At 53.9% G+C, this 69,716-nt stretch overlaps 1 protein-coding gene across 2 annotated transcripts; it reads right to left on the minus strand.

The window, feature by feature from the left end:
- Window positions 1–11,774: 11,774 nt before the first annotated feature.
- CDH5 (cadherin 5) lies at window positions 11,775–45,402 on the minus strand. 2 transcript variants are annotated; one of them, XM_037162644.2, is made up of 12 exons: window positions 45,301–45,402; window positions 31,325–31,544; window positions 26,644–26,932; window positions 25,644–25,760; window positions 24,827–24,991; window positions 23,980–24,167; window positions 22,328–22,578; window positions 19,583–19,725; window positions 18,462–18,586; window positions 18,020–18,128; window positions 15,722–15,967; window positions 11,775–13,818 (listed from the first exon to the last, which is right to left on the minus strand). In XM_037162644.2, the coding sequence occupies exons 2-12, from the start codon at window positions 31,523–31,525 to the stop codon at window positions 13,298–13,300; spliced, it is 2,355 nt and encodes a 784-aa protein (XP_037018539.2). In that variant the 5' UTR covers window positions 31,526–31,544; window positions 45,301–45,402; the 3' UTR covers window positions 11,775–13,297. The 2 variants fall into 2 exon arrangements, with proteins under 2 accessions (XP_037018539.2, XP_037018538.2); XM_037162643.2 differs by lacking the exon at window positions 45,301–45,402 and adding an exon at window positions 36,932–37,104.
- Between the last annotated feature and the right edge of the window lie 24,314 nt (window positions 45,403–69,716).

Consider the following 69,716-nt stretch of genomic DNA (forward strand, 5'->3'; position numbering starts at 1 on the left):
CAGACCTGGTACACATGCTTCCCTGGCGTCATGCATTCTGGGACATCTCTGCTAAGTCTGCGGGGGAAAGCGGATGGTGGGTTTGGGAAGGGGGACCCTGCGCCGAGCCTCACAGTCCCCATGCACTGACCAGTGACAGGGCCATGAGCTCGTGAGGTTGGGGTCTGCAGCATATTCCTGGGAGGGGTGTCATCTGTGGTGACACAGTGTCAGAGAGCCATCATCCTGCACTGATGAGACTGGGCTTTCCGGGGGATGATGGATGAAGATGCTAACACCCACTCACACGAATTTATTCACTCAAACATTCATCCATTCATTTGACCAAAGTGAGCCCTGGTCAGCTATTGCCTTTGTTGTTGCTGTCGTTATTATGAAGCACATGAAGACATAGGGCTGAATCCGACCGAGGCCCTGTCCTCAGAGTCTCACAGAGAAAGAGAGGGACCATATTAAATCTCAGCACTGTGCGACAAGGGCTCTCTAAGGGACATGTTACGTTTGTGGGGGCAGGGAGGAACGCCTTAACTGTGACAGGGACGTGCAGTGGACGGGGCAGGTGGTGCTGGAGGGTTTAGAAGAGTGGGGCTGGCCACTGGGGAGGGTCTGATGCTCTGGGCAGGGGAACAGCCCGTGCAGAGGCCTGGAATGCAGAAAGCCCGTGGCTTTCCTGAAGGAACGAGGAACTCCCCACGCCTCTGCTTCTGCCCGCGTTCGTCCACCCATTCGCTCTGGGCCGGACGCCGTGCTGGACGCAGGGCCACCAGGGCGAGGCAGACTTGGCCCTGCCCAAGGTCCCATTGTCAGGGCAGGGAGACAGACAGCTGTCATGAGAGCAGGAATGTGCACGGAGGACAGAGGGGGGGCCATGGAAGGCTCCTGGAGGAGTTGGAGTTGGGCAAGTGAAGAAGCAGAGCTGGCTGCTCTTTGTGGAGAGGATAGCCTGTGCAAAGGCCCAGCGGTTGTGTGTTCATTCATTCACTGTATTTTTTCATTCAGCGAGTAGGCATTAGATGCCAGCCATGTGTCTGTACTGTGCATAGAGGTGGCAAAGGGAACAGTTGTGGAGTTTACACAGGTTCAGCAGTGCAGGCTAGATTACACTTGGGTGACAAACAGCCCCAAACCTTAGTGGTTCACAAGTTTATTTTTCACTCCAGTTATGTCTTCACTGCTGGTGGCAGAGAGAAGAGAGATGGTGGAGTCACGAGCTGGCTCTTAATGATTCTGCTCTGAAGCGGCAAGTATCTCCCACTCACCATGTGTTTGACACAGGGGGGCCCATGGCCACGCTCCACATCGGTGGGTTAGGGGTGTGTTGCCCTCCCACAGAGAAGGAGGCGCGTATCCTGAGCAGTAAGACCCTGCACTTCGTGTGTGAGGAAAGGCCGACAGCTAAGTGTGATGGAGCATATGGTGTCGGGACGGTAAAGACATGACAATGTCCAGGGGCAGCTCGATCATTGCCGGCCCTGGGGTACCAGGCGAAGAGTTTGGGCCCCACTGTCCGCCAGTGGAGCGCCATGGAGGTCTGAGAAATTCTGTCGAGGAGTTTTATGCAAGGGAGTGCAAGATATGTGGGCGCTTCAGAAAAGTCATTTTGGTGCCAGCGGAAGGCCGCCTGGCGGAAGTCGAGGCCGGAGGTAGGAGGGGCAGTTGGGAAACTTTGAGAATGTCCCTGCGGAGAGAATGAAGAGGGTCCCAACGAGGGCCAGAGAGCATTTCAACAGGTGTCAGTGGTGGAATCGAGGGACGTTGGCACATCACTCAGTGTTTTAGAAAGAAAGCGAGTGAGCGCATGCGCACACCTGGGCCTTGTGCCCCGATGAGGTGACCAATACAGTGATCACTTTTAAAGTGAGGCAGACCCTGATCAGCTGTCTCTCCATTTTAAAAAATTGTTGGTGAGTTTTAAAATGTTTTTTTTTTTTTTTTACTTATATGTAGTAGCCTTCACTTTTTTTGGAGTGCAGTTCTGTGATTTTAGTAAATGCATAGAATTGTGTAACCACTACCACAAATAAGATCCTGAACAGTGCCATTCCCCACCCCTCGCCCCGCCCCATCCTCCCTCCCCAGCTCCCGGAAACCCCAGTCTGTGCTCTGTTTTGTTTTTGTTTTTTTTTACAATGTTGTATGAATGGCATCATCCAATGTGTAGCCTTTTGCATCTGCCTTAGTATAATGCATTTGAGATTTACCCCAGTGATGCTTGTGTCGGTGTTTGTGCCCTTCCTACTGCTCAGTGGTGTTTCCCTGTACGGCTGCACTACAGCTGGTTAACACGGAGAAAGTCCCAGATCACTTTTCACCCTTTGGCTGCTTTATGTCGTGTCCCAAGTGGGGCTTTTCTGTCTCTGCCTGAAGGTCTCCCTCTATTCGGCCCAGAAAAGCCTTCTCTGGTTCCCTGAGCTCAAAGGAAGAGTTTTGATACAAAGACTCGCTTCCTGCTCAGGGTCTTTTATGAAAACAAAATTCCTCGCACAGCTTCCTATGTGCCATCTTTAAACATCCTGCCAGCAACCATTACTCAGGAGCAGCGTAAGTTAACCGCACTGTCTGCAGTTTAGGCCCCAAAACACACTGCAAAGTGCCATGAAGTACTCGGCTTTGGCACACATTTAGTTTTCTGGGCCATGCCCAGTCGGTCTCCGATGGGCTGTGGGAAATCGGTCCCAGTTGTTTCTCTTATTTCTTTGAGAGAGAGAGTAATGCATCGTATGTCTGGTGCATTGCAGAATCCTGTGGGCATCACCGGGCTGAAAACAAGGTTGTTTCCATCTCATGGGCTGAGATTGCTTTGATCCAGAGAGTTGCTGGGTATTCGGGGTTAAGGCATTCCAGAGGCTAAGAGGTGCAGGCCCCACGTGACCAAGTTCAAAGAGATGCTTTCAGAAATTAAAAAAAAAATTAAGGAACCCAATAAATGAATGAACACCCCAATAACAGTTTTGCAAGGTTCAAATGTAATGATTTCAAAAGCAATTTAATTAATCTTTTAAAAAGTGCCTGTTGCATTAATAGTAAGCTCAAAACATTATTTTTAAACAGCAACTTTCACTGTTTAAAAAGTGTATTTGGGAACAAATTTTACTTAACAAATTCATTGTTTTTCAATGAGAAGAAAGTGTTTATAAATTATCATTAAAATAACACCCTTTCTGATTATAAACATAGCGTGTGCTGATTATAGAAAATTTGGAAAGCCCAAAATTAAGAGGAAAGGAAAAATTATTCATAACTTTAAAACCTGGAGATAAAATTCTACGAGTTAAAAAAATCTGGGGTCTGACTGTAACTACTGCATGAGGTTCTACCTTTTTGTTCGACCTTGAATTCAGCTCAAGATCACCATGTCACATGGCTTTTAATGCCTGCCCAGTATTATTTATGTATTTGCTATAATTTACCTAACCAGTGTCTTATTTTCAGACATTTCTATTTTTTCCATTATTTTTTGTACATAACCTGAAATTAATATTGAGCAGATACACTCTGTGCATGTCTTCTAGGGGGGCTGCCGCGGGGTCTGGGGAGATCAGACTCAGCCCATCAACTGGAAGACAGTAGGGTTTATGGGAAAGACTTGATTTGGGAGGTGCCTGAGCACATGGGCACTGCCAGGGTTTCTGGCCCACAGTCAGTGCTCCAGGACTGGCTAGGCAAAGGCAGGACAGGGCAGAGGAGGAGGGCTGGGCGTGGACCCTGAGGCAGGGGCTCCTGGTGTCAGGAGGGATCTTGGCGTGTATTGTGACCCTCACAAGCCCAGGGATCTGGCAGGCGGGGCCAGCTGCTCCCGTGGTTGAGATTCTGGGTGGCAGCAGGGCTGCTGGAAGCCCCAGGTACCCCCTCCCCTCAGGGAGGCGAGGAAATAGGCCCCTGACTCTCTGTTCCCCGTCAGAGCCTGGCATGAGGCAGGATCCCCGGCGGGTTGTGGTGCCTGCCTGACCCAGGCTCTCTGTCTAGTAGGTTCAGGACCCTTGGAGTCTGGTGTGTGGCTCGTTGCAGCGAGGATGCCAGAGAGGGTGGAACGTTTGTTGATGCCGCGCGCCCCCTAGCGGTCAATGCCCCACAATGAGTCTGAACGGTGTTTCCTGGTCCAGTCTACACCGGGGAAATAAATCTCCAGCAGATCCACCTATTCCTGGAAGAGAGGAAGTAGGTTCTAGTCCTAGCAACGTCTTTAACTTGCTGTTTGACTCTGGCCACGTAACACCCTTTTTTGGGGGTCTCACTTTAGTCATCTGTGAAGTGAGGCCATGCTGGCCTCACAGGTTTGACCTTGGGGAAGGGAAGGTCTCTGAGCCCCTGCCGCCCCTGCCCATTCTGGGCAGGCCCAGGGTTGGCTGGAGCAGGTGTGTGCAGTGTGGTAAGCAGATTCCAGGGAGCCCTGGGTTTGTGCCTTACTGTGGTGTCCACCAAAGGCTCCATATTTAGAGGCAAGCCCTTAGTCTTCACGAGGATCACTCCCCCTTCCAGGGTACGCAGGAACCAAAGAGAGGAGGAGGTGGCCAAAAGATTGTAGCCAGGCTCCACTGGGGGGTTGCAGGAATAGGGACTGCCTGCTCTGGGGCTGACTTGAGGCCTGGGGGTCTTCTAGGAGGAGGAGGAGGAGGAGGAGGAGGAGGAGGAGGAGGAGGAGGAGGAGGAGGAGGAGGAGGTGGACAGGTCTCCTGGATCCCAAGGGTTGGGCAGCTGTGAGTTAGGGAGCAGGCACGTCAGACAGTTAGGAAAACTGACCTCAAAAAACCAGGGTGAGGGGCTTGCAATAGCAGGAATGGCAGAATAAAGAAATCCTGTCTTCCACCAAAGCAAGGAGGAGAGTGGGGGAAAAATGGTCAAAATCCACATTTCAGAACCCTGGGATTAATGGAAGACTTGCAACAATTTGGAAAGTGTTTATTCAAGGAAAAGGCTCTATCTTGGTAGGAACAGGAATTCCGACATGTTTTAACTCACCCTCGTCTCATCCCCCTCTTTCTAGCCGTGCGGTAGCCTTGGAACTCGATGGCCCCACATCACAGTGGAAGTCTGCAGTCTAGCAGCCTCCGGCAGGGGCAGCCAGGGTCGGAGCTCCTCCAAAGCCCAATTCCCAGACAGTTTGCCCCACAAGACCTCATTTTAAAGGTTGCGCTTATTTAACCTGACTCGAAGCTCGTGCAATGCAAACAGCCTTTTTAGGGAGGGTATATGTTGAGAATAATCAGTGGTGGTGGAGTAACATAGACACTGCCTGAGGCAGTGAGAACAGCTGGGGCAAGGAGGCCGCTGACCAAAAGTCTTAAAGAGAATCATGGATTCCCATGGACTGTCCACAGAGGGCTTTGAGAACTTTGGCGTGTTCCTGGAAATCAGAAAGGCCAGTCACGTGTGTGAAGCTGTGCACATGCCCGGGAGAGACCTGGGGAAGCTCTAAGCTCCCAGTGCTGGCTGGCCTCAGGGCTGGGTGCCATCAGAGAGAAGGCGCAGGCAGAGTTGTGCATCGAAGGGCTTCCCCAACACACACGCACAGCCCCTCAGCAGACGCTGAGAGACTGCCTGGATCTCGGCATCTAAGGGAGTCTCCACCAGCCATCAGCTGACTGCTACCCAGCAGAGACTTCTGTGGCTACATGCAGCCAAAAGGACAAACTTCATATGGCGGTAGGTTAGAAAGCCGCCTGACCAAGCACAGCAGCCACAAAAATGGGTCACAGTAATCATCCCTGGGGCACAAGCGTTGGGTTTCCACAGTTGTCACATGATATTATTCAAAATATGCAGTTTTCTACAAAAATTATGAAGCATTCAAAGAAACAAGAAAGTGTGGCCCATTCTACAAGGAAGAGAAACAAGCAGGAGAAAATGTCCCCGAAGAAACTCTGAGGTTAGACTTACTAGACAAAGCCTCTAAACCAGTTATTTAAAACATGTCTAAAGAACTAAAGAAAAGTATGAGCATGATGTCTCATCAAAAAGAGAATATCGACAACAAGTAGAAATTATTTAAAAAGAACCAAGTAGGAAGCAATTCTGGAATTGAAAGTATAATAAGTGGTAAAAAATTCAGCAGAAGATTTTAAGATGAGCAGGTGTGAGTTAGCTGAAAAAAATGACCAGCAAATTTGAGGAAAGGTCAGCTGAGCTTACCTAGTATGAGGAACAGAAAGAAAAAAAATGAATAGAACTTTAGGTACCTATTGAACATCATCAGCAAGCTTTCTTTTTAAAAAGATACTTTATTGATAATACTGTTAGAGTTGTCCCAGTTTTTCCCCCTTTGCCCTCCTCCACCCAGTAACCCCATTCCCTCCAGCAGTCTCCGCCGTAGTTCATGTCCGGGGGTCATGCATACAAGGTCTTTGGCTCCTTCTTTTCCTATGCTGTTTTTAACCTCCACCTGTCTATTTTGTACCTACCAGTTATACTTCTTAATCCCTGCACACTTCCCCACATTCTCCCCCTTCCTCTTCCCAGCCGATAGCCCTCCGAATGATCTCCATGTCTGTGGTTCTGTTTCTGTTCTGCTCGTTTGCTTAGTCTGTTTTTTAGATTCAGTTGTTGATCGTTGTGAATTTGTTGCTATTTTAATGTTCATAGTTTTGATTTTCTTTTTCTTGAATAAGTTCTTTTAACATTTCATACAGTAATGGCTTGGTGATGATGAACTCCTTTAGCTTTACTTTGTCTGGGAAGCACTTTATCTGCCCTTCCATTCTAAATGACAGCTTTGCTGGATAGAGTAATCTAGGTTGTAGGTTCTTACTTTTTGTCACTTTGAATATTTCTTGCCAGTCCCTTTTAGCCTGCAAAGTTTTTTGAGAAATCAGCTGACAGTCTTATGGGCATCCTTTGTAGGTAACTGCTTTTCTCTTGCTGCTTTTAAGATTCTCTCTTCATCTTTAATCTTTGGCATCTTAATTAGAATGTGTCTTGGTGTGGGCCTCTTTGGGCCCATCTCGTTTGGGACTCTGTGCTTCCTGGACTTATATGCCTATTTCTTTCAGCACATTAGGGAAGTTTTCTTTCATTATTCTTTCAAGTAAGTTGTCAATTTCTTACATTTCCTCTTCTCCTTCCGGCACCGCTGTGATTCAGATGTTGGTACGTTTGAAGATGTCTGGGAGGCTCCTTAGCCTCTCCTCATGTTTTTGGATTCCTCTTTCTTCTTGTTGTTTTGTTTTTTGCTACATAAATTAACGCATGTATTACAGGCTAGCAGTGTTTCAAATTGTGGAGCTGTTGCTGGTCTTTCAGGTCCTTCAGGCAGCTGGTGGCCGACTTGGCTGCGACGGCAGAAATGGTGCGGGAGTTCTCGGCATCCATGGCCGTTTTTACGCAGGAGCCACAGTGCCGAGTCCCCACAGCTCGCCTCTGCATCTTGGTGTTGCCACGGAAGGAGCAAGTGTGCTTGGTGTGGTGGCCGATCCCAGTTTTCTTCACCACTTTCCTGACGGAGGTGCCATAATGGGTGTTCTCTTTACCATTGATTCCTTCTCGGTGTGTTGAGCCTTTTCACTGCTAAGTAGGTCGGAACCCAAGAGGTTCTTCTTCTTCTTTTTTTTTTTTAAGATTTTATTTATTTATCTTTAGAGAGGAAGGGAAGGAGAGAGGGAGAGAAATATCAATGTATGGTTGCCTCTCATGCGTCCCCTGCTGGAAACTAGCCTGCAACCGAGGCATGTGCCTTGACTGGGAATCAAACCGCGATACTCTGGTTCACAGGCTTGTGCTCAATCCACTGAGCTACACCAGCCAGGGCCCAAGAGGTTCTTCTTTCTGTTCTGATTGAATGCTTTTTTTTCTTCCTTATGTTCCAAATCGTTGATGTGATTCTCGGCTTCATCCCCTCCACTTAGAGGTTAGGTTTTTAGGTTCCCAGTAGGTTTTTCTTTATTTCACTTAGTGTAAACTTCATTTCTGTCTGGGTCTGCTTTATGGTGTCGAAGCACCATAATGAGTTCCTTAAGCATCCTAATAACCAGTGTTTTAAACTCTGCGTCTGATAGATTGCTTATCTCCATTTTGCTTAGTTCTTTTTCTGGAGTTTTGTTCTGTTCTTTCATTTGGGCTGTATTTCTTTGTCTCCTCATTTTGGCAGCCTCCCTGTGTTTGTTTCTGTGCATTAGGTAGAGGTGCTTTGACTCACCGTCTTAGTAGCATGGCCTGCTGTAGAAAAGCACACTGGTAAGTTGGATGGGGCAGAGCCTTAGATAATTGCCAGGGCGGGGTGACCTGTGTCCCTGCTCTGTTGTTCTCTTGCTCTGGGCGGGGGAGGGCTCAGAGAGGGGACAGTGCTCTGCCTGGCCTCTGGAGTTTCGTCTGGAAGGAAGCTGTCTCCCTACACTCACTCCGATGCCGGTCACTTCAGTCTCTCCCTGGAGCCCACTGGTGCTTTTCCAGCTGTTGTCATGGTGCTGAAGCCCAGAGGGAGCGAGTCTGTGTAAGTATTGAGTATATTGCAGGCCCTTTAAGTGGAGACTCCTGGAAATCCTGCAGTTTCTTCTGCTGTCCCAACCCCCAGTGGTTTTTACAGCCAGAAGTTATGGGGACTTATCTTCTTGGAGCTGGAACCCAGGGCTGGGTGATTTGGTGTGGGGCTGAGATCACTTGCTCCTGAGGTATCCCTCCTGATTTTTATCCACCACACGTGGGTGAGAGACCTCCTGTTATCATCTCCATGCCTCTCCTCACCTCTCCTCGCCTCTCCACATCTCTGTCTCTCTGTGTCCCCGCTCCTCCTGCCCATCTGGATGAATGTTGCTTCTTTAATTCCTTGTTTGTTGGACTTCCATACAGCCTGACTTTCTGACAGTTCTGGGTGATATTTGTTTTGTAGTCTAGTGGTCATTTTTGCTGCGGTTGTGTGAGGAGGTAAGCTGTGTTTACCTCCGCCTGCATCTTGACTGGAAGTCCAGCAAGCTTTCTAACATGTATAATTTGAGTCCCATAGGAGAGAAGAGAAAGAGGCAGAAAGACTATTTGAAGAAATAATGGCCCCAAACTTCCCAAGTTTGATAAAAATATAACTCTACACATCCAAGAAGTTCAGTGAACTCAAAGTAAAATAAGAATTTATCTTAGAATTTATCATAGACATATCATAGTGAAACTATTAAAAATCAAAGACAGAGGGAATATTGAGAGCAGCAAGAGAGAAACAACTCATCACATACAAAGTTTCCTCAACAGGATTAGCATCCATTTCTCATCAGCCAGGGAGGGTAGAAGACAGTGGGTTGACCTTCAAAGTTCTGGAAGAAGTTTAACAAAGTTTAGACTTGGTTAAAAGCCCATAAACCAAGAAGTTTATATCTGACAAAACTAACCTTCAGAAATAAAGGAGAAATAAAGACATTTACAGATAAACAAAATGAGAATTCCTTCCCTACAAAAAATACTAAAGGGATTTATTTTTACTTCAGTCCTTCAGGCTGAAATGAAAATACACTAGACAGTAGATTCAAACCACATAAAGGAAGAAAGATCAGCAGTAAAGGTAATTGTAGAGGTAGGTATAAAAGACAGTTTAAGTAGATATTTTCTTGTTTGTACTTTTCTCTCCTATATGATTTAAAAGACCATTGCCTAAAGCAATGATTGTGAACCTATGTTGATGGGCATACAATGGACATAAAAAGTAATATCTGCGACAATAGTAGCACAAAGGATGGTAGTAGTCGAGCTGTATAGGAGCAAAGCCTTTTTAGAAAGATTTATTTATTTTTAGAGAGAGGGTAAGAACAGGAGAGAAACATCGATGTGAGAGAGAAGCATTGATTGGTTGCCTCCTGTATGCACCCTGATCCAGGACCAAACCTGCAACCCAGGCTTGTGCCCTGATGGGGAATCAAACCAGTTACCTTTCGCTTTGTGGGATGATGCCCCGCCCCTGAGCCACACCCATCAGGCCAGGAGCAAAGTTTTGCATTAAGTTGGTGCAATTTTATGATCCTCAGGGGAACCACTAAGAAAATAACTGAAAAAAATAGAGTAAAAGACTTGACAAGATAATTAAATGCTATACTAGGAAATGTCTGTTTAACATAAAAGAAGGCAGTATTGGGATAATAGAGGAATAAGAAAGTAAGATATAGCAAAACAAGTAGTAAAATGGCAGATACAAATCCTACCTTTATGGTAATTACCTACCTTATTGGTAATTATATTAAATTAAAAAAAGGATTAAACAATCCAATCAAAAAGCAGAGATTGGTGCCCTGGCTGGTGTAGCTCAGTGGTGTAGCCTGTGAACCAAAAGGTGGCCGGTTCCCTTTCCAGTCAGGGCACAAGCCTGGGTTGCGGGCCAGGGCCCCAGGTGCAGGTGTGCAAGAGGCAACCATGCTTCTCTTACACATGGATGTTTCTCTCTCTCTCTTTTTCTCCCTCCCTTCCCCTCTCTCTACAAAATACATAAAATCTTTTTTAAAAAGCAGAGTTTGATAGGATGGATAAACTGTCACGATCCGACCATGTTTTGTACACGGAAGACATACTATGAAAAAACACAACTAGGTAAAAAGATGGAAGGAGATATACCACATAAACAGCAACCCAGCGAGAGCTGGATGACTGTTCTAATGTCAGACAAAATAGACTTCCAGACAAAAGTTGTTCCTGGATGCACGAGGTACCTTTTATAAGGTCAACCTGTCAGGAAGATGCAGTCGTCGTAAACTTCCAGGCCCCTACCAACAGGGACCAGAAATATGCAAAGCAGACACTGATAGAATTGAGGGGAAAACAGACAATTCTAGAGTGACAGTCAATTTCAGCACCCACCGTCAGCGATGGGTAGACTGATGAGGCGGAAATCGAGGAGGTGAAAGGCCTGGACAGTGCCGTAGTGGACAGTGCTGTGAACTCTCAGAGACTCCGTAGGACACTCCACCCAGCACAGCAGGGTGCAGGCTTCTCTCTCACCTGGGACGGCCTTCACTGTAAATCACAGGTCACGGCATGAAATGAGTCTCAGTTAATTTACAAGGATGGGAATGATAAAAAAAAAAACAAACAAAAACTACGAATCAATTAGAAATCAGTCACTCGAATTTCAAACATGGAAATAAACAATACATCCGAATGACTTATTGAAAGAAAGAAATCACAAAGGAAATTAGAGTAAAAATTGGAGTTGAGATACACGGATCCCCGAGAGATTCAAAAGGTAGTGTCTGTGTAGAGCATAATTTGCACGATACCATTCCTGGGGGACACGCTGCTCTGGAAACTGTGCTGGCAGGGGTCACGGAGCAGGGGCCGTGCTGAAGTGGGCTTCATCCCCGCCCCGCCCCCAGGGCCCCAACAAGGCCCCAATTCAAGACCTGAGTCTGCCATGAAGGCTTCTGCTGCTCCTTTTGACTGTGAGATTTCCCAGCCAGGATCCCAGTGTCGGGGCCCACACATCCCAAGAACGTGCCTGCTGCTTACCGTTGTCAACCAACACACTGGAAATCGGTGCCCTCCTTCCTTGCTGATGGATCTCACCCCCAACACCCCGTCTCTTCCTGTGCCAAGTGGAAATGATATCGCGGCTTCAGCCTCCAGAGGTCCTTGCTAGTGTGCAGGGTGGGCCTGGGGGCATGGACAGAGCTGGGTGGTGGTATGGGGTTCCGGGAGGACAGGTGGCTGGACTGGGTGTCCCTTGTCATCATCTGCTGCAGTCCCTTGTCTGCGGGGAGTGTTTCTGAAATCCTGTTGGCAAATGTCCCCTTGCTCCTTGGGTTTCGCTGATGGTCGTGGTGATGGTGGTGGTGTGTGTGTGTCTTTCACACGCACGCTCTCAGGTCTCGAAATGGGAGAATCTCAAGATCTTTATTTAGGTCTATATAAAAATACAGTACGTCTGATGCACCAGTGTGGCCGATACACAGTCATTACCCCTGGAGCACTCATGGCAATGACAGGAAATAGAAGGTTACAGGAACTGGTTTATTCAACTAAAACACCTGAATTAAAATTGTTAACTTACATGGCCACCTTATTATGCAAACAAACTTATATGTTTGTGGGAGCTAGAAATGTGTAAGTACTATTAGTAACAAAAATTATGAGAAACTAGTCATTGGTTAAAAATAAAGTCAGTGTTATCTACAATCCCCTGACGAGGGAGGGGCCTTGCCAGAGTGGGGACCTCAGTCATGGCCACGGGTGAGGTGGAGGGTTTGCCTCCTTCCCCACCGGTGTGTTTGCCGTGGAGTGCGCCACATGTGGCTGGAAGTGGGGGGTGCACAGAGGACCACAGGGCTTGGGTAGGGCAGAGGCCGTGCCTTCCGCAGGGGGCGCCCGAGGCGTGGGGCCCTGCTGGGGTTCCCTGAGATGTGGCGACAGCAAGATGTAAAGGCAAACCGCCTGGCTCCATTGTGCAGTAATATCTGGGTTTGGGCATTGGCCAGAGTTGCTTGTTGCTGTGGGTTATAAGTTGAGTGCCTCTTAGTCAAGAGATGAGGAGGAGAGAAAGAGGAGAGAGTGCATGCCTGGATGACCGGGCGAGGCAGGGTGGGAAAGGGTGCTGTGCATGGGAGGGTCTGCTCTCACTTCCCAGGCCAAACTGGTGTCAGTGAGTCTCAAATCGGGGTCACCGCTACTCTAGGCCCTCTCCGGAGGGTGAGGGTGTGGGCGTGGAGGTGGCCCTCACCCTATGATCTGTCATATGTGGTCTCCACTGTCCCTCCAAGGTGAATTCACAGTTGCTACAAGGTTCAGCCAGCCATTTCCCTGACTTCAGTTGAATTTTCTTCACTCAGTGCAGTGCAGATACTGGTGTGGCAGGCAGGTGAGGTCGCCTGGGGACCCAAGGTTGGGAGCTGCCTGGGGGTGAGGGGCTTGGGAGGTGTGAGGAAGTTGCAGCAGGGCAGGCGTGATGCACGGTCCCAGCTCCCTTTGGACTGGGCCGCAGGGAGTGCCACCCACAGGTCACGCTGTCCTGCCCCTTGCTCCCAGGCAGACAGGCGCCAGGGCCTCGCCAGGATCATCAGAGGGTTTAGGCACCTCGGGGGAAGACCTCTCCCTGGGAGTTGAACATAAGCTCTTGGAGGAGCCAGAGAAAAAGTCTCTGAGTTGGACCTGTGGTCCTTGGTGGCAGGGTTCCGTGCACTCCCGAGCCCAGACAGAACACCAGCTTGGGTTTTCCAGCATTTGCGGGGTAACCATCCCAGAAGTATGTTCCTGGACATTTCAGGGACCCAAGGTGGTGAGGTCGCTGGGGCCCACCAGGAGGGGCTGCTGGGCTGGGGCATCAGTGCGGTAACTCAGGGCTTGGTGTCCAGCGGCTGGGGCTGCAGGGGTTTGGGTCCCCAAGCCCAGAGGCTCGCAGCCCCTAATACCCTAGCTCCTCCCGGGGGTCCGTGCTGTACAGCTCGGCCAGCATCTTGAACCTGGGCCCCCAGTCGTTGAGGAAGTCATAGTCGATGTCGGAGTCGGAGGAGTGGGTGCCCAGGGAGCTGAGGGACTCGGCGATGGACTCGGAGCCCTCGTAGTCGAACAGGTGCAGGGTGTCGTAGGGCAGGCCGCCGCTGTCGTGGTCCGCCTCGTCCTTCTTCACCTCGATCACAGCGGCCATGTCCCCGGGATCCCGGGGCTTGGCGAGGGGCGGGTGCCGCGGTGGCTTCTGCACCTGCGCGTACACTGCGGGCGGCACGTCCCGCCCGGGTCGCGGGGGCTTGGCTCCACGGTGGCGCGCGGAATTGAGCACCGACACGTCGTAGCTGGTGGTGTCCATCTCGCCGCCACCCTCCTCGTCGTAGGTGACCAGCTGCTCGTGGATCTCCAGCGTGCTTTTGCCTTGGGCACGGGCTTGCTTCCGGAGCCGCCGCCGCAGGAAGATGAGGAGGGTGATCACTGCGGGCAGCAAGTGGTTAGAGGGAGTCAGACGCAGCCCAGCTGCCAGCTGGCCCGGACCCTCTGGGTCTCCCCTGCACCCCCCTCTCTTCCCTGGGAATCCATCCAACTTGCCAGTGACACCCCAGCCCCACACTGGCTTGCTTTGGTCCAGACCCTGGAGGGTCTACCTCCCCACCTCTGCAGGTGGGAGTCTCTGCTCCATCTTGCCCCCATGTGGTCCTGGCTGGACTCTTTCAGCCACTGGCTGGGTGGGAGGGAGAGAGGCACAGAGGGGGCCTCCCTCGAGGTCATTCTCTCCTCCAGTCCCAGCCTCATGGCCTGCATCCTCATCCCCTCCCTTCTCATATCACTGTGGCAAGCCCTCTGTCCCTTCTGAGGACCAGCAGGTCATCAGTCAGGGCAGAGATGGGGAAAGGGATGGCGCTGGGATTTCGAGTGCCCAGATTCGGAGCCATGGTTTTGGGATGGATAGCGGTGGTGCTGGCAGACACGTACTCATTGCAGGAGCCGCGGTCACTCTTGAGCGCCTGCTGCATACATGCTGGCATATGACCGGCACATTTTCATGTTACGCCACCCAGGGGGGTAGGGATTTGTATTCCACGTTAGCGGTAAGCAAACTGAGCTCAGGGAGGCCGAGTGACTTGCAGGAACTCACGGCCAGGCAGTGGTGTCGACACCGGCCTTGCTCACAGCTCTGCGGGGGGTGGGTGTGGGGTGTGTCAGAGTCTCTCACCCCTGAGCCAGGCTGGGCCGTGAGGTGCAGACCGCTCCTAAAATTAGGCTCAGGCCATCCCCCGGGCTCTGTCCTTCTAGCCTTGAGTTACTGAACAAACCATTACACACACAAGTAAAGTTGGGACACCCTCTCTGATCCTCAGCGTCCTCATCTGTAGAGTGGAAATGATGACATCCCTGCTCCGTTTGTGTCTGGTAAGGTTGGTTCTAAGGTTAGTGCAATTCCGTGTGCGGTGGTGGTGCCACTGTCCTTACTATTGTGACTCCTTGTTACTCAGGGGGGAGTCCGGGTCTGGACCCTCCACCACAGGAGCCCCCAGAAGAGGAGCACGCTCTTCTGGAGCACAGAAGGGGGCAGGGCGCCTCTCAGGGGGGCTCCTGGCAGGAAAGGCCTGGGGCCGTCACCTGGGCCCCATCCCTGCGGTGCACAGGCTGGTGTCTGGCTGCCTGCGGGTGTCCTCTGGGGGACCCCATTTGCGGCAGGTGAAGCGCAGGAGAATTCGCACCTCTAGGAGGAACCCCCCACCCAGCTGGTGGGAGCCGGTGGGTGAACAGCGGCTGTGAGTGCCATGCTGCCCACCCAGGCCCCAGGGGGAGGAAGGCCCCGTGACCCTCGGTGGTAACTTGTGTGAAAACGCACCCTTTATCCACCACCTCCTTCCCCATCTCATGCCTCCTCTTCCTTCTGGGCTTCCTGGGAGCACCTCCCAAATCAACCACTTGCACCCCAATCCTTGTCCAAAATGCTCCTCAAATTTTGGGGGCCCAAACAAGATAAAAGATACCAAGGCAGGAGGAATCCTAGCAAAGGGACAAAAGCTCCCGGAGAGAATCTAAACGAGAAGTTTCTAAATTCTGCATTTCTTTCCAAAAGATGAACGGGATCCTCTGTTTTCAGAATAGGTTTCATGTAAGTGAATTCGTGGACCAGTGCCCGGCCCACAGTAAGAGTTCAAACCACCTCCCTCACTCGCCCCTCGTCCACCCCCATCCTTAGGCTCCCAGGGAGGTGGAGCCCCACATCCCACTGCGGCCGGGGACAGGGTGCTGGCCTAGGGCTACCCTGTGGGCGGGAGGCAGGACTGGGCCTGGGACCCTGGCCTCTGCCCGCTCTGGAGCTGCCCCCTCAGTGTCCCCCCCTCCCCGCCCGCCCAGCACTGACCTGCGATGGTGAGAATGCAGAGGAAGATGGCTACCAGCGCCTGGATGCTGATGCCCACCTGGGGAGCTACCTCCTCACAGAAGGTGAACTCGCCACGCTCGTTGCACTTGCACACTGTCACGGCCAGCGTGTTAGTGCTTGTGAGGCTGGGCCTCCCGTTGTCCGAGATGATCACGGGCAGGTAGTGGACCTTGGTGTGCTCCCGGTCAAACTGCCCGTACTTGACTGTGATGTTGGCCGTGTTATCTGGAAGCACCAGGGCCTCAGAGTCAGGTTGTGCAGCCCGGAGTGCCTGTCCCCTTGTCCACGCTGACAGTGGCCTTCCTCCTCCAGGGAGTCCTCCCTGATTGTGCCAGCCATGAGCCACCTTGGGTGCTTCTGTGTCTTTTCTATCCCCCACCTTATGTTTCAGCCATTTGAGCACAAGTCTGTTCCTCCAGAGAGTGGATATTTTGGGCACCAACTTGGACTTAGCTACTAAGAATGACTCGGCCAGAATGTAAAATCCTTGCTTTCCATTTCTGCAGGCAACTGATAAGCCTGACCCCTCCCTCCCTAACTTTAATAATAGGCGACTCTCCTTCAGCTCCATTAGTGAGTGTATTATTTCAAGCTTTGACAAGTAATCACGGGGAAAATGAAGTTTTAAGAAGTCTTTTAGCATCAGACTAACTTCTGAGGCTCTTCCTGTTATCCTTGCAAATTGGTTAGGAACTAAAAACAATGCTTGTGTTCCCGGGGGCGCTAAGGGAATGATTACATACAGAATTGAGAATATTTGAGGCCGGTCAGAATTGGGACTGTGCTTCGGCCCAAATATTGGCACTCCCTCCTAGCTCCCATCAGTGGTTTCATGTACAGAACTCCCCAGGGAGCTTTTTAAACCAGCTGATTTTCCCAATCCCTCCCTGCCTCTGATGCCTTCCCTTTCCTCCCTGTCCCCCTTTCCACTCTTCTGATTCAGTGGTTTCAGGCAGAGGTCAGGTAATGCGCCTTTTGTAGGTTCCCTGAGAGGTCATGATGCTGCTGGTCAGGGGTGGGCCCAGGAGGGGGCGTTTGACCAGCTGTGTAGGGTCAGCCCACTCAGAAAGCCTGCCGAAAGCAAAGGAGGCCATCTTTTGGATTTCAAATGAAGCCAGTTATATGTCATTATTAAGTAGCTTCGTCTACTACAATTGAGAGTAAACCCTATGGGCATTGACACTTTATGGGAGAAATGAGAGTTTTCCCGTGGTCTTCATTTAATGCCATGGCTGGACCTTTGTGGTCTCAGCGAGTCCAAGACCAAGAGGCTTGCCTCCTGCTTGCACCTGGGTGTCTGCGGTAGCTCTCTACCCTATTGCAGACCCTCTGTGCAGTGGGGATTGAGGCGGGCCTTGGGGATGGGGGTGGTGGGTGTTTTTACCACATTATTAGTAATAAAGACAGCTGAGCATGGATGGTATGTCATTGACTGTCAGCACGTCATGGCCACCCTCCCCATCCCACGGGAAGGAGGCTGTGGCTGGTCCTTTGGGTCTGCCCCTGCTCTCAGATACTCCACTTCCTGCCTTCCCCACTGGTTGCAATGGCTGTTTCCATACAAGGATCCTCATGAACAGTTTTGTTAGTCAGGAAAAGGCAGGGATTCCACCTTGTGCTGGGTGAAGGATTGCTCGCTCTATTTAGATTTGAGGGAAATTTTTTTTTCTGTTTTCTGAGGAAGCTGCTGAAGCTATGGAAACCTGTCTACCATTGGCTGCTGGAATTCAATCAACTCAGCATGGTCTGTCTCCTAAGCGCAGATGCGTCGGAAGCTCTGATTGGCTACTACGGAAGTCCCAGGACTGTCTGGGCTGTGATTGGTGGACCAGATTCTGTCCCAGTCCCCCTTGGTGGTAAGTAATTACTGTAATTGAATTAAGATTTCACATTTCTGGCTGCGACTCTTTGGGAGTGACCTCGAAGTTCTATGTCACAGAGTAATTTGGATTTGTGCTGATCTCAGAGATTTGGTGTGAGAGGAGTCCCTTGGCTAGTTCATGGGCGGAGCTGACTGTCTGCACCCTTATCTATTCTGTGCAGTTAGCATCTTATGGAGAACGGCAGGCCACAGGGACTTGGTGGTTCGGCCAGGGCACCTCTGACCATTGCACAGACTGACGAGGTGTGTGGCGGAAGTTGTGCAAAATATGCCATAACATGGAACCCCAGTGAGGGTGTGTCCCCTACTGTGTTGGCTTGGCCCTTGGCCCTGGCCCACCGAGGACCCACCCCTGACCCCCTAAGACTGGGCTGACTACTTTCATGTGTACATACCGTGATTATCCGTGAGGGTGAAGTTGCTGTTTTCAGTGCCCAGGGAAAATTTGAACTTCACGTTCCTTGGTGTTATGTCTTTGTCTGTTGCTGAGATTTGCACCACCAGCTGGAGTGCAGAAGATGGGGGGAGGTCAGTGATGGTGTTGGGGTAGCTTGGGGTTCAGTGATGGGAACTTGGGGTTTAGACTTGACCATGGCTGCCTCTCACTTGCAACACTAACTTTAATCATCTCCACAGAGATCTTCTTGGTACCATCCCACTCCCCTCCATGTACTTTCTCTGAGCCTCAGTTTCTCTATCTATGAAGTGGGGACAATGTCACCTTTCCTCAAGGCTGTTGCGCAGGTTACATTAAGCAGCTGACTGGGGGTGGGAGGTGCTGCTCTGAAGCCCACCCCGGGTGGGCAGCACCTTGCCTCCCACCTGAGCCAGACTCACCTTGCCCTGGGGAGCGTTCTCACACACTTTGGGAACTTCGGGCAGGGCGAGCTCTGGGGCGTTGTCGTTCTCATCCAAAACTTCGATGTGCACCTGTACGATGGATTCTTTGCCTGTGGGGCTCCCTGAAGGGGGAAGGGACTTGTCACCTCAGGTAGCTCAGATGATGTGTGGGTGGGGACTCCCGGATTTTAACAGGAAGAGGGGACTGTGGGCTTCTGGGAGAAGCCAGAGGTGGTGTTCTGGATGAAAGGAGTGGGAGAGGTAGGGGTCAAGCTTCAGGCACAAGGGTGCTTGAATTCTTTGCAAGAATAAAAAGGCAACCTAAGTGAATTTAAAATAGCTTTAATCAAATTAATTTAATTAAGTAATCATTAAACTAATCGAATGACTCGATTAAGTAATTAAATTAATTTAAACAAGTATGATTTATTAAGTTAATTAATTACAAAATGATTTAAAAAGTAAACAAGCTAAGTGAGATTGGGTTAATAAATTATACCACTTTAAAAGAATGGACTATGGGGCCATTTATAATGCCCATGTAAATTACATTTAAAAATGTAATTAAGAAAAAGACATTTTAGTACCATAAGAAAATGGTTGTGGAACGAGGTGAAGTAAAACCGCAGGATATGATTTTATACAATATTATAAACTAACCGGAACATAAAGAGTCCCCAAAATGTGGCAATCCAAAGTCCACGATAATAAGGGTCCCTTGGCCCTCGTCCAGTGCGTACTCCTTTGCCCCGTTTCTGGCTCATTGGACCTGAACCTCCAGGGAGGGCTCTGAGAAGCTCCAGGCTAAGGGATGCCCCAGGTGACTCTCACTGAAGGGACGTTGGCATCGTGTTTGTTAGCAGTGCCTCTTAAACTGCACTGTGCACGAGACTCTGATTTGGTCTGGGGCCTGGCATTTGGCCCTCGTGACAAAGTCTCAGAGGATACGGATGCTCCCGGTCTCGCCACACTTGGGGATGAAGGCTCTGTAGCATCCAGCCCAGTGGTACCTCAGCAGGAGCTTCTACTCCCTCCAGAGACCCACCAGGATGGATTATGCCAATTTTGAATGAATGAGGGGAAGGAGTAAGGGTACCCTGGCCGATGGGGCTACTCACCATTAGGATACAGTTCTTTGGCCTCCACAGTCAGGTTATACCAGGGGTAGATTTCTCTGTCCAGTTCTTTGTTGTTGAAAATGTTTCCCTGCTTGTTTACTTGGAAGAACTGGCCCTTGTCACTGGTCTTGCGGATGAAGTATCTGCCCGGGGGAAAGAGACTCATGACTTTCTACTCTTCGCTGAGCCCAGACTCCGAGCATGAGAGACAAGGCCCTCCAGGATCTGTCCTCTGCACCCTCCTTGTCTTCCTCTCCCTGCCCATCACACCTGGCCGTCCAGAGGGGTTCAGAGTAGTGAGGGGACCCCCTTGGATTTTAGCAATGGTGCCGTCCCGGGCCGAGAGCGGTGCCTGGGCCCCCACCAGCAGCACTGTCAGGGCTGAGGCGGGTGACACTGTGGTCCGCTACACTATGGCTGGGATCATTGGTTTTTTTGTGATGGATGCAAAGGAAGTTGGGGAAGACCCAGGAAGACACAGAGGAGCTGGGAGAGCTAAGAAGTGAGTGAAAGAATTAAATTTGTGAAGTAAAAATTCCAACAGTTCTTCCAGAAATTAAAAAAAAAAGGGTAAGAATAGATGAAAAGAGAGAGGAAAAAATATATAATGATAACACATCTATTTGGAATATTTGCCTCTACTGACAAAAACTCCAGAACAGATGGAAGAGAAGAAACAAAAGATATAATAAAAGAAAACTTTCCAGACCTGGGGAAAGGCCGTGTCGACAGATTAAAAGAGGCATTGATGTTAGGCGTAGTTTTAAAAAGAGGTCAATATTTAGGTTATACCCTGTCAACACTTTTGAATTTCAAGGCTATGTACAACAAGCTAAATGAAGCAAGATGAAACATGTCATTTACGATGAGAAATGTGAGTAGGTTAAACACAAAGCATCCCAGTTTAGATGAAAAAGCAAAGCCAACTGCATTGTATTTCTGAAAGACAGCTTAGTGCCAAATAACCTAGAAAAGTTAAAAGGACAGGGTGGGAGGTTCATCAACAAACCCAAACGATATCAACACAGGCCTGATAAACTCAACACTGGACGAGGTGTCATCAAACGCAGGGTGTGTGAGCTGTGCAAACTGGTGATGTCATGGGAATAAAGGTTACACACTGTGATGAAGGTAAAATAGTTATGAACCTTTGTTAACAATATAAACATTAAAGCACACAAAATATTCTAGGGCAAAAATGAACACAAATACAATTGTATCACAAAACAAGTTAAAGCAAAAATACAAAAATACCCTATCACTTGCAGATGGAAAGAAAAAATAATCTCTCGAGTAAACCCTTGGCTCAGTGAAGAAATGCCAGTGATCATCACAGACTGTTTAGAATAGACTGGCCGTGAAAACAGTGGACCCCAGACTACGAGATGCGGCCCAGATGGAGGGCACGTTTCGTCCTTAATGAGACCTGACAACACGGACCCATTAACTCCTCCAAAACTAATACGGAAACACAATTCTCATTAGAATTCCAATTTTTTAAAAAAACCTGATGAAGAATTTGAAAGTTCATATGAAGAAAAGAATGTTTCTGAGTGCATAAAATTATGTGAAGGAGCCCTGACTGGTGTGGCTCAGTGGGTTGGGCATCCTGTTGGGGAGCAAAAGGTCGCTGCTTCAATTCCCGGTTGGGGCGCATCTCTGGGTCGCTGGCCCTGATCCCGGTTGGGGGTGTGCGAGAGGCAACTAATTGGTGTTTCTCTCTTGTATTGATGTTTCTCTCTCTTTCTCCCTCCCTTCCCTTCTCTCTAAAAATAAAATAAATACAAACTTTAAAAAGTTTATGTCAAGTAAAAAAAACAACCAGTGAGTGAGGGGCTCACCTTAGACACACTAAGTTTCCGTGTAAAGCTGCTACAATAAAACAAAAAGGCTTGGCCACAGAACAGATAGAACAGAGGGTTCAGAAATAGATTCAGCTACATACAGGAGCTTAGTGTACAAGGAAGGTCAGAGAACGGTGAGTCATTTCAATGTTGCTGGCACAGCTGGCTACTCCTTTGGAATAAAATGAGATTGGACGAAATTCGTGTTCACTGTCCGACGTTAAGTGCCTCTAGGAAGTAAGAGTTAGAATCTATCTCTTGTCCCAGAGGATAGAAGAGAGGAGTCTAGTAGAGACAGAAGAACGAGTAGTGATGAAATGGGCATGGTATAATAAAAAAAAATTTCTTTAAACAAACGCCCAAACCAGACAAGCACACAGCAAATCTGCCACGAGTGTATCTTGACGTTTGTGTGGTCGTGAGGAGAGGCGTGGCAGGGCCACACCCAACAGGCGTTTGGTGAACCGGTGTGACCGGGGGTGGGTCTGCCGGGTTTTCTTTACCCATCTCTGCGTTGTTCCTCTGTGAAAGGAGCGCTTATTCTGCTCATGGTTTTGGGAAGACAACTGTAATAAAACATGTTTAGTGAAGAGGATTCACATATATTATTTATTTGCCTGCCCTGTAGCTCTCCCTAGACTGGGCTTGCGGGAGCCAGAGTCCACAGAACAGGCCCGTGAAGGTCAAGGTCGAGCAGCTCCGATGGCCAGAGCTGGGTGGGTGCTCAGGCGGCCACGTGGGTCAGTGAAGGAGCTGGGGCTACTAGTCCCGTCTCTGCCACTCCACACGTGTGAGCTGGGAGAAGCAGGCTTCTCCTTTGACTCCCGGTCTCAGTCCAGCAGGCAGAAGAAGCTCAAGGTCAAGGCTGTCACAATCACCACCTTCATCACCCGCTTCTTACCCAATGCTCCGCCGAGTGGCGTCAGGGTCCTTGGCCAGCACTGAGCCGATCAGAGGTTTCTTCAGGTTCTCCTGCAGCTGGAAGTGGTAGAAGGGCTGCTGGAAGACGGGGGGCTCGTCCACATCCGTGACATTGATGGTGACGCGGGCCTTGTTTCTGCCAGAGGGGTTGCTCGAGTAGTAGAGGTTGATGGTGGGGTCCGTGGCCTCGATGGTGAAGGTGTAATGCTGGATGTGTTCGTAGTCCAGGGGCTGTGGCGGGAGAGGTGGGGGGGATGGGGGAAGTTCGGTAAGCCCTGTTCAGAGCCAGGCACGTGGCGTGTGGTCTTTATAGCAGTCCTGCGCCGTGGTTCTGGGATGGTACCCGTCTTACAGGTGAGAGGCCTGAAGCCCGGAGAACTGATATTTCCAAGGTCATCGAGAGGGTGGCTGGGCCTGGCTGTCTTCAGCCACCCCCGCTCCGTCATTCCATCTCAGCTGTGGCCGCACCTGCCAGCCCAGCTCTACGCCTGGCCGTGTTCCGAGTACTGGGGGCACACAGGGTCAGCCCCGGTCATGCTCCCAAGGGGTCGAAGACTAGTGTTGGCAGCCACAGCTCCTTAGGAAGGAGTCTTCTCGTGTGTTTCTCCCCGAGAAGCTCCCCTTGCCCGCCGACTACTCTCGCCCCTCCCAAAGCCGGTTCGCAGGCACTCAGGTGTTTTCTCAGAGCCCATCCCAGCCCTCCTGACACAGGAGACTGTCGCCGCCATGTGGGCTGCTGTGGCACGGACCTCCCCTGCCCTTTCTGTCTTTGCATGTCTTCCCTGCTCGCTGAGAACTTTGGTACCGTGGAGGCTGACTGACTCCCTCGGGAGTCTGCAGTTCCTAGTGCAGGGCGGGGCCAGAGACAGACTCAGGAGGGGTCTGCTAGAGGTCTGGCTGGGGCAGAAGGGTTCTGGAACCTCCCATCACAGGTGGATCATCGCTGACTTAGGCCTTCGGTCTTCCACATGGACATTCCGAAGGCACTTTGGGCCCCTGGCAGGACCTTCCCCCTCTTCCAGATTCAGTCTCTGTGACTGCTCTGGCTGTCAGCAGCCACCGCCAGTGACCACGGATAGCCCCACGTCACTCACTGTTTCCTCATGAGCTGGGGGCCTTTCTGCCGCACACACTAGTAACTCTATCGGCGCTCTAGTGGGTGGTGCCCGGGGCAGGCTGGGAAGTGCCAGGGAGTGAATGCCCCCAGCAGCAGCCCTCCGTCCACACCCTAGCTCACCCTCAGATGCTGCAACTCCAAGGCAGCCATCCCCCAGATGTCCCCGGTGGGGACTGCACCCCATTGTCCACAGTGAGAACCTGCTCACTAGGGAGCCCAGCATCACCTTCCTCATTTTCATGTGTCTCCGCCCCCATAGCTTCCTGGGATCACCTTCCAAATAAACTATTTACACCCGAGTCCTGGCCTCAGTCTGCTTTGGGGTAACCCAGCCTAAGGCACTGACCCTTCCCTCCCGGCTCCCCATCCCAGTTCCCGTGAGCACACGGCCAGCTCCACGCCGGCCTGGACCACACCTCTGATGGCCTCTGACTTGGAGCAGCCCCTGCGCAAGTTCTGGGCCTGCTGGGAGCCCCCAGCCCCACATCTGTCCCCATTGCCCCCGGCCTGCAAACCTTCATGGGCTTGATGATACCCTTGTTGTGGGTGTGGTCCGTCTCGATCTTGAAGGTGTCCCTGAACTCGCCCTGCACGATGCTGTACTTGGTCATCCGGTTCTGGGGCTCGTCTGGGTCCTCAACAGACAGGTAGCCCAGGGGGCTGCCCACACGGATGTCTTCAGGCACCGTAAATGTGTACGTAACTGATGTAAATAGGACACCCCAAAGGGCATTGGGTTAATGAGACAGACAAGGCGATCGTCCCTCCTACTACCCTAGTGTATTCTCCTATAGGAAATGGACATGAGACAATAATAACGATTAATAATAATAACGCCACTAGAATTTTGGGTCCCAAGGCAAAATAATTCCACTCTATCCTTCCTTCCCACCTTCCTTCCATCCAACTAATTATTGAGCACCTACTGTGTGCCAGGCACTTTGCTAGGGGAGTTATTCTTTGACAAGAGGGACAAGGAGATAAGTTCTGCTTTCGGGGAGCATGTGCCATATACAGTGAGGCCACTTGGGGAAACCTGGCCGGTCCTCGGGTGGCTGCGCCTGTGAACTTCGCCTCAGCAATGGGGATACAAGTGAAGAGCCTTCTGACTGTCCCCCCAGCGCCACCAAGGGTTTGTCAAAAGCCCTTGCCAGACATTTTTGGGGAAAATCAGTCTGTGGGTGGGTCAATGTCTTGAGTCAGGGGTCAGCAGGACAGTCCTGGGAAATTGTGCATGGGTGGGGAGCAGGGCCCCTCCCCTTAGGCCCACCCTGGGGTGGGGGAAGAGGTGGGGGGCTCCTAGCTCTGTCCCTGGGGTATCCCAGCCCCTGCTCTCCCCAGGGCCCCAGGGGAGGGGCTTACACTGGGTGAAGATGGGGAAGTTGTCGTTGATGTCCTGCAGAGTGATCAGCACGGTGGCCGTGCCCGACTCCCCCCGGAGGCCTTGGGCGTCTCGTGCTTCCACCACGATCTCGTACCTGGCCTGCACCTCTCGGTCCAAGCTGTTGCTTTTTGTGTAAATGAGTCCTGCAAAAAGTGTCCCAGTAGGAGCCGCGTGACCTGGGGAGCTTGGAGAAAACACTGCTGCCCAGGCCGCTCCTGAGAGCACCTGTCTTAAAAGCACCCTGGGCACTCCAGGTGCAGCCAAGGCTGCGGGACAGCGGTCAGCCACCGGGCTTCTGTCTTGCTCCCAAGACTCAGTTGTCACAGTTTGAGAAGTGCCAGTGAGTGGATCATTACAGTGACCGAGTGCTCTCTGCACATCATCCATCCCCTGCTTCACAGCTGCCATGGGGGGCGAGCATCAGCTCCCCATTTTCCACTGAGGGGACGCTGGCTGGCAGAGTTTGGTTCACCTGTCTGAGGCTTCTAGAGAAGGTGAGTAGAATTGCTGGGCTTGGTGCCAGAGCTCTCTGAATGGGCACCGGAGCTGCCAACCGGCTCTCACCCCTGGCGCCTGGGTCCTGACTTTGGTTCCCAGGATTGGAGTCCACGGCTTGGGTACCTGTCTACTTCCTTTTAACCTCAGCCACCTTGTCTGAACACGCGATACGGACCACCTCCGCAGCACAGTGCTGCGCAGCAGTCGCTGACACCTGCCGGATTGGACTTCCCCCAGCGCCTGCACCTGGAACGTTCTCCCCTCCCCCACAAGCCACAGAGGGTTAGTCATACAGACCATTATTATCAATGCCAAAATGTTCGCCTCCTCCCAGTAGTTGGTACATGACAGAGGTGTGGTCTCCCACAGTGGGGTCGTCTGCATCCACTGCTGTCAGACGGATGACCGAGGTCCCTGTGCAGAGAGAGACCAGGGGTTGCGGCCTTGTGACTGCCAGCCCTTCTCCAGTCTCAGATGAGGGCAAATGGGGCTCAGGGTGCTCCCCGAACCCACCTCCCCTGGTCTGGAGCGGGGAGAGGCTGTGTTGTCTCCTGAGAAGCCTGCATGGGGACAGAGTGCTGACAGGGGTGGAGGCCCAGCCTGGTTGGCCTTGGAGCGGGCAGAGAGGACAGGTGGTTTCCATCGATGTGGACACGAGGGAGGGGTACGTGCTTGAGGTCATGAGGAGAAACCTGGGAGAGTGAGGGGCTGCTCCTCTTCTCCCCCGGAAGGGTGGAAGCAAGGGAGTGGGAAGGTGCCCCTGAAGGGGTGGGTGTCACTGCTCTTTTTCCCTTGAACTTCAGGATCCCCATACTTAACAGGAAGGTCTGGTCCCCAGGCCTTGGCTAGGGACCCTTTTCTGGCACCCCCTGGAGGATTGGAGTAGAACTGAGGAATGAAGAGAAGGCTCCGGAGGCCAGCAGTCCAGGCTGGAGACACACCCTGGGGTGAGGGTTCTAGTCATCCCCTCTACTCCCGCGTGGATCCCAGAGATAGCTCTTGCCTCGGTGGCAGAGTTGGCATTATTCACATGCAAAAGCTACGCTCTGGTTGTGTTAGTCCTGAGAGTCAGAGCAGTGGGCGAGGTTTGCTCTAAAGAGTAATGACGCGTGTGTATCTCTGATGGTTAAGGCTCAGCCCATGAGTAGGATCAGGGCTCAGTCCATGACTAGGGTCATCGCTGTCACTGCCCCGCGCTCACTGATGCTGGCCCCAGCTGGTGAAGTTGCAGATGGAGAGGTGCCTTCAGGCTGGGGAGGAGGGAGAGAGAGGGGAGAGGGACAGGCCGAGCACATACCTGTGGTCGACATCTCGAGCACAGATGCATTGAAAAAGCGGTGGGTGAACACAGGCCACTTGTCATTGACATCGTGGACTTTGATGGTGAAGCTGGAAGGAGACTCTAGGTCCTTGTTGGTGTTCTTGTCCACCACGAGGGCAATGAGCTGGTACTCGGAGATCTTCTCCCTGTCCAGCCTCTCCAAAGCGTACACGTCCCCTGTGTCCTCGTTGACCCGGAAGACCTTGCCGGCGGACTCTCCTCTGAGCAGGTACTTGGCGTTCTTGCTGTTCACACTCGATTTGATCTAGGAAAGAACAGGTGCCCTGAGCCAGGAATGGGCAGTGCTCTGTGCATGCGTGTACACATGTGAGTGTGCATGTGGGCATGTATGTGTGTGCATGCACGCACATATACACATATTTGTGCACACGTGTGTGGTATTGGGGATGTGATACTGCACTTTTTAAAAGTATAGTGGTTATACAATATTATATCAGTCTGGGGTGTACCACGTGCCCATCCAACATCCATGCTCCTTATGATGTGGTCGCCACACGAAGTCCAGTAACCACCTGTCACGATACCGAGTGACTGTGATATTACTGACCGTCTTCGCTATGCTGTGAACGACATCCTCCCGACTTAGTCATTTACCTGTAACTGCAGCCTGGGTCTCTTATTCCCTCCACCCTGATCACTCATGCCCCACCGTCCCCCCTTCTGGCAATTACCAGTTTGTTCTCCCTACATTCTGTTTTCTGGTTTGTTTTCTTAGATTCCACATGTAAGTGAAATGAGCCATGTGCGTGTACGTGTGTATACACACGTATCTTCTTTATCCATTCACCGATCTGTGGGCGCCTGGGTTGCTCCGTGTCTCGGCTGTTGTAAATAGCACCGCACGAGCATAGGGGTGCACGTGTATTTTTGAGTTAGTGTTTTTGTTGCTCTTTGGATGCATGTCTAGGAATGAATTGCAGGGTCGTGTGGCAGTTCTATTTTTAATTTAATTAAACCTCGGGCTCTTTTCCACAGCGGCTGCACCAGCTTGCATTCCCACCAACAGCGCACAAGGGTTCCCTTTTCTCCACATCCTCCCCAACACTGGTTGTTGGCTGTCTTTTTGAGGACAGCCATTCTGACAGGTGTGGGGCGATGTCTCATTGTGGTTTTAATTTGTATTTCTCTGATGGTTAGGAACAGTGAGCATTTTTTTTTTTATATGTCTGTTGGCCAAGAAAGAGTGGGTTGCAGACGGAAGAGGGAGCTTCCAGAAAAGGTGCAGTCAAATCGCACGAGGTCTGGGCACGTCCCTTGGGTTTGGTAGTTGCTGGAGCCCGGGGTGGGAGCAGCACCCAAGGGGCCGTGGGGCGAGAAGCCAGGGAACAGAGCGTGGAGAAGAGCCTGCAGGGTAAGGAGGCGGGGACGAGGAGTGGGGACGCTCTCCTTGGGTGGGAGGAGGTAGGGCAGCAGCGGGAGCTGGCAGAGCTTTCTGGAACAGGGCTGCTGGGTGTGGGGGCGGGAAGGTGGTTTCTCAAGGCGGTGCTGAGGCTCAGTGGCTGAGTCCTGATGAATAGTTAGGCTCTGCCCCCTGTGGCCTGAAGGGAGTGTGAGGACTCAGGAGGAGGGATAGCTGGGGCCCTGCATGAGTTGCTGGGGATTAGGATAAGACCGCGGCTTGGTTATGAGTGGGCGTGATAGGCTCCACGGGGAGGGGACAGTGAGCGGCAGTGAGTCAGCCTCGACCTGTTGTATTAGAACTCTGCGTAAGATTTCATTTGATTGTGCTTCTGGTTTCCTTCCCCCAGCTTTTCTTAAATAGACTTTACTTTTTGGAAAATTTAAGACTTAGAGGAAAGTGGAAAAAGATGGTGCAGAGAGTTCTCACACATCCTGCTTCCGGTTCCCCTTATCACCAACATCATACATGAGCATGAGCCTGGTACCTTCATTATGATCCAGTGAACAATATGGATGCATCATGTTGACTAAAGCCCATCGCTTATGCACGTTTTTCCTAGTTTTTACTTGATGTGCCTTTTCTGTTCTTAGATCCCACCCCGGACACCCCGCCGCATCCAGCCGTCCTGTTGGTTCACGCCTCCCTGGGCCGGGGCAGCTTCTCAGACTCGGCGGAGGTGTTGTCCCTGGCGGAGGAGGCCCTCCTGTGGGAACGTGTCCGATGTTTCCCTCCCGATCAGACTGCGGGTTATGGATTTTGTGGGAGCGCGCCCTCGCTCTCCGCAGCCCGCCCACTGGCGGCGTCTGTGCCCGGAGCTTGGCTTTCTCTCTCCTGAGCCCCCAGGGCCCTTCCTCAGCCGCTCTCTGTGACTCATCTTCTGAGCCCACGCCCAGCTGGTTCACTTTTCCTACCTTGCGGAATTTCTAAAGAAACTTTCAGTTATAAGAAGATAAATAAATACAAATACAAGGCATTACTGCGTTTGGACAAAACCTCTAAATGACTGACGTCTGTGGATTCAGAAGCCGGCCCCGGGTGCACTCCCATTGTCCAGCGGGCTCTGTAAACAAAGGCCCCGAGCTCTGCCCTTGGGAAACAGGGACTTCCTTCCCTTAGGTGACGTCTTTGGGAGCCAAGAAGTGCTCCTTGGAGCCCTGTGCTTGTCCCTGCCAGGCACCCTTGTCTCCATTCAGGGTAGGGACTTCCTGTGGCTCCTCTGTCCCTCAGCGACATGCAGGTACCAAGTGGCAGATGACGGCAGGCCTGACGCTGTTCCTCCCTCTCCGAGACCCTCAGGTGATCCCTGTAAAGGTCACCCTGTCAGGCTGCGTGTGACGCAGGTGTTTCTGTTTGCTGCTGGTCCTCCCTGACTCATCCTTGGGTCCAGTCACTCTCTGCAGGGGATGATTCATGGCAGAATTATCCCGTTTGGAAGGACGTGGGTGGGGGTGGCCTTTTCCTTTACGACACATAGTGTTCAGATTCGTGCTGGGAGTTAGGAACCCTGTGCTGTCCTGGGACCGAGTTCTCCTAAAGCTCTGTCCTGGGCAAGCGTCTTTTCCCCCTGAGTGGCCACACGGAGGGATTTAAACTTGCCAGTCATGCTTGGGACCCAGAGGAGCCCATGCACAGTCAGGTGGCCGTGTTGCCAGTGGGTCCCCCTGGCTGCGGTGGCATTTCTGACGCGAGGCCAGACTGGGCCCTCCTCCATCACAGGCTCCTGTGCAGTCTGTTTTCCTTTAACCACAGGGCTCCCCCATCACCGCTGTTGGCCGAGTTCCCTGTCTAATATGTGCTGTGCTTCTAAGACAAGGGGAGTGGGGGGACAAACTGTTTCTGTGAAAGGCCAGACAGGAAGTATTTTCAACTCTGTAGGTCCTATGGCCTTCGTCACAGCTACTCAGATGTGCCGTTCTAGCACGGAAGCAGCCACCACGATCCGTAAGTGTGGGGGGTGACTCTGTTCCAATAAAACTTCATTTACAAAACCAGGTAGGGGGCCAGTTCTGCCAGCCCCTATTTAGGACCACGGGCTCTACAAGGTGGGGGCCGTGGTGTCTCTGCCGTGGTGGTTGGTGCTGTGTTTCCTGTCATCGGTGCATCCATCTGTCATTTCCTCGGCCAACCACGTTTAGAGTCCAAGTAGCAGACACGGTGGGATTGCAGGCCCTCAGAAGTTTTTTTCCTCATTGAAAACGCCTAGTCCGTCTCCCTGTCCTTGTGTGGGAAGTCCCCCACCAGAGCCATTCTTGTTAGAATGCTCGGTTTTGACATCAGTAACAACACGGCACAGTCAGACAGTTCGGGCGTCACTCTAAGTTCTAGGAGGATGACAAGGGATGAGTGAGTTTCAAGGAGGAAGGAAGCAGGAGCCGGAGCCCTGGAGGGCAGGCTTGTGTCGGGTGCCTTGTTGTGGGTGTTCTGGAAGCTGGGGCATTGTGTAGGGCCACAGAAAACTAGGAGCGGTGGTCTGCGGGAGAGGCTTTTCTTTTGTTCTCTTTTTTTTTTCTTTGAGGAGGAGGTTCAAAGGCCTAGACCAGGGTTGGCAAACTGAGGCCTGGATGATTAATTTTGTCAACAGCACAATTCTGCAGAAGGTGCTCAGGCACCCCAGACCTCTCAGGTGGGAAACTTGTGTGGCTGGCTCTGCCCGGAGCCCTGGACTGGTCTTTTCAGCCTGTATGTGGGGTGGTCCTTCCACCTGCGGTATTTGGTCCCCAGCCCAAGTTCTGGGGCAAGATGTGCCATACCATTCACCATCATTTCCACCATAACTGCCTCACCACCACCGCCATCACAGGCACAGTCCCTACACCGCCACCACCAACGATAACTCCCTCTTCCTCATCCTCATCCTCACCCTCACGACCACCTCACCACCACCATCACCTCCATGTTCACCATCACCACCCTCCCTCTTCCCCTTCCTCATCGCCGTCACCGCCATCATCACCTCCATTATTACCACCCACCTCCCCCTTTCCCATCACTCCCATCACCACCACCACCACGACCTTCCTCTTTGCCATCACCATCATCACAACCACAATCGACATCACGACATCCCTTTTCCCTTCATTATCTCGACCACCACCACCCCATCGGCTTTACCTCCGGTGCCATCCCCCGCGCAGCTGCCACCCCCACCCTACTGCCGCACCCTCTTTACCACCTCCACCATCCCCGCGGGCCACCTGCTGCCGAGGCCTCCCCTGCCCTGGGCCCCAGCCTCACCTTGCCCACGTAATGGGGCAGCGAGGTGTTTTTCTCCTCGTCAATGTGCATCTGGTTCCAAATCCAGTCTCTCTTCTGGCGCCGGTGGGTGGGTAGCACGCCGGGGCTGTCCAGCTGGGCAGGGTCAGAGCCTGCGGCAGCTGCTGTCAGCAGGCCCAGGCAGGTGCCCACTGTGGCCAGCAGTATCAGGGGCAGGTGCATCTTCTGAGGAGGCACAGATCTGAGGAGGGAGAGGAGACACCATCAGGGCATATCAGTTGCTGCCCATGTGAGTGAGCAGTTCCCGGGGACAGCCGATCTCCCCGCATCCTTCACCCTCTGCTGGTACCAGCAGAACTGGACTCTGCTCCGGCCCCAGCGAGGAGCTCCAGGTCTGGGAGGGGAAGACAGACACAGAAAGAATTCCTATTCAAGTGTCACTCGTGCTCGTGTGGAAGCAAGTGCAGGTGAGAGGTGGGCCCAGAAGGGCGCTGTCAGGAAGGCTTCCCGGAGGAGGGGGCGGTGCTGATGCTGACAGTTTGCTCCCAAAGCCCTGTGCAGTGGGCACCCAGTTATCCTCGTTTTACACCTCAGAAACCAACATACAAAGAAGTCAAGTTCACATTAGGGCAAGTGGTGAGGCCAACAGTGGAACCCAGCTAACATTTATCCAACACTTTATTATTTGCCTGGCGCCATTCAGGCACTCCCTGTTATCCGATTTAATTCTCCGGGCAACCCTCGAGGTGCGTATAACTGTAATCCTCATTTCACAGGGAAGCTGCGGAGAAGAGAGGTTTAGTAACATTTCTGAGGTCATTCAGACTACACGCAGATGAGTCGGGAGGGCCCAAAAGTTCATCCTTTTTCCTTCTGTTCTCTTTGTTTGTTTATTAAAAGTTGAAGTATAATGTTAAATTAGTTTCAGGTGTAAAGCCCAGTGATTAGACACTTATATAACTTTTTGATCATCCCCGATAAATCTAGTACCCATCTGACACCATACAGAGTTACTACGTTACTATCGACTACATCCCTACACGGCACTTTACATCCCCATGACCATCCAGTTACTACCAGTTTGTACTCATCTTTTCACCTTTTTCTCCATCCCCCTCCAATACCCTCCCATCCGGCACCTGTTAAAATCTTCTCTGTATCTGTGAGTCTGTTTCTGTTCTGCCTGTTTTTGGATTTTAACAGGATGTTCTGTTCTGTTTTTTGGATTTTAGATTCCACATACATGTGAAATCATATAGCGTTTGTTTTCCCTGACTTATTTCACTTCACACAGTACCCTCCACGCTCATCCATGTTGTTGCAGGTGCAAGATTTCATTCTTTTTCCTTTCCTGGCTGAGTCCTATTCCATCGTATATATGCACCACTTCTTTATCCGTTCACTCTATTGATGGACACTTACTTTGCTTCCCTATCTTGGCGATTGAAAATAGGGCTGCAGTTGCCCTGACCTGTGTGGCTCAGTTGGTGGAGCACGGTCCTGCAAAGCAAAAGGCCGTCGGTTTGATTCCTGGTCAGGGAACATGCTGGGGTTGTGGGCCAGGGCCCCCTGGTTGGAGCGAGTATGGGAGGCAACCAATCCACGTTTCTCTTACACATCAATGTCTCTCTCCCTCTCTTCCTCCCTCCTGTCCCCTTTCTCTAAAAATAAAATAAATAAAATCTTTAGAAAAAAAGTAATGCTGCAATGAACATATGGATATATATGACTTTTAGTGTTTTGGGTCTCTTCAAATAAATACCCAGAAGTGGAATTGCTGGGTCCTTCTTTGTCTTTTGTTAAAGTGTTTTTTTTTTTTCTGCTGTAAGTATTGCTACCCCCCCTTTTTATTGCAATTTTCATGAAATGTTTCCATCCCTTTGCTTTCAGTCTGTGTGTGTCTTTTGATCTGAAGTGAGGGTCATTGGACGTGGCAGCTTATAGAAGGGTCTCGTTTTGTTATTCATTCAGCTACCAGATATTTTTTGATTGGAGCATTTAATCCATTTGCAGCTAAAGTAATTGTTGATATGAATTTATTGCCATTTATTTTTTGTATTTTTGATTTTTTCTTCTCCTTAAAGAAAACCCTTTAACATTTCTTATAATACTGATTTGGTGGTACTGAGCTCCTTCAACTTTTCCTTGTCTGGGAAGCTCTGTATCTGTCCTCCAATTCTAAATGATGCCTTGACTTGGGAGAATGCTCTTGGTTATAGGTCCTTGCTCTTCATCACTTTGGATATTTCGTGCCAGTCCCTTCTGGCCTGCCAACTTACTATTGAAAAATCAGCTGACGTCTTATGGGAGTTCCCTTGCAGGTAACTAACTGCTTTTCTCTGGCTGCTTTTAAGATTCTCTCTTTATCTTTAACTTTGGCATTTTAATGCTGATGTGTCAGCACTTCTTGGACTTGTGTGTCTAACACTATCCTTATTTTTTTGTATTCTTTTTTTCTTTTTGCTGTTCTGATTGGATATTTTCTGCATCCTTATCTTCCAAAATACTGATTTGATCCTCTGCTTCACCTACTCCACTGTTGATTCCCTGTAATGTATTCTTCATTTCAGTTATTGTATTTTTCATTTCTGAGTGGCTCTTTTTAATGTTTTCTGTCTCCACTTTTATAATTTCTATCTCTTTTTGCAGTTCTCACTAAGTTCACCTGCTCTGCCCCTAAGTTCATTGAGCATCCTCGTAACCAGGGAATTGAATTCTGTATCTGGTAGACTGCTTGTTTCCATTTTGTTTAGTTCTTTTTATGGAGTTTTGTTCTGTTTTTTTGGCTGGGACATGTTTCTTTGTCTCCCTGTTTTGGCTGCCTACCTATATTTGTTTGTGTATTAGGAAGAGCTGCTACATCTCTCAGTCTTGGTAGAGTGGTCTTATATAGTAGGTGTTCTGTAGGCCCCTGGGGTGCAGCCTCCCTGGGGGGTCCGAGTTGCTGCTCCAGGTATACCCCCTGTGTGAGTTGTGCGTACCTACTTGTTGTAGTTGAGCCTAGATAGCTGTTGGCATGTCAGTGGGAGGGATTTACCCCCAGGCCAATCAACTGCCAGGACTGGCTGTGGCTACAGAGGAGAAGGTGCTATAGAGGTTTACCCTGTGGAGCAGGACTTCCTTCAGGGGGGCTCTGGTCCCCAGCAGGTTTACCACGTTAGTGTGTTGCTCTAGAGGTGGTTAGGTGCTGCTGTAGCATGACCTGCCGCTGTCCACCTGGCGTGCTGGCTTGGGGCCTTTGGGGAGGTGCAGGCCAAGGTCAGTCACCACTTGTGCCCTGCCTAGGGCCGCCCGACATGAGCTGCAAAGCAATCTGCAGAGTGCAGCTAGTTTTGCTGGGCTTGGAGGTGCCTGGGGAAAGCCAAGCTACAAATCAAGGCCAGCTTTCCCCAGTGAAGGGCCTGGGGCCACTTTGCAAAAAAGTACTGGGTGCGTTGAAGCCAGAAGCTCCTTGTTTGGGATTTTTGAACCTCTGAGAGATTTTAGGAAAGTCTGTAGCTTGAGCCAAGACAGGTCTTTGTATGGAGATGGCACTGGAAGCAGCTGGGGTCTGCTGCACGTTGGGGATGATGGAGTCTCAGGGAATCAGCAGGGCAGAGCGAACTGTGTTAGCCAGGGGGATGGAGGCTCCGGTATGCTGCCTGTCTGCCAGCTCTGTGGTGGAGGGCTCAGCAAAGAACAACGGCCTCTGCTAGCGCTTTTGTCTGGGAGAAAGCTGCCCCACCAGCCCCACCTCAAAGCCAGACCGTTCAGTTCCTCCTCCTGTGTCCCTGGTGCCTTTCGGTCTGCTGCCCCAGCACTAGAGCTCAGAGCTACTGAGTCTGAGTAGGTCCGGGTAAGGGAAGCGGAGGCACTGTCGGTGGGAATGCAGATGGGGCAGCCACTGTGGAAAGCAGTGTGTAGTTTGCTCAAAAAATAAAACATGGGACCACTTTTGACCCAGTGATCCCACTGCTGGGAATCTAGCTGAAAAAACCCAAAATACTAATTCAGAAGAATATATGCACCCTTAGGTTCATTGCCATGTTATTTACAAAGCCAAGGTTTGGAAGTGGCCTGAGTGCCCATTAGCAGATGAGTGGATTAAAAGTTGTGGTACATTTACACAAGGGAATACTACTCAGCTACATGTATGTATATATAAAAGAACAAAATCTTACCTTTTGCCACAACATGAACAGACCTAGAAACTATTATGCTAAGTGAAACAAGCCAGTCAGGAACAGACAAGCACCATATGATCTCACTTATATGTGGAATCTAATCAGCAAAATAATTTAACAAACAAAATTAAAACAGAAGCATAGCTACAGAGAACAGGCTGACCGCTGTCAGAAGGGAGGGGGCGCTAAAGGCTGAGTGAAAAAAGGTGAATGGATTAAGCAAAACAAACAAAAAATGTATCTGACAGATGGGCCCGGACAACATTACGGAGATAACCAGAGGGAAAGGAGGGTGGGGGGATCGGGGTGGGAGGAGACCTGACTTGGGGTGGTGCACGCATGATGAGCTATACAGATGATGTTTTGTTGAGTCGTACCATTGAAACCTATATGGTTTTATTAACCAATGTCCCCCCAATACATTCAACTAAAACAAACAAGAAATCAGGAACATCTGGGACTCCAACAGCTCTCTCCCGCTACGATCCCTGCTGGTTTTCACAGCCAGAAGTTACGGGGGACTTCTCTTCCTGGCACTGGACCCCTGGGCCGGGGAGCTCGGTCTGGGGTTGAGACCCCCCTCGCTGCTCCGGGGGTACCTCTGTGGCCGAGATACCCCTCTCGATTTTTAACTGCCATGCGTGGCTGCGGAACCAGCCCCTTCTGCCCCTCCATGCCTGCCCCAGTCTCGATGCGGTTTCCTCTTTACATCCTTAGTTGTAGGACTTCTGTTCAGCTAGACCTCAGGGGGTTCTTTCTAAATGATAGTTGCCCTGCAGTTTGGGGGTAGTTTCAAAGTGGTTATGGGCAGATGTGTGTACTGCGTTCACCTGCCATTACCTTGACCGAAACCCACTGCTCTCCATGGTCCCAGCAGCTGCCAGGATGTGGGATGTAAAGGCTCCTCTAAGTAAACGTACGCCCTGGCCATCCCGAGAGCCCCTGTGGGGTGGCACCACTTTGGTGCTGTCTTAGAAGGCTCTGGGAAACCCAGACGTCTCAGTCCGGAGGGTCAGGCCTCACCCCAGAACTCACTGGAGGTGATCAGCTCGGCAGCAGCCGCATGAGCAAGGGGGCGGCGGGGTGGAGGTCCGGAGTCTGGGCTCATGAGACTGGTGTTGTTATTCTCAGGGCCCAGGGCCAAATTTAAATATGCTGTCCTGTGGCCAGAAGACATTAAGAATCTCAAGACGGAGACAGAAGACCATGAACCAAGCACGGGGGGCTTCCAAGCACAGGGTCCCTGCCTTGCCCAGACTGCCTGCCCTTGAAGGCAGGCCTCGGATCAGCCTGGGCTGGGACACCTGGGCTCACCCATTGAGGGGGGCCTGGCTTCCTCCAGAATTCTGGGAAGAGGGATTCCCCACTGCCCCCCGGTAGGTGGAGGCTCTGGCCGTGGCTGTGACTGTGCCCTCTCAGCCCCTACCCCATCCGTCCTCCCCTGCTGGGTCCCTGTGTCACTGACCTGTAGCCCCTGGGATGGTGCAGGTCTGCTCCTGCCCGGGGAGATGCAGACGCGTGGGGCGCTGGGTAGGAGGCCATTCCTACAGCTGTCGCCTGCCCGGGTCTAGAGGAGGGGCTGGCCTCTGCACAGCACAGGGGATCTCCGAACGCTAGGAACTTCCTCTGAGACCCTGGCGCCACGCTGGCGTCCCCAAGAGCTGAGTGTGCCTGCTCTGGACTGGCCTGGCTTCTTGGATTGCTGATCTTAGCATCCAAAGCCCCCACCTTATGGCCTCTGCCCCAGGCCCATGAGGAAGTGGCCTGCTGGGGCTGGAGCGGGGCAGGGCAGGCCCCAGAACACAAGTGCCATGTGCCTGGGGGGACACCATCCTGGCCTTGCGTAACACATTCCTGAGTCGCAGATGAGGCAGTTGAGTTGGAAAAGACTCCTGTCCTTTGATGTAGGATTTGGAAAGGGCAGCCATTCCTGCTAGAGGCAGGCAGTGAACAAAGGCGTGGGAGGTTGGGATTCCCGGCCAGGAAGCTGGTCCTGACTCAGGGGAGGCAGCAGGCATGACCCCTGTCCCAGCCTCTCTGGACCCAGGCCTGGTGGGTCATTTCCTTCTTTGCCTAGAAAGGAACTACAAGTCTTAGTTCTTCCTTCCAGAAGTGAGAAGTGACTCGAAAAGGAAAAAGTAAAACAAACCGAATTAAAACTGAGAGACAGGGAAAGAAAAATTTTAGGCCTCTGAGCCAGACGGGGTGCTGGCCTTGAGGGGCCCCCAGGCTGAGGGGGCCCACCCTCGGGCCTCTGCTCTGTAGTGGGAACACCAGGAAAGTAAGTAAATGGGCAAAAGCATCAGCTAGTGGCCCGGAGGTGCTCGGGGGACTACAGTGGAGGCTGCAACAGAGGGGCAGCTGACTGGGGTGCAGAGGCTGGGGCAGGCCTCTCGGAGGGATGGCATTCGGGCAGGATCCGAGGGTCAGCCCCAGGGATGCAGGGGAGGGAAGGGGATTCTCGGCGCAGGGACCCACAAGGACAAGGGCCCTGAGGTAGAAAAGTGGTTAGAGTATTTGAAGAGCCAGAAGAAGGCCCCTGGGTCAGATTGAAAGGAACAGGGGGGAGAGTGGGGTGCAAGAAGAGGTGGCCAGGCCAGTGCAGGAGGCCGAACAATGTCCCCCGCCCCCAGGTGCCCAGGTCCTCATCCCTGGAACCTGTACAGGACAAAAGGCCTTTAGCAGATAAGATGCAGTTAAGGATCTTGAGGCAGAGAAATCCCCCTGGGATCCTGTGGGTAGGACAAAGGTGGAGGGAGGGGTGGGTGGGAAAGAATCGGGAAGAAGGAGAGGTGGCAACAGAACCGGAGGTTGGAACGTGGTGGCCCCACAGGCCGAGGGAAAGGTGAGGGGGTGGACTCGTCCCCAGAGCCAGTCACAGGCAAGGGCCACGTGCCTCACCGGGGACTTCAGCCCCGCAGTGGGCTGTGGCTGGCCCCACGTACAAAGTCTTTTCTCAGCATGCAGACCAGTCTGTGCCAGCAAGGGCCCTAATGTGAGCCCCGGAGAGAGCGCCCTTGGCACACAGGACTGGCATTGGCCCCACAGAGTCACCCCACATCACTAGCATGTCTGCGGGGGGCGGGGGGCGGTCCTATGTGCCCAGTGGGCTGTAAGTGACATTCCTGAGCACCTCCTCAGTGGCACAGGGTCCAACTGCGAGGCAGTTGCATGTAATTCTATTTTGCAGGTGAGGCTCAGAGAGGTGGAGCGAGTCCTCCTGGGTCACACAGCAGCAGGCGGCGGAGCTGGGATTTGCATTTGGGCTGCCTTTCTCCCCACGGAGTCCTGTCGCCATCGTGCCCCCGTCCCTGCAGTGGCAGATGCGCAGTAACAATAATAAACCGTCCCCCTTGCTGGGCTTTTGCAGAGCTCATCTCAGTTTTCCCATTGTCCACGGCCGGATGTGGGGATTATCAGCCCATTTCACAGAGGAGGAAACTGAGGCTCAAGACAAATGACTCCCAAGTGGTAGATCTGGAGCCCTGGCCCAGACCCACCTTCTCCGACACCCTGGTGGGCTTTTCCATCTGAAAAGCCATGTTTGTCTCTGTCTTTTGCCTTTTGTGGGAGAAATTTGGGTGTTAAAAAGGATGCCCAGGGCATGAGTTTTACCAACAATCTTTCTGGCTCCCGCTGCTAATGGATGAGGAAGTCAGGTGGCAGGATGGACGGTGCCCATAGCTAGAAGCAGCGTGTTCCTGGCCGCACCTCCCTGCCCTCAGAGCCACAGCGGAGGTCAGGCTCTCTTTAACCCTTCCATGACCTTGCCACAGACAGGACTCATGCCTCTTGGAGGCACGCATGGTGTTCAGAGCAGCCCGCTGGTGCAGGGTGGGTTTGGCATGACAAATATGCATTGAATTTGGAAGACTCCAGGTTGGAAGATTCTGGAAGTCATTTCCAAGCTCAGAAATTTCTAGCTGAGCAGCCCTGAAAACTTGCCCAACAACTGCCTTGAGGGGAGAGAGGATTTACGTGGTAGTTCAGATGTGCGTGCTGGGCACGCAGAGGCCAGGTGCCCGCCTGTGTCCCTGTCACCCAGGATCCCCGTAAGACTTGGGGGCAGCTCCCGGTAGACCCGGGTGTCTGTGCCCTCGGTCCGTCTGGGAAGATCTGCAGGCCCGGCCGTGGAGAGCCACCCGTACGGTCTGTGTCCACAGCACGGTTGAAACTGAGGTGCCCGCACTGGGCCCGAGGACTGAGCCCAGTGGGGGTCCTGTGCCTCTGTTCACTCTGGCTACCTTCCGGGCCCCAGAGGGGCTTGTCGAGCCTCCAAGTGCAGTTCCAGCCATAGGATGATAACACCCACCCGACTCGGGCACATCCTGGCCTTTGACCTTGCCTCACTCTCTCCTCTGCCCGGGTTTAGTTCTCACGTCACCACCTCCCTGAAGCCTGCTCTAGAGCCTCGGGGTGACACCGTCACCCAACAAACATCTATCGAGCTCCGACTGCGGGCTGGCACTGGACTGTGCTGGGGGGCAAGCACGGGCTGCATCCCCGTGGAGGAGGTGGACGCTGCCGTTGGGCAGACGATGTGGTTTGGGATCGGGTGTGGCTTCGAGGGGGGCGTCAGGAGGCTGGGAGAGGGCTGAGAGCGGGGGCCTCGGCTGGGCTGAGGGTCGCAGTCCAGGCGTGAGTCCTGCCTCTCTCCGTCCTCCTCTGTGGGGGGCTGGGCAAAACTCCCTTTGCTCCTTTTATCTTCCTGGCCCCCATGTGTTGCCGGGGCTGGGAGGGCTGCTTAGCTCTGTGCTCTTTAAAAGGAGGGGCCAGGGGGGTCACAGGGCACAAAGGGAGTGGAGGGGAGGGGCTGGAGCTGCTTCATTTGTAGCTACATCCACCCCAGGAGGCCTGGAGCCCCCTGGGAGCCACTCAGTGGGGCAGCCTGGCAGACACTCTGGGCTGGGCTGGCCCCTGACCATCCCGCAGGCCCCTGCTCAAGCCTGAAGTTTCAGGGGCTAAGTCGGGGCTTAGGGGGGTTACTGAGTACCCTGCGGGCCCTGGGGGTGCGGTGGACGAAGCCCTCCAGGTCAGGGATACCCACATGACATCCTCAGGCCAAACGGATACACCACACCTGCAAACATGCCTACACAAGTCACATCCCTGTCCCCAGGAGTCTGCCCACGCCAGCTCCTGAAGGGTCTCTGCTCTTGGGGTCTGGCCTCTCTTCCCACCCAGCACATTCTCTGTCAGCTGGGACAAGACCTGCCAGCTGGGCCCAGCTCCAGGCGAAGCCCCAGAACGGGGACTGGACACTTAGTCCCAGCACAGCCTCCTGCAAACTCTGGGCTCCTGCCCAGAGGCCCGGGTCAGGGATGAGGGGCGGGGCCCCAATCCTGCAGGAGGCGGGTCTTCAGGCGGGGATGCGTTGCACCACACCCCCAGCCCCGTCCCTGCTCCCTGTGTGGCCACGGGCTGCTCTTCCCAGCATCCGCCCACCCCACAGCCTCAGTCCAGGGCAGAGGCTGGAGCCAGGGATCCTCAAAGTCCTTCACAGATTCCCAAATTGTCCGCTAAGCCCAAGCATTTATGGCTGGGCCTTGGCAGCCACACACTGGGAGGCTGAAGGGTGAGGCCCTGGGAGCCTCAGAGGTGGGGTGTGTTGGGGGTTGGACTGGGTGGCTAAGAGCTGCCCCTGGGCTTTCTCCTGGTTTCCGGCTCAGTTCAGCCCGGGGGCCTGCTCCTGTGGGTCCCAGATCCAATCCCCTCCCCTCAGGGTCCTTCCTTGTCTTGACTCTGTTTAGAGTTGACCATACTGACCACACAGCTCCCCTGCTGACCCCTCTCCCTGGGTCCCTACCCACTGCAGCATGAATCTAGCTCTTGAGCCAGAGTTCAAGGCCTTGCAGAACGGTTTGTCTCCTGCCCACCCGCTGGCTGTCCTCTTTCCCACCTCTCTGCCCCTTCCTGCGGGAGGAGAACAGGACCTTCATGGAACGAACGCACAGTGCTCTTCCTCTCTCCAGCAGGCTTTCTGCAGAGGCTGTTCCCTCCCCCCGAATGCCCTTCCTCGCTGTGTCCCCCGAGTGAATGCTGTACTTCTTTTCAAGTCCCAGGCCACTTCCTTCATGAGGTCTTGTGATCGAGTCCTGCCCCTAACACAGCCGAGTGTCTCTGACCAGGCAGGCCCGGGTCCGTCTCCACTGTATCCAACACCCAGCTGTGCGAACCCAAGGCCCTGGTGTCCCCACCGCTGCCTGCCAGCCTGCCTCAGTCTCCAGTTCTGGCCTTGTCACTGTCTGTCTTCACTCAGGGAGCTCAGAACAAATCTGTACATTTGCAGACAACACCTCGGGTGGGCGGGGCAGTGCAATAGTTGATGTAACTCCAAGAAGCGCTTCTCTGTCCCCAGATAGTCTCGCCAATGGCCATGATGTCATCCAACCCACCACTTTAAGAGCTGATCCTTTGAGGACATTGAGATTAGCCTTCTCATGGGTCCCCGATGAACACACACCTACCCCTCGTGCTAGAGGCGCCTCTTATAGTTGGACTGGGAAGACAGACCTCATAGGTTGTCACTCACTTGTTCCCGTACCCTTGGTAGACACCGCTAATCAACCACAGGGTTTATTCCTCCTGAACTGGAACTCAGGCCCTGGATCTTCAATATACACTCTGAAGCAGGTACCACGAATTCAGCAGAGCTGGTTTGCGATTTGAAACAAATCTGTGCTTGGGTCTCTGGGTTCTAGGATCATCCAGTCCACGTCCCTGTCTCCTCAGGGGGCATCTCCAAGCCTCGAGAAGAGAACAGCCCCCTACAGAGCCTGCGCTAGGCTCCTCCGGGCTTCCTGACTTTGCCTGGGGCTCTGAGGCAGCCGGTGGAGGCAACAGAACAAGCTTGTTTGGACCTGCCCATGAGCTGCGTGGCCTTAGGTCTGCCCCTTGCCCTTTCTGAGCTCCAGCTGCTTCATCAAGAACAGCTGCCTCCTCATCAGGAGCATTAAGTGAAATCACCGGTTTGAAGCCCAGTATACAGTAGGTGCTCTGTGAGTTGCAGCCTGGAAGGCTATGAACTCAACTGGCCGAGCCGCACCTGACCTCATTTCCTGGTTCTGCCCTGGGTCCGCTTCTGCTCCTCTCTGTTCTCCCCCAGAAGGAAATCTCATTTACTGCCCGCCTGGCCGGGTCTCACGGGCCCTGCTCACTCCTCTTCCTGGTCTCTACACCTGCCAGGATCTGGCTGTTACTCTGGGGCCCCATGCAGGCCATCTGGAGGTCCCTGAAGGAGTTGAGGGCCCTTTGGGTTCATCCACTGCCCTAGAGAGAGAAGCCTGAGGATCAGATTATGGACCCAAGGCCTGCCAATATCTTACTGGGCTTCTTCTCTTCCTCCAGGAAGCCTTCCATGATCTCTCCACCCAACATCATCTTGGACCTGGGTCAGGATGGGCTTTTTGGTATTTCTCCAGCCAGAAGCCAAGCTCCTCAGGCTAGGTCTTGTCCCCTGGAACATTTCTTCCATAGGGTTATTGGGCTCCTGGCTCATCCTGAGTCCTGCTTCTGTGGCTTGAACAGTCAGGGCCAATCCTCCCTGCCTTATCCCCTCTCTGAGCTTGATTATGGAGTGTGGTGGGGGCTGTGGGGTCAGAAGGATCTGGTCTCACTCATATCCTGCTTTCATCTCGTACTGTAACCTCACCAAGCAGCCTCTCTCAGCCTCTGGGGTCCCATCTGTCAAATGGGCATCCTTTTAGTAGCTTCAGGGTTGCTTGGGGCCGGGGGTGAACGGGGTGCGGAGAAGCAATGGATGTAGCAGGCATGGGCCCACAGGGCTGAGGGGCTCGGCAGTTTCCCCAGTCCGCAGCCGCTGTGTCCACCTTGCGCCCCCGAGGTAGCGGCAGAGCTGTGAGTCATCCGACTCTGGGAGAAAATAAGCGTGGTCCCCTCTAGCTTCCTGCCCCCATGTCCGGCCCTTGTTCAGCAGCACAATTGCTCAGGCCCAGGCTGCAGGGCGGGCAGTTTAACCCCTTCAAGGCCAGCGGATGCCTCCCCTACCCCCTCACCACGGGAAGCCCGAATAGGCAGGGCTGCCTGGGACTCTGCAGCTCCCAGGCCCTCGGACGTCTGCTGCTGCCGCCCTCCCGGCCGGACGGGAGAGACCCTGCTCCCTGTCCCCCGAAGGTGAACCGAAGCGCCTGGTCCTGGCACCCCTGGCCTCCAGCGTCACTAGCCCTCTTGCTGTGTCCCGCTCTACAAACCCTGCGGCCACACGGCCTCCCCCAGAACGCCCTTCTCCTCCCGTAGGGCTCTGTCTGCCCACCCCTCGGGGCAGGAACGTCCTCGTCTTGGCTGGGGGACAAGCGTGCTTGGCTCACAGGAGCTCCCCAGCGTGCTTGCCAGAGGAAGGGCAGGGGTGAGGTCCTCTGGCTTTCACTGTCCCCTCACCTGCTGGGGCCTCCTGACCTCAGGGGCCGAATCCTCTGTGGTTTAGCCACGTGGATTCACAGCCATGGTCAGCTCTGGGGTAGCAGATAAATTCAGCTATGATTTTTTAAAAAAATCCTCAGTCAAGGATGTTTATTGATTTTAGAGAGAGAGGAAGGGGTGGGGCAGAGGAGAGAGAAGGAATCACTAATGTGAGAGAGAAACACTCATCAGTTGCCTCCTGTGCACACCCTGACCGGGCATTGAACCCGCAACCTAGGGATGTGCCCTGACCGGGGATGGAACCTGTGACCTTTTTGGTGCATGGGACGGCGCGCCAACCAACTGAGCCGTCTGGCCAGGGCCAGCTGTGATTTTTTGAAGATGCCCTATTGTAAGCCACTGCCGGAGCCCGGCATGTCCGTTGCCTCATTAAATTCCCCCACAAAGAGGCCATTTCCTCCATTTGACAGACAAGAAAGCTGCGGCACTGAGAAGCTTGGAGCTGCCAGAAAGAGCCTGGGCTTTGGGGTGCGAGCTCCTGGCTCTTACTTAACGTCTCCAAATCCTAGTTTCCTTCACTGAGAAGTGGATACAGGCTGTAGTTGACTCGCAGGGTGGGGGGTAATGGGATAATGGGAGCTCCGCCGCATAGGAGCCGTCTGTGCATTGCCTCCAATCCCACAGTGGGCCAGCAGACTAGTGACGTGGAGTGATTTTCCCAGTCACATGGGAAGCGAGCGGGAGGGCTGGGGTCTGCACCCGGCACCACTGTCTCCGGCCCGGGCCCTCACCTAGACCTCCTGGGTCAGGTCCTTTTGAGGGGCTTCCCTAACACTCGAGGACCGTGGGTGCCTGGCTGTTCTGGGGGAGAGGGTGGCTGCCCTCCTGACCCAGTTCCCACAGCTCTGAGCGGGCAGGTAGGGGAAGGGCTTCCACAGGCAGGGCCTCGAGTACCCGGAGTTAAGCCTCCGTTTGCCTGTTCTGAAGCAGGAGCACACACTGGCGGAGGCGCCCACGCTCCGCGAGCCCCTTCCAGGGCTCCTCTCCCGGTCCCAGCACAGAGCCTTGGGTCGAGGGCATGCGGGCAGGCCATGATCAGTCCTCTCCCAGGGCGGCAGGGGCCCAAGGGAGCCTAGGCCTGGGTGCCAGTCCTCCGGCCCTGGCGCGCTGGCGGCTCAGGCGGTCCCCTGCTCTCTGAGCCCGACGCCGGTGGGAGTCACGAGGGGGAGTCTACACGTGGGAGAGCCGGGCCCTTGCCTCAGCCCTGAGGGTGCCTGTTCGTGTGCTTCCTGGCCCTGCTCTGGGCCAGGAGGAGACCCCCTCTGCCCCGAGGCCTGGCTCTCCCCTGGGACCCCAACGGCAGCCATTCTGTAGATGGGGAAGGCGGGACCCTCCTTGTCTCGGGCATGTGGCGACGGGTGTGGGGTGGGCCGGGGCTTGGGGGCGCTCACTCACCGTGCTGTGGGCCGTCAGGCAGACCGTCTGTCCGGGGCTGAGTGCTGTGGAGCTCTGTGGAGCAGCAGGCCTCTCGAGGGGAGCCACACCCGGCAGTGGCGAGGGAGGCCGGCCGCCGCCCCTGCAGGTTTTCCAGCTGGCCCTGGCCCACTTCCCCCTGGGACGGTTTCCTGTTATTGTTTCTGTGTGAGGGCCGGGCTGGCTGCAGATAGGCAGGCCTGTGGGGGGTGGCCGCCTCGGCCCAGCCATGCTGTCCCCACGGAGGCCTAGCCCCGGACCCACCTGGGACGCTCAATTCACATTCTGACCCCAGGCCTCAAATCTGCTCTGAGTGGGGCCTTAGCACCTGCCAAGGGCCTTTGTCCATCCTTCCCATGACCCTAAGAGCCGGTACCATTACTGCCATTTCATAGCTCAGGACACTGAGACTCGGCCAGTCTAAGCCTTTCCACCCAACCTGGGTGCAGCGGAATCAGAGAGCCAGCCCAGGTCAGCCTGGGCCCAGATTCTCCCAGGTGACTTCCTGACAGACTTCCCCAGATTTGGGGAGGCTTCAGGGGCCTTGGGGGTGAGGTGGGTGGTGAGGGGTGGAGAAGGGGAACAGGCTGCAGCTCCTGGCCCTGGAGGGCCATCGGCTTCTCCATGGGCGGGGGGGCGGGGGTTCCAGCGCACAGGGCCAGCCTGGCCTGGCGGGGGCCTGTGTGGGATTAGGAATATCAGGTGGAGTCAAGTGCCCTGGTTCTGCTTCTGACGTGACTGTGGGCCAGTCATGTCCCCTTGAGCCTCAGTTTCCCCACCTGTGAAATGGGGATCATCAGAGCCTCAACCCTACAGGGCTGTTGACATAAACAAAACCCAAATTGCAGCTTGGAAGATAGGGAAGCTGAGGCAGGGCCAGAGCTCATGTTGACCAAGAAGCTGGGCAGGCGGGTGGGGGTGGGTGTCTCAGATTCATATAAAAATCAGATGAGGGACTTTCACAAACCACAGATACTGGGACCCCACCCCAGGCCAGCTGATTCGGAATCTCCCAGCGTGCACAGTGGGAGCACCTGCCCTTTGCGTAGCTGCCCATTTTTCCACAGGTGGATGAGTGGCTGGGAAGTCCCGAACTGGTTCGGTTGGACAGCGGGGCAGAGACCTGAGAGGCAGAGGCCTTGCCCAGGGGACTCAGTGAGTCAGCGGACACCAGTTTGGAGACGGGGCATGGTGTGGGGGAGTGTGTTTTGGGAAGGGGGAGGTAAAGATTTCTGGGCGTGTTGAGTTGGAGATGGCCCTTGGACACCCAGGTGGCGATGTCCAGTTGGCAGTTGGAGACGGGCGGATCTAGGTGGCCTGGGGATGAGGTCGGAAGCTGGGGACTTCTTTCTGGCCGGCACCTGAAATCCTGGGAGTGGAGGCGGGTACAGGGAGGGGGTCTCGGGCCACCGAGGTGTGTAGGTCTTCTCTGAGTGAAGGGAGCCCATGGCAGGAGGGAAGCCAGGGAAGCGAGGTGAGAATGGGAGGTGTCAGCTGGGTCAGCCTCGGAGAAGCGAGGGTGGCTTTGGAAGGGGAGGCCATCGATGACTGTGACAGAAATGGAGGTTTCTGTCCACAGGTTAAACGGAGAGGGGCCGACGGACAGGTTAGGGGGCTGGCGAAGGGGGAGGATGTGGAGGTGCGTGTGCGCGGTCACGGGCCCTGCCCCGGGACTTGCAGCCAGTGGGAGCAGAGGAGTGGGAGGCTTTCTCTTTAAAAAAAAAATTTTTTTTAAAGCTGTTTGTGTGCCGAGGGGATGTCCAGCAGTTGGGGGAGGCCAGGTCTGCTGGAGACCTCGTCCCGACGTGGCCTCTGAGTGGGCTCCAGCACACTGATCACTGTTTGTGGAATAAACACAGCCCGGCCTTTCCTTCTCCAGCGGGATTAACCCTGCCGTCTCCTGCCTGGGGCTGGGGGTGGCTGTGCAGGGGCCGGCCCAGGCCCGTGCTCCGTCCCTGGTGCTCCAGCCCCTCACCCCGCCTGGGCCAGCCGCCCGCCCTCGCCCTGGTGGTGTACGTGCCCACGGAGCATAGCTTCCTGCCGGGTCTCGACCGGGTGGCAGACCCTGGCGGGGTCTGTCCTGCCACCATCTGCCGGTTCCCTTTGTGTTCCAGCCTGTGGGGAAGTTGACTCTGCCCCCGAACCCGCTGTTCCTGTCGTGCTGTAAACAAGGGATGGCCGTCCAGGCTTGTGCCGCTGGGGTGGGGACAGGGTGGCCGTGCCGAGGTAGTCCAGGCCCCAGGAGGCAGGATAGTGTCCCTGAGGATCTCAGGCTCGATTTCTGCCACCGCCCACCCCCTGCTCCAACCTGTGTGGAGGCAAAGGAGGTGATGGGAAGGTGCAAGGCCAGGAAGTGCTATCAGGGCAGAGGAGGCAGGAAACGGGATGGTGTGCGAGGCCTGATTAGCGGCGAAGAGGAGGAAGCAACCATGGGGGCGGAGGGGAGGCCTGGGACACCCTCCCGCCTGTGCCCAGGGAGGGGCCCTGGCACGTCCTGCTCGGCCCTGCCCGGCCTTCTGGGTCGGCAGACACAGGCTGGCCCCTCCCGGGCCCGTCCCTGACTCTGTGACCTGGGGCTGTTGACGTGCTTCTCTGAGCCTCTTCTGCACGTGGGAAGTGGGTGACTGGGTCAGGCTTGCAGGACCGTCCTGGCATCAGGGGAGGCCACGAAAGTAAATGCTGGGAACAGCAGCATTTACCAAGCGTCTCCCCCGCCCCCGCCCCCCGTCTCAGAATCAGAATCCACTGGTGGGGCTGGGGGTGTGGAAATGCGGGTTCCTGGTCCCCTCCCCAGACCCATGGCGTGAGACGTGCTGGCAGTGGGCCCCCGAGACCCCCGTCTGCAGCTCTCTCAGGCCACATCAGTGTGCGCCTGGTTGGGGACCGCAGTCCGTGTGCTGGCCGTGCACTCGGCCGTCCCCGGGTCTCCCCTTCCAGGCTCTGGCCGGCCCTGGGGGACGGCACTGTTGTCATCCCCATTGCACAGATGGGGAGACAGAGACTGGGATCAGAGCTTGCAGCGGTGTGACAGGAGTTCTGAACCGGGCTGCCCACTCCGCTGAGCCGAGTTACCAGTTCCTTCTTCCCCCGGGTGATGTGGGCCGGAAGCAGTGCAACTGGCGTGTTGAGGCAGACACAGGCGCGGGGCCAGGTGTGGGCCTGTGTTCCGTGGTTTATCCCAGCGCACAGTGAGTGCTTTTCTCCAAGGCTTCACGGAGGCGCCCATTTGACCAGTCAATCTCTCTGCCCTGCTGGGTGCCCAGCCCTGGGCCAGGAGGAGGGTGGGACTCAGGGAAGTGAAGGACCCTGTCCGCTGATAAGCTCTGACACGGGGGTAGAGTTAGTTACAGCCGCTACCATGACCACAAACGGACCTTGAGGCCGGCATGTGGCTCTGCCCATTTCACAGCATTGAGTGGCCAGCCCACCATGTCGCTGCCCGGCTGGAACCAGGCTCAGGTGAGTGCGGAACAGCCTAGGTCCACTCTCAGGCTGAGATGCCACAGCTTCCTGCCCCCCAGCCTGTGCCCACCTCTCCTTGCCACCTGGGGCGCCCTGTCCTTTCTACCTCTGCCAGCCCAGACCCTCCTGGCGCTCCAGTGCCCAGCTCACCCTGTGTCCAGCCGTCCCAGATTCCCATTCTGGAAAGCGTTTTGTCCTCTCAGAAGCTTCCGCCCCGCCCTGTACCCTACTTGTTCAGTTTGAGAGCCTACTGGGCCCCTCCCCTATTTTCTTACGTAGGTAACGATTCCACAGGACAGCCCTGAGAGTTGCAGATACTATCTGTATTCCCTGATAAGGGAGCTGAGGAGGCTCAGAGAGGCTGTGTCACTTACCCAAGGTCACACAGCTCCCGAGGAGCAGAGCCAGGAGCTGCCTTCATCTTTCGGTTCCCAGTGTAGTGCTCACTCTGCGCCCTCCTGCTCCTGACAACCTGTCATCGTTTAGCAGTATGTGCTCACGTACAGTTCCCAGTCTGGGCATAGCTCTGTGCTGGGCCTGGAGGACAGAGGTGACTCGGGCTGGCTCCTTGTCCTTCATGTGTCCCCACTTTGATGGGAGAGAGGGATGCCCCGTGCGCGCTGTACTGGGTACGGCCAGGTTGGGGGCTGAGGTGTGTGCCCCCCACCAGGTGAGCTCACGGCTGCTGGACCACAGAGTCCCCAGTCTGCTTGGAAAGGGTGGGCAGGAGCTCACCCAGCACAGAGCAGGGCTGGCAGAGCAGAGGCAACAGCAAGGTCGAGGGCACAGAGGCCTATTTGGGAAGCAGAAGCCATTCCGTGGTCGGGGGCAAGGACGTGGGGACCACTGAGGTTCACAGAGGGACAGGCTGGGAATGAAGCCAGGGGGTGGGGCCTCTCATGCCACGCTGAGAGCTTAGGCAGGGGGACCCTGGGCCCCTCACCTGGAGCAGAAGCCCAAGGAGCCCTGAATTTTAGCAGAATCGCCCTATCCATGCTGGCGGCCTGTTGGCAGGCCAGGGAGAGGCCACAGGCTGGAGAACCGCAAGCCAGGGCTGCTGGAGCTGGGCGGGGGGATGGGAGGTGGGGAGGTGAGAGCGGCCTCCCGTGACCAGGAAAGGACCGGCTGGCCAGGGACTGAATTCCCGACACTGAGAACAATACGGCATCTGCGGAGCACTTTCCCAGATGTGTCTCACTTTTCTCTGGGCATCCGGGGAAGCCTGCTGGGGAACCGTGCGGTGGACCTCGGGGGGGCGGCAAGGGGCGGACGAGAGTGAGGGTTCCGGGGGTGTCCGTGCCGTGTCCCGCACCCAGCTGCCTCTGCCACTCGCAGTCCTGCCGATCCCGGACAGGCCACGTAGCTTTTGTGCCTTCGTTTCCCCTCCTGTAACATGGGCCTGACTGTGCGTCTTTCTCATGGGGCTGCTGGAAGGAGGAGTCGAGGAGGTTCAAATGAAGTGCCTGGAGCAGTCGCTGGCATACAGCAGGTGCTCAACGAACCCGAGCCGTGACAGTGACGCCGCATCACTGTCGTATGTCAGGGTGTGAGCACAGCCACCCTGTGCATTCGTTTGACAGCCATGTGGCTATATGTGTACATGGAAGAGCATGTGCAGAGCTTGTAAGGCGCCCACATGGGTGTGACTGTGTGTGTTTGTTTAGGGGGCATGAGTGGGCTGAGGGGTGCAGCTGAGCCTAGGGAGGGCCAGGCCTAGGGCAGCACCCTCCTCCTCCATCATCTGGAGTCATCGTCCCCCTCCCCTATTCACCGAGACCCCTGCACCCTCACCTCCGCAGAGGTGCAGAGAGGTCAGGCCCCTGCCGTGGCGTGGCTTGGTGAGCTGGGAGGGGCACGAGGGGACCAAGGCCTCTGTCTGGAGGACGGGCCTGAGTTTGGCAGGGAGACCTCCCCCCACGGAAGCCGGGACTTCCTGTCTCCAGGCCCCACATTCCTTGTGCCCTCCGTCAAAGTGTCCCGGAGAACAATGGGTCAGGGCTTCACCCTCCGTGGGGCAGGAAGGTGGGGCAGGGGCCAGCCCGACCTGCCCCCGATGGGGCATCCAGATGCGGCTCCGGCACCTGCCCGAGGCACGGCAGTGTGGCAGCAGGGCCGGAGCTCGGCGAGCCTGGGACCTCGGCCTCCTGCCTGTCCTGGCCCATCCTGTCTCCAGGTACCCTGGCACACGCTGGCCTCGCCCCTGTAGCCCGAGGCAGGCGTTCTGGGCACAGTCCAGCTGGGGAAGAGGGCATCCGAGCTGGTCCTTGGGAAGGGAGAACCCAAGGCGGACGGGATGGGGCTGGTCACTCAGGCCGGTGGACATCTTGGGGAAGCCCCGAGCCTTGCCTGCCTGCCATGCCGCCGAGAACCAAGAGGGAAGCAAGACACTCCATCCGGCCACAAGGAATCCTTCCAGTCCCCGTGCCAAAGCTCTTACTCTCAGGGGTGGTTTGCTGCCCGTTACCTCTCGGTTTGCACGCAGTTCTACCTAGTGTGGCGGCAGGAAAGGGCAGGGCAGTGCCGGGCCAGTTCTGTGGGGGTGGGCTGGGGGGACCAGCCAAGAGGGGGGCGCAGGGATCTCTTGTCTGTGTGGACTGTTGCTGCACTCCCTGGTGCCTGAGAATGTGGCCGCCATCCCCCGCCTTGGGCTAAGGGACAATCGCTGAGAGTGGCCTCAGCCCTCTTTGTATTTCTGGAAAAGTTTCCTTCCCATTCTGAGTCCTGGCTGGGGCTACTCACAGGAAACACATGGTGGGTCTTGACTGGGAGAGGAGACCTGGGGCTGGGGAGGCTGGCTGGGGGATGGCTCACCACCTCCCCTTCTGCCGTGTAGGCCAGTCCTGCAGGGCCTTCAGCTTTGGGATCTCCACTCTGGTCCTCTCTCACCCTGGAGGGTCACGCATAGCCTCACCCCAAGCTACCTCGTTTCTCACCAGGCTGCACTTGGAACCATCTTTCACTCCTTGGGACAAGGCGCGAGCTCCTTAGCGTGGCGTTCGAGGCCTGCTGCTGCCCGTGGCCCCACCTCTACTGCGCTGGGGGATGGCAGTCCCTGGGAACACAGTGCTCTGTGGGGCCCCAGGGCCCTTGCACGTGCTGCCTCTGCTGCTTGGAGTCTCACCCCTTCCAGCTCCCTGAAATCTAATCCAAATATCATATCCATGACAAAGAACAAACATAAACAGTCTTTAAAAAATTATAGCTCTTTTGAGATATAGTTCATATATCATAAAGTTCTCCCTTTTAAAGCAGACTACTCACTGTTTTTTAAGTGTATCTACAGAGTTGTACAGCAGTCACCAACAATTAACTCCAGAACGTTTGTATCACCCCTCAAACAAAGGGGGTCTTCCCATTAGCAGTCTTCCTCGTTCCCTTCCTCCCGAACCCTGGCAATGACTGATCCACTTCCTGTCAGTATGGGTTTGCCTATTCTGGACATTTCATACAAATGGAGTCATGTAATATGTGGCCTTTGGTGACAGATTTCTTTCAATGGGTGCAGTGTTTTCAAGGTTCATCCGTGTGGTAGCTCGTACCTGGACTTCATTCTATTTTATGGCTGAGTGATGTGCTGGTGTGTGATACACATTTGCTTATCCATTCATCGGTTGGTAGCCACCTGGGTTATTTCCATTTGGGCTACTATGAATGAGACAGCCATGAACACTGTGTACAGGTTTGTATGTGAACCTAGTTTTCATTCTCTTGGGATATATATTTAGGGGTAGAATCGCTGGATCATATGGTAACTATAAGTTTAATCTCTGAGAAGTTGTCAAACTGGTTTCCGAAGCAGCTGCACCATTTTATGTGGACACTCCAATCTCTTCACATTCTCACCGGTCCTTGTTAATATCTGTATTAAAAAATTATTCTAACCAGCCTAGTGGATAGAAACTGGTATCTCATTGTGGTTTTGATCTGCATTTCCCATATGACTAAACCCATTGAGCGTCTTTGCATGCTCATTGGCTATGTGTATATCATGTTTGGGGAGATTTCTTTTCAGATTATTTGCTGTGAGAGTTTTTGTGTGTTCTAGATATGAGCCTCTTGATGAGGTGACAACAACCTTTGAATATAATGGAGTCCAATTTAGATAGGGTTTTCTTTTATCTATTTCCCTTTCAGTATAAAACCTAAGAAATCATCGTCTAATTCAAGGTCATCTAGTTTGGCAACCACTTCTTGAGATGTCCCGTGTGCCAGGTACTTTGCACTGACCATCTTCTCTCATCTCAGCCTGGCAGGGCAGGGGTTTTAATCCCATCTTACAGATGTGAAATTGAGGGTCCAGATTCATTCCTGAGCAAAGAGCTAGGAGATGGCCGGGTGTCTAGCTTCAGAGCTGGGCCTAGGTGGGTGCCAGGGTGACCTGCATGAGGCCTGGAAACACAGCTGCGGGTTTAGGAAAAGAGCAACCGAATTGACTGAGGGTTTCCTTGGTGCCAGGCGCGGCCTCCGTGCTTTGTATGCATTAGCTCATTTCCTCTCTTTCCAGGGCAGTGGCACCCAAACCGTGGCGCTGGCCAGCGCATCAGCCAATTCTTGGGCTGGCCCCACCCCAGGCCAGTGAAGTCAGGAACTCTGGGGCCGGGGCCCAGCAACCTGTGTTGTTTAAGAGCTTCAGGGGATTCCAATGGTGTTCAAGCATAAGTACTGCCTTAGAGCAGTGCCCCCCCGCCCCCACACTCTGCAACTGCCTGGGTAGCTTTGTTTTGTTTCGTTTTTATTTCTAAGTGCCGGACTAGGGGAAGGCATCCCAAGAGATTCTTAGGTCACTGGTCTGGCTGGGGATGCATTTTTAAAGCTCCCCAGAAGAGCATAATATGCACGTGGGGATCTGATCACTGCGGTAGGAGTAGGGACCACCACTAATGCTGCTTCATAGGGTGGAAGGGTGGATTAAAGGACCCGTCCACGTTTCCATAGCCACGTAGAAGAGGGGGGAGCTGGAATTCAGAGTCCCTGCCTTCCACTTCCCTCCCTTCCTCCCATTTATTACTTTCTGATTAATTTAGTATCTGTGTAGTAGTAGTAGTAGTAGTAGTAGTAGTAGTAGTAGTAGTAGTAGTAGTAGTAGTAGTAGTAGTAGTAGTAGTAATAAAAATTTTGAACCTGCGTCTTAATTCCCAAGTGCTTTCTTTGGAAAAGCAAATGATGCACAATGTCGCCATCTAGTGGCAACTCAGGAGAACTGACGCGCATTTTTGGGAGTTCCAATGACTGTTTTCAGGGAGCATCTGGGAAGAGGAAAGGGGACCACCAATGACAGTTGCTTAGACAGACGCTCTGCAGAGACTTGGGCCCATTTTTCCAAAAGGTGTCCTCTGAGGAAATGAGAGTGGAGTGGCGGTGAGTTTCAGTTTAACCTTTGCTCGGGCGCTGAAACCTTCTCCAAGGCCCCCCTATGCACTTCCTCGTAAAGGCCACTGGAACAGAACCCTGCTCAGTCAGGCTGACCAGGACCCCCGCCCTCCATTTGTGGTCATTCTCAGGTCTGATCGGGCCCCTCGGTCCTCACACTTCCCTGCTCCCCAGCTGTCCGACCAGCAAGAGTCCTCTGAGGCTGCTTCAGCTGGAAGGCCCCTTCTCCTGGATGTTTCCCCTAGCGACTGTCCGTCACCCACTCCCACTCACACTGCCGCGTGGCTGCGAGTCCCCACCTGCCTGCGCTGTCGTGCTTAGAGCTGGACCCGGTCTCCATCCTTGTCTGCAACCCTCTACTGAGCAGTCCCTGTGCCTGTTGTGCAGGTCCCAAGGGGGGCTGCCTCACCTTCTTCACAAGTGTCCTGATAACTTTTTACTCTAACCCTGGGGGTGCGGAGTCCCAGGCAGGGGAGGGAAGGGGAGGCGGAGAAGGATCTGGAATGGAGAGACATCCCCCGCAACAGTGGAGCTCCACCTGCTCTCGGGGGCTGTCAGACCTGTTTGGACAGTGGTTCGTTCTTCACTTCGGCACCCGCTGTGGGGCAGCCTCGTCTGACCACAGACTCCCTTGTTCCTGAACACACGTTTGCACCTCACGGGAAGTAAAAGTTCCAGGGGACCCAGTTTGGGAAACACTGGCCTTGGGGGGTCTGCAGTGGGATGCCACTGCCGCCGCGCTCGGTCCCGGGTCCCCCTTCGTTAGCATTCCCATCAGTAACTGGGAGGAGAGCATCCACCGTCTGCGAGTCACATCAGTCACAGCGACGGGCCGTTTGAACCCGGGTGGGACGGAGAATGCACTGGGCAGCAGGCTGGCATCCAAAGGCGCCTCGACTCCTCGGGAGGAGATGGTGTGAAACGATACTAAGTAGCACTGCGGGGGTGAGTCGAGGCCTTGCATTTGGGTTTAAAAAAAAATCAGGAGCAGCTGCCCAAAGGCAGGGGAGACACATATGAGAGAACCTGAGGTCATTTGGTCAGCGGTTGGGATGATGATAATATTAATACAAATAATGCTAGCTGACGTGGGTTACCTTATTTGGCCCTTATAACAATGTACTATTGTAGGTACGTAGGGACCAGTATCGATGGCCTTTCAACGCATGGGAAATGGAAGCTTTAGAGGTGTAATAACTTGCCAAGGGTCACAAAACTAGTAGGTGACAGAGCATTCTTCAAGGACAGGTCCTCCTTCAAGGCCTGCTGACTCTGCCCTGGCCAGACCCTGGATGAAATGCTATGTTCATTCCTTTTAAGCAACCATAGTGTTTGTGAGAAGCAGCCACAGGGAACTCTGACCTAAAGTAGACTAGGAAGCCGTAGAGGTTGTGAGCTCCCTGTCCCTGGGGTTATGCAAGCAGAGGCTGGAAGACCTTATTAATGCTGTGGCGGTGAGGATCCTGGCATCAGGTTGGGACCAGTATAAATAGTATTTAAGGTTCCTCCATCCTCTGCAATTCTAGAATTCTGCTACAGAAACTTATTGCTTTAAAGTCAAGTTTATGACACGTGAGAACTGTATTTTTTATGCACTGAATGCATGCATTATTTATAATACTTCAGGATTTCTCCTATGACAAATATGCACACCGTATTTATTCCCAAGTGCTAGGACTTGTGACAAATTTTACGTGACCGTTTAGAGTTTACGTTTTGGCTGATTATGAAGACATTGACAGCGCACATTTATATTTATGACACGGAGCTAGTCACATTTATGAATTCCTGGGCGCCCGGTCATTGATCAGGACCCCAAGCCGGGCAGCTCACGTCGTGCCTGTGGGAAAGCGTGGCCCGCTTTACGGCCATTTGTCTTAGCAGGTGCTTTCAGAAACTCAGCGAATATCCTTTGGGGGAAAGAAGTCCTGCCGTCACTGGGTTCAGGGAGCGTCCTGCAGACTTAGAGGTAGAGAGACCTGGTTCGCCGTGTGGCCTGGATCAGTTTCTCAGCATTTCCACACCTCAGTTTTCTCTCTTAGGAATGAGGGCGGAGGTGCCTGGCATTACTGAGGTGAGTGGCAATGCCTGTCCTTGGTGACACGTCTTCCCATTCTTTCGCCCTCCTTGGCACTGAGGGCGCTGCCTTGGGCCCCAGGAGCCTTGCAGGCCGGCCGCTCACCCAGGGGGCTGCAGCTTTCTGGGTCCTTCCCCTGCCAAGCAGCGTCTTTTCAGCAAATGTGAGGATTTTGCTTGGGGCCTCCAAACTAAACCGCTTCTTCCCCCTTAAATAGGAGACATCAGTCTTCACAGTTGAGCTGTTGCTACGACATTGATTTGGCATAAATTCTGAGACAGCCTGGCTAACAAACAAGCGCAAGGCAATAAACATCAGGGGGAATTATCTGTGAGGGGGGTCAGGGCGGGCAGCGGGTGTGGGGGGAGATTCCTGCCTCCCTCACCCACCTCCCTCCTGCTCCCAGCCTAAGACCCTTATCAATGGTAAGGTAGGCGGCAGAGCTGCCTGATGCAGGTGGAAGATTTGGGGAAGTTGGGGAGAGGCTGGGCCCCCCACCCCTGGGACTCTTGGTTGCTCAGACCAGCCTGGCAGAGCGGGGGCGGGGTCTGTTCCTCTTGCCCTTGGTACCCACTCACCTAAGTAGGAGTCTCAGCTCTTGAGCTGTGTGATCAGGGACCGGTGAACTGACCTCTCTGTGCCTTGGTTTTCTCACCCGGAAGACTGGGACACTGCCACCCACAGTCAGCATCCCCGGACGTGTCAGCTCTGGCCCTTGCGCTGTGATCTGCCCGCCAAGTGCCCAGCACACAGGAGGTGCTATGGGAATGGCAGGGGTTACTATTCTGGGGGTGCACTATAAATAAGCTTTTGGGCCCCACCCTCAAGCCCTGGGCCTTTCCCCTTCCTCGCCATCCTTGGGTACTGCTGCCAGCCCCACTGTGACCCCAGGGTGATCCATCGTCACCTTCCGTGGTGCCCCTTGAATCCCCCAGTTCCCAGGCTCAGAGTTCAGAGTCCTTGACTTGCGCCGGACATATCTTCTGCACCCCCCACCCCGCCAACTGTTGGCCTCTCTGGGTCCTCTGGGTCACAGTCCCCATGTTGCAGGGGTGTAGCGTGGGCTCTGGCCAGTTCTGCAGTCCTGCTTGGTCCCGAAGAGGATGCCCTCACCTGCCTCACTGCGTTTTTCATAGCGTGTTAGCAACTTAATTACCAGTTAATAGGAATCTCAAATAAATACCTCTTACCTGCGTCTGCTTACTGGTAGGTGGTGAGAAGGAAACAAATGTGCATTTGAAAAGTAATACATTTCCCCCAACATGAGTTCTGTCTCCGGTCATAAACGTCAGAGACAAATGAATGTATTTTATTAACAATCAGCACACTGGTGCAGAGAGGCATCTGCTGGGCCGTCAGTCATGGAGCTCCTGGCAAGCCCCTACCCCCCCCGCCCCCCCGCATCGTCCGTGCCTGCCAGCACTGCCTTCCTGCTCCAGTACTGGGAGCTTGGAAGGGCTGGGCCAGCCTCTGCCATCCAGCCTCCCGCCTTCCCCACCAAACCCAGGCCCTTCCAGGTGCCGTACCTGTTGGTGCAGGTGGCTTTGCTGTGCCAGTGTGGCTTCCCCAGGACCCTGACCACAGCCACCCACCCCATCCCTGACTTCAGAGGCAGGCAAGACTGAGTTGACGTCTCAGCTCCACGCTGTGTGACCTCCAGTGAATTGCTTGTAGTCTCTGAACCTCAGTTTTCTCAGCTATTAAGTGCGGGGACACTAATGTGCAGGGCCGATTTATCTGTTAGGTACAGGTGGTCCAAGATACTACTAGTTTGGGAACTGCGGCAGGCAGAACGGATGGCCTCCCAAATACATCCACATCCGACCCCCTGGAAACTGCGAGTATCTCACACTCATGGCACGGGGGGATTAAGGTCGTTGATGAACTAGGGTTGCTAATCGGCTGACCTCACAGTAGAGAGGTCTCCTGGGTTCTGTGATGACCAGGCCCCTCCATGGGGAAGCGAGAGTGAGTGGGCGGCAGAGCGGTGTGATGTAGGAAGGACTCGACCGCCCGTCGTTGGTTTTGAGGAGGGAGGAAGGGACCACGGAGTTCGGGCTGCTTCCGGAAGCTGGGAAAGGCAGGGCACAGACTCCCCCCTGGACCCCCCAGGAAAGGGTCGCAGCCCAGCCGCATGCTTGGTCTTCGCCCAGTCAGACCCATTCCGGGGCGTGGGACCTCCAGAACTGTGAAATAATGCACTTATTTTTCTGCCACTAAATTTATGGTAGCTTGTTTACAGCAGCAGCGAGACATGAATGCCATGCAATCAGACTGGGTCATATTGGTCGTTATGCTGATAAGGTCACAGCATATAATTTTCAGTTTTTTGTTTTTGCAGGAGGGTGCCCACAAAGGCAAAAGTGCTGGGGGCCCAGGGAGGTCAGAACGCAGCCCCGATGCCTGTCTCATCGGCTGCTGCTGGCACAGCACCTCCTGGTCCGTGTGCGTCACGTAGTGGGCTCAGAAGTGGAGGCAACAGTCATGTTCACGGCCATGGTCAGTTTCCCTTCTGGGCACCGAGGTTTCTGTCTGGGGTTTCCCACTGGGGTTCCTGTCCCATCTCTCCCTCTGCACTCCACTCAGTAAGGCTGTGGGCGTGTGTCTCAGCAGAGAGAAAAGTGGATGGTCACGGTCTTCAGAGCGACAAGTCTGCATTCAGCTGGGGGACATTCTCCGGTTTGTCCTCCTGAAGCACTCTGGGTGTGGGTGTTGCCATCGGAGTCAGCCAGCTTGTGCATCCTGAATGCGCTCACCCGTGTATGTGTGCGAGTGTGTGCCAGCCAGCGTGTGCATCCTGTGTGTGAACGTGTGTTTACATGTATTGCCATCAAGAAATTTCTTTGAAGTTGTTTTCTTGTTTTAATAGGGTTCCCCAGCCCCTTCTCTGTCCACTTGGCTCTTGGCCAGTGAGAGCAGCTGCCCGGGAAATGCTCCTTTCGTTGACGGAAGAGAGGAGCCTGGGCCACACCCTGGAATTTCTGCCTTTGACCTTGGCAGTCTCACGGGCAGAGGGGCACCTCAGCTCCTGCTGCCTGAGGGGCTGTTGGGGCAGGAGCCCAAAGCGGGTCGAGCTGTGCTTGGGAAAAGCAGAATGAAGGGCTCTTTCTAACTGTCGTGGGGCAATAAGGAACTTGAATGAAGCAGTGGAGGTTCAGGGGTCAGACACGGGGTCGAGTCTGGATTTCAGAATTTACTGGCTCTGTTGATTTTGGGAAAGTAGCTGCCCCTGTTGGAGCCTCAGTTTTTCAACTGCCAAATGGGGCTAGTGCGACCTCCGTCAGGAAGAGGCAGAGCGGCCCAGATGAGGCTGGAGACGAAGGAGTGCTGGCTCCAGATTGCCGCAACGGAGAGCTTCTAGAGCGTCCCTGCTGTGGACTTCTGTGTCTGAGCTGTCCTTGGTGGTCGCCACTCGCCATATGTACCTCCTGAGCCCTTGCAATGTGGCTAGTGTGCCTAAGGAACTGCACTTTTAGTTTTATTTGATCGTAATAACTTGACAATCTCTAACAGACACCTGGGATTAAGCGTGACTCTTGGACCCACCACTAGAGGGCAGCACCAGAGGCTGTCAAGCAGTGAAAGTGGCACAATCCAATTTCCCGCCAACAGCAAAAAGCATTGACAACTCTTCCTTCGTGTCTCTCCTCCTTTCCCCCGAACCCCCAACGATTTTTGTCTCTTGGCCCACGAACCCCAAGACTGGGAGCTGTTGACTTTCCTCACAGGGACACTAGAAGGCAGCACCTCCCAAATGCCTAGTGCATGGTGGCTTCCTGAGTCCCCTGCCCAAGTTTCGCTTGTCTTGGGGGAGCGGCCGGAAGCACAGTCTCTGACAAGCCTTGTCTCCTTTGCCTGAGATGGGGGAGAGGGGCGGGGTCCGAGACCAAGCTCAAGACCCAAATCTTTGTTTGTTGGTCTCTGCAGAGGTTGGGCTCTGGGCTACTGGGTCTTCTTTGTTCTGGAACCTCGTTCAGTGGGAGGCAGAGGGGGAACCACAGCCTTGAACTTGGAGTTGTGAGACTGTTGCCTGAAGCCCTGCTCAGCAGCCTTCCTGCCATCCTGGGCAGGTTGCTGGACATCTCTGGGCCTCAGTTTCCTTTTCTGCGACATGCCATCACAGAGATGGTGACAGTACGCCATCTCTCCTGGCCTAGGGTAAGGAGCTTCGTCCACAGGACCTCGTCATTTCCTTCTGGCTACTTGATGAGGTCAGATGACGTTACCCCCAGTTTGCGGTTGAGACTGTCGAGTCCTTGTCATATGAGACCATTTGCTCAGATCTAAAGCCTTTGGGTGACAGTCAGGATTCGAACCCAGGTCTAATTCCAAATCCTGTGCTCCTCCTGCCTTATCACGTCAGCTTGCACTGGGGGTGGTTGGTCGATATTTAGAAAGTGCTGACCATTCAGATAAAGGAGGCCTGAGTGGTCAGGGAGGGGCCATGGAGAAGGTGACTCTGCAGCCTTCTAGGACTCTGGGGGTTTAGCAGAGTGGATGGGGTGGGGTGGGGACTGCAGGTTGGGGAGTGGGTTGAGGAGAGACACCAGGGTGGGGCGAGCAGTCTCTGGAACAGGCAGAGGACCCTCGTAGTAGAAGCCGGGAGGGGGTCATGGGGTGTGTCACGGAGCAGAAAGGGTTTGCCCACCCGGCGCCACACAGTTGGACACTAGACCTTGAGAACTGTAGGGGACAGAGAGTGGCTGTTCTGTTGATGAACGGCGCCATGTAGGAGAACGGGAAGCTAATGCTGAAAAGCGCAAACTCCCCAATAGCGTGTGGGTTACAGATCACACAGGGCAACGTCTCCCCAGTAGCGTGTGGGTTACAGATCACACAGGGCAACATCACAAAACACTGTGGGCAGGCGGTTTGAGGTCATGCTGGGAGCTGATTGGTCAGAGGTGAAGTGAGGGTAACACATCATTTCTTCAGGTCTTGAGGACAGCTCCGAGGTTCGCTCTGGCGTCCCTGCGTCTGGTCTGGTGCGAAAGCAGCCAGGGGTCCTTCTGCCTTAGGGCTCAGGAGCTGAAACATGACTTAGGCCAAGCCGTGGTGTTCAGCTTCACAGACATTCATACCTGTGACCCTTAGTCAAGGTGAGGCCATCGATTCTGCCACCTTGGGGGATTAATGACCAGTAAGACTTATGGGGCGTGCTGTGAAGAAACCGAGTGGAGTGCTGGGGGCGACGCATTAAACCAAACCATGTGCTACAGCAGCGGGACCCCCGCTTCGGGAGTGCTCAGTAAATATTCTGCCCCATTGTGGAAGGAGGGGCGGAGCCCAGCGCACAGAAATGGCAGAGAACGAACATCATTTATTTTCCCCTCCACTTTCCAGGGACACTCTCTGATGACCACACCCACTGCTGGGGTGACCTGCCCAGTTCCTCCGGCATCTCCCCAGCTCTGCTCTCGGGTGTGGGACCTCTGCCCTGCCCTCCCGAGTACTTCTAGGCTCTCCTGCCTCTCTGCCACATTGCGCCCTCTGTGCCCCTCTTCCCAGCGTCCCACTTGGTCCCGAGTTGAACTCTGAGCAGGTTCTCTGTTGTTCCTTTGCTGGGGGGTGGCCGGGGGTGGGGAGGGGGAAGCCGTGATTCTGGAGGTGGAGGTGGGGTGGCCAGGGGAGGACCCCGCAGGTGTGCCCACTTCAGGGCCCAAGGTCTGAAGCCTGTCACACTGAGGAGGGTGTGAGGGTTTGCTAGCGCTTTTCACAAACCCTGTTATGGTAAAGGGGGTCTGCTCTCCTTGGGTTACAGTGCGCAGTGTTCCCCTGCTGTTAAGTGAACCATCAGGGTGGGGGGTGGGGGGGCAGTCCGGGCTGCAGGAAGGGGAAGGGAGACGACCTCCGTCCACCAGGCGCGACTTGGTCAGCTAACTCATGGAGACCTCGTCCTGCTGGCGGTGGGGAGCAGGGATGCCCCCAGGCCTCTCAGGAGCCTTCATCCCCTCGGGGAGAGGCAGCTACAGCTCCCCTCTCCTGGGCTGTGTGTTACTCATGGGACGTCCTGGTGTCCACCTCGTCTGACACCTGCTCTGCAGGGGACACACTCAACCCATTGGGAGGGCAGGAACCATTCCATTTGCATCCTCCTGGTGGGGAAAATGAGACCCCCCCCACCGGCACACCGAGTCGGGCCAGGGCCCCTGTCTGATGGCCCTGTGCCCACTCCCCTGCCGCACTCGCCACTGTGCCCGGGGTGGCACAGCCTGGGACCCATCGGCTCTGGGCATGGCAGTGGGGTCCTGGGACAGTGCCCTATGCCATCCCCTCCGCCAACCCCAAGTAGCATCTGTTCCCTCTCTGCTGGGTGGGTCTCTTCCTCTCCCAGGGTCTCCCCAAGCCCCAGTCTCCAGCTGTCAGGAATTCCACTGCCCACGCCATCTCTTCTCCACACACGGAAAAGGAAAAGAAAAAACATTGTTTGGGGGGCCCAGACGCTGCGTTTTATGCCTTTAATCTCTCTCTCTGAACATCTTCTTACTTAAGAATTTGAAGGGGGAAAACAGACACAGAAACGTTCTTCTTTCCAAGAAATAATATTTTTCTTTACTCTTCTCTTTTCAGGAGACTGGGAGGTGGGAATTAATTTGCACCAGGAAAGATAAGAAAAAGGCTCTGTTATCCACTAGGCAGGGCTCAGGTGTGACCTTGAACTAGGCAGGGAGCAGAATGTGAATCAGAGATGCTGATCGATTGACTGATTCATTCATTCCTTCAAGTGTTCATTGAACATCCCCATGTGCCGGTGGCACAAGGGGTGTCTTGGGGAGCAAAATACAGTCCTGGTCTCCTCCAGGGCATTTTCTGTGTAAAATCCAGTCTCGTCTTTTTCTCAGTTCATTTTCCCTCTGTTGCCAGGAGATTGTTCTAAAACACAAGCCCGGTCACCAGGGACTCACAGCCCCCAGGTTTCCCCGTCCACTGCGGTCGGGGCAGTGCAGACTCCACCTGTGCTTGCCGGTTCTGTGTGCCCCACGCCCCTGCCCCTGTTCGTCTCCTTACCTGCCCCCTGCCCCCCCCACACCCTATCTAGCGTGGTCTCCTCTGTTCAGTCCCAGACACCCTGCGCTAACAGATCCAGAACGGTCTACTGAGAGCTCTCGGTCAACTCAGAATTCTTCGTGGCAGCGGACGCCGGTGGGCTCTCCGGTCCAACCCGGACTGTCTCTGCTGGACCGTTCTACACCAGCTCTGCCCGATAGTCATGGAACGCGAGCCATATCCAAATTTCCCAGGAGCGGCCTTTCCAAAAATGTAGATAAAGCCAATTTTAATAATATTTCCTTAGTATATCACAAATATCATCAATGTGTAATCAATATAAAAATTATCAATGAGATATTTTATCCTTTTTTTGTACGTCTGTGAAATCGGGTATATATTTCATACTTACAGCACATCTCAATTCAGGGCTTACACTTTTCATTGCAGAGATTTGATCTGTATTTAGATTTTATAAAACAGAAATGAAATGTTTAGTTCCTTGGTTTCACTAGCCACCTGGCAAATGCTCTGCTGTCCTCTGTGGCTGGCGGCTGTGGGCTTAGCCTGTTCCACACTGTACCCCCCAAGTACACACCTAGATGCCAGTACCCCCCTCAGTACACACCTCAGGTTGTGACAATAAACATGTCTCCACACAGTGACAATGTCCCCTGGAGAGAACTGCTGGCCCTCACTGTCTAATTGAGGACCGGTCGTGCTGGTAAATCCAGAACAGTGTGCTCGTCTGGTCAGTATCATCCGAGTTGGTGGCCCAGTTCCAGGTAGGGTGCCTCACCCCGCTCCATCGGGGACAGTCTACACCAGAAGCCATGAATTGGCACCCCGGCAACAGAACCAGACCCGCAGGTGGGTGTCAGGCGCCTTATGAAATGGTTAGGACTTTTGGATTAGATCGACAGCATTTGAAAATCGGGACATTTCACAGAAAACTCTGGATCTCTGGCTCACCCAGAAAGCTCTGGCGGCGCTGAGACTCTGCTCCTGCTCAGTGACTCTCGGTTGGGGCTGAGCCCTGATGCCCCTCCCCAAGGGCCTGGGCTGTCTCATGTGCCCGATGTCCCCGCTCACTCGCTTCACACAGGGTGATGCCCACCTGAGCCCTTGGGGCATTTGGGCCTGTGACCCCAGGTCACAGGAGTCTACACCGGTCAGTTCAGGCTGGCCTAGGAAAACGGTCCAAAGACCTGCGCGTGGGAATCAGCCAGGGAGCTCCCGAAATACAGGGATGCCCAGGCCTATCCCAGGCTTTCTGAAGCAGGAACTGGGAGTCATGTGCCTTGTTAAAAAGTGTCACTGTTGAGTCCGGTGGCACCTTGATTTCCATGGAACCAGGATAAAACATTCAATGGCATTTGTCTGGAGGGACAGCCCATGTAGATTGTCCACCATAGAGTGGCTCTCTGGAGTAGCCTTGGGTCTCCAGCTGGGCTTTGTGGCTGTTCATAGGCTCCTGGTGACATGTCTAGCAAGGCAGCCCCTGAGCTGGGACCTCACTTTGCCGACCCAGATGACTGCAGAAGCCACAGTTTGTGGACTGAGTTGGGCAAATGGTCCTTTCCTCTGAGCATTGCCTGTGCCTGAATCCAGTTCTGGTGGCAGAGTCTGTATTTGGCGGGGGGTGGTGGTGGGGGTGGGGTGGGTGGGCAGGGTGCCTGGACCAGGAGGCTGATTTCAGTTCTCACTGTGGTGGATATTGGGGTGCTTGACCCAGCTGCCCCCTTCAGGGCTCACATACCCATCCCTCAGCTGCTGAGCATACCAGTTGATAGCTGCATCCCTCCCTGGGAACTGCCCCGGCTGGTGGGATGTCCTCGTGCAGTGTTACGCTCCTCCTGGCTAAGAGTCTGTGGCCAGCGAGTGGCTGATACATGTGACGTCACGTCCCTCCCTGTCTCCATCTGAGGCCCTCCCAGCTCCAGAGCTCTCTAGGGTTGGCGGAGGCCCCTACTGCTGCTGTACTGCAGGCCAGCTGCTCCCTCCGCCCAGCCCAACCTTCTCTTTTCCTCCTCCTTACAGGTGTGTATGTATCCTAGGAACCCTCCCTCATGTAAAACCTCCCGTGGGCAAATATCCATCCCAGTTTGTGTCCAGGGAACTCGCTCCAAGACACCCATCTTCCTGATGAACAAAATCATCCTAGAACATCTGGATCTTTTTATGGCTGAAAACTCCATAGAGAAATGGGTTGTCCAGCTGTGGCTCGTGGCTGAGCGTCTGCCATTTGCTGAGCAGGTCCCTGGACTGTTTGGATACTGTTGCGGCTGCCTCAGATGTTGACATAAAACAAGGAGAGGCAGTGAGAAGTACATTCCACGAAAAGAATCAAATCCAAACGTCTGTACCGCAGCTGCTTAGAAGGAAATTGCTCCTGCTCCTCGGATTGCTCCAACTGTGGGCCGGCTGCCTTTTTCCAGCCCCTGTTTGTCTTCTGATTTCCACTTAGATGTGCAACCCACCCCGCTGCTGACCCCTAGTTGGCCAGCCCGAACTGGAAGGATGTACCTTGTGGCTAGGTGACCCCTTCACCTCATCCCCCATGCCAACCACCTGAGTTGTGTTTCCAAAAACCACTTTGGAAATGTAGTGTGTGCTTGCAGGTTTTGAGTCTGGCTTGGCCAGTCCCCTCAGGAGCTTCTGTGTTGCCCCGTCAGGTTCAGAATGAGGTTCAAGTTCCTTGATCGAAGATTCAGGACCAGCCACAATTCGGTTCCTGTGTGATTCTCATCTCTCCCTCAAGCCAGTTCTTATGCATCCCGAGCTCCAGCCAAACCAAATCACCTAAACTTTTCTTGCACATTCCCTGCTTGTTTGTGTCTAGGTGTCAGCAGATGTGCTATTTCCTCAACCTAGAAATCCTTCTGTACTTTGTGTGATCGGACAACTTCTAATCAGCTGTCAAAACCCACTTTGAACATCACCACCTCCGGGAAGCCTATCTTCACCGCTCCAGACAGAATTACTCTCTACCCGCTTTGGGTTTCTACTGTATTTAAAGTCCTTTCTAGTCAAAGTACTAGTCTCATGCCCTTGATGTCTGCATTTTGATGGGAGATGATGGGCACTTGTCCAAGTTCACCAGTGGTAAGTGTCAGGGTCTACTGGGCCAGTCCTTTTCTTTTTACCCTTTTGCCGGGGGTAGGCCCAACACTCCTGTGGAGAGAATCACTCCCTGTAAAACTGGACACCTAGAAGTTTTAAATGAAAACGTGCGTTCTGCCCTGGGCGCCTTGGCTGAGAGCTGTCCTGGATGTGTGCTCCACTCTGGTCTGCGTCTTTCTCTTCCGTGTGCCCCGTGTGTTCTTGCCCTGGGGCAGGTTTTGAGCTGCGGCGGCAAAAAGATCTCCTGTCAACACAGATTTAGAAACATTCAGGGAGGAAGGCCCCTGTGTCCCCTGTCTCCACCAGCCTTTGCCCGGGAGCTTGAGGGCAGTGAGGTGTAGAGGTGCCCCACTTCCTCCTCTCCTGCCCAGGGAGCTGGACTAGGCACCCCCTGCACCCCCCGCGCCCTGGCCCGGAGACGGGCAGTGTGACTACGGCTCCTCCGTCCCACTCAAAGACCTTCCTCAGGCTCTGCTTCAAGACAAATTTGGGTCCAGACACCCCTTGACCCCCAAGGCTTGGAGGACATCCAGTGGCTGCTGGATGTCTTCTAACTTTTTACTTAACAAGGACTTAAATGACGCTTACTGTGTGCCGGCCGCTTTCCAGAGCACTTTATGTAGCGTCACGTGGTGTCCTTGCTGGGGAAGCAGATGCTGAGTCAGATACCGGAGCAAGGGGTTGTCTTGGGATCAACTCCTGGGAAAGAGAGGCGGGAAGACAGCAGGGGCGGACAGAGGGTCAGCCAGCCCTGAAGAAAGCTCTGGAGCTGGAATTGTCCTCCAGAGTGGCCTGAGGACAAGGGCATCCAGCCTTTGTAGTCCTTCGTTCATACGTCATTAACACAAGCTGCCCTCGGAAGGACATGTGACCTTGGAGGGGGCAGGTTGCTGCAGCTGGGGCAATTCCGCAAAGGGGGTTGGCAGCCCAAGGCCGCCCTCTGGCGGCGCGCCCAGCGGCCGGGGGAACGAGACTTCCAGTTCCCAAAGCGGGAGGTGCACACCACGGTGTCCGGAGTCCACATATTGCCCCATTTAATTCTTACAACGGTCTAGTGGAATGGGTATTGTTATTGCCCCCATTTAACAGAGGAGGACACTGAGGCTCAAAGACATTAACACACTTCGCCCAAGACCTTTAGGGCTTTGCTTGTGACCCAGGCCTTTCCTTCCTTGAGTTGCCTCAAGGGCGCCTCAAGGTCATGAATTCTAACAGGGGCCCTGGGAGTGTTTCCCGGTAGCTATGTAGAATTTAAAAAAATATATAAACTCTAAACACTTTCAAATCAAACATGATTAAAATTGAGGCCACAGGCTTCCAGCTTCTGCAGCAGGTGCCTTGAGAGGGTACCAGCACTTTTGAGGATGCGAAACTGTGGAGTAACCATTAGCCTTTATTTAGAGAGATGAGAGGAGTGCAGCAAATATTCACATACCCGTCACCATGAAATTCAAGTCAAGTCCGTATTTATTCTGTATTTCATTGTCATAAAGCTGCTGTTCTGTCCCAGTGTATTTCCTAAGGGGACAAGGAGCATTCCCGAAGTGTTGAAATGATTGTAATTTAATCGTTCCAAGGACTGTAGGCTTTTTTACATTCGGGATGATGAATATTTGTTATAGGGAACGAAATTTGTTAGAATATTTGTAGAAAATGATTTGCTCACTTAAAGTTGTGACATACGGTTTTTAGACGAGGTCAACTTTATTCACCAGCGCCGAACATGAGCCCATGCGGACTTCACAGAGAGAGTTCTAATGAGCCCAATCCACACGAAAGGCTGTGCCCGTTCTCAACTGGGAACGTCAATAAAGCCATTCATCCTTCTAGAAGACTATTTTGTAAGAATAATAAGTACTTGGGGGTAAACTGAAAACTCCGAAGCACAGTGCAGAGCCTTGGTTTTCTGTGAAAGTGTTAGCTGCCCTCTGTAATCGGGGGCCCCAGCTCTGGTGGATGCCCTGCTCCGCTGTGAGTCAGAGGGCCGAGCTTCATCCCAGCCTCTGTCAGTTCTGTTAGTAACGTCTTTTGGTCTTGGGGTGATACAGGTTGAATCGTGTCCCCCCTCCCTGCAAAGAGAGGCTGATGTCTTGACCTTCAGTACCCAAGAACCTGACCTTATTTGGAGATTGGGTTTTTACGGTGGTAACCAAGTTACAATGAGCTCATTAGGGCAGGTCCCAATCCAACATGACTGATGTCCTTATGGGAAGGGGAAATTTGGACACAGCATGAAGTGACAGGAAGGAGACAGCCCTCAGGAGGAAGCCCCCCGGCCAGCGCCTTGACTTCAGACGCGTGGCCTCCAGAACTGTGAGGCTGCACACTTTTGTGGTTTAAGCTGCCGGGTCTGTGGTCCTTTGGCGTGGCAGCCCTTGCTAACTAATGCATTATCTGAGCTCCCCTGACTTCTCTCATGTTAGGGCGGCTTTTGGCAAGTCACTGCATTGCCTCCTGCCCGCACTGCCACCAGGGGGCAGAAGTTCCTTCCCGATTGGGGTCCCAGCTGCCACAGTACTTTCTGGAAAGCTGTTGCCCCCGCACCTCCTTCACCGCCCTCGCCATCTCGCACAGTTCAGAGCCAGCGTCCCCGCTGGGGCTTCGATCTCAGCTCGAGGATCCTGTGCAGTTCGTGGCGCTCCTGCCTCCTCCCCTTCCTTCTGCTCCCCGCCTGCCTCCCAGAGGCGTGGACCTTGCCCCTCATCATCGCCACCAGTGCCGGACCTCAGCGCCAGCCCCACAGTCCCGATCAGCTGTCCCCTGTGTCCCTCCGTCCGGCCAGGGAGCCGGGCTGGACCTCGGGGGCAGCTCAGTGCCCGCATCTGCTGCGCTGAGACTCATTTTCCCTTTCTAGTTTCTTGGTCTTTCTTGGGTGTCGTTTGTTAAATGGAGGTTGGCACCAGGTTAAGAATAACAAATCTGGAAAGTGTGGAAAGAAATTTATTTTCCGCCGAGGAGCCAGGGAAATGCTTTAAATATAAGCCGTGGATGCAATTTCGAGGCGGGGCGTCCTGAGGGAGAGCACTCTGTGCGCATGCGCATACATCTGCAACTCTGAGTCGGTTGTGCGGTCGCGGGTTGTGTGCAAGTGCCTGCATCTTTGGGAGGTGTGCGTGTACCTACGTGTGCACCTGTGTGTGTGCGTGTGCAGACAGGGGCCGAGTCTGAGTGTGCACACGTGTATATGAGTATTTGCACGCCTCTGCATGCAGGGCCTGAGATACTGCGTCTGCGGGAGGCAGGGAGCCGAGCGGGACCGGTCCGGGTGCGAGACCGAGACCACGGAGGAGCTGTGGGGACGGAGATGGAGCCCGGCAACTTCTGCCACATCCTGCCACTGCCCGTGTCTGTTGGCTGCCGGGTCCGCGTTTCGGAGGCC

This window comes from Artibeus jamaicensis, unplaced genomic scaffold, assembly GCF_021234435.1.
Source record: "Artibeus jamaicensis isolate MK-2021 breed Jamaican fruit bat unplaced genomic scaffold, CSHL_Jam_final contig_464, whole genome shotgun sequence".
NCBI lineage: Eukaryota > Metazoa > Chordata > Mammalia > Chiroptera > Phyllostomidae > Artibeus > Artibeus jamaicensis.

What these genes read in the sequence shown, in the direction of transcription:
- CDH5 (XM_037162643.2), bottom strand. Translation starts at nt 37,008, where the DNA reads ATGGCCTCCTACCCAGCGCCCCACGCGTCTGCATCTCCCCGGGCAGGA. An exon ending in CACCATCCCAGGGGCTACAG is followed by an intron (nt 31,545 to 36,931) that starts GTCAGTGACACA and finishes CTCCCTCCTCAG; the next exon opens with ATCTGTGCCTCCTCAGAAGA. An exon ending in CAAAGAACTGTATCCTAATG is followed by an intron (nt 18,587 to 19,582) that starts GTGAGTAGCCCC and finishes TTCCCCCTTCAG; the next exon opens with GGAGCCCCACAGGCAAAGAA.